At 41.5% G+C, this 72089-nt stretch overlaps 1 protein-coding gene across 1 annotated transcript; it reads left to right on the top strand.

Moving 5' to 3' along the window:
- Positions 1 to 18624: 18624 nt before the first annotated feature.
- On the top strand, positions 18625 to 69888 carry LOC311103143 (endoribonuclease Dicer-like). Its single transcript, XM_084144690.1, has 35 exons — positions 18625 to 18757; positions 25052 to 25092; positions 25232 to 25299; positions 25541 to 25730; positions 25982 to 26144; positions 26472 to 26602; positions 26938 to 27072; positions 27621 to 27781; positions 28109 to 28277; positions 30938 to 31096; positions 34230 to 34543; positions 34756 to 34888; positions 35051 to 35172; positions 35354 to 35474; positions 35797 to 35951; positions 36140 to 36272; positions 38998 to 39073; positions 39331 to 39470; positions 39623 to 39802; positions 40035 to 40248; positions 41466 to 41619; positions 41953 to 42135; positions 42419 to 42524; positions 42733 to 42908; positions 52792 to 53974; positions 54324 to 54476; positions 54933 to 55085; positions 56283 to 56432; positions 56938 to 57206; positions 57475 to 57730; positions 63187 to 63439; positions 63647 to 63915; positions 65417 to 65579; positions 65784 to 65859; positions 68664 to 69888. The coding sequence occupies exons 4-35, from the start codon at positions 25617 to 25619 to the stop codon at positions 68827 to 68829; spliced, it is 6330 nt and encodes a 2109-aa protein (XP_084000816.1). The 5' UTR covers positions 18625 to 18757; positions 25052 to 25092; positions 25232 to 25299; positions 25541 to 25616; the 3' UTR covers positions 68830 to 69888.
- Positions 69889 to 72089: the final 2201 nt, after the last annotated feature.

The following is a 72089-nucleotide window of genomic DNA, read 5'->3' as shown; positions in this document are numbered from 1 at the left end:
TACACACAAACTCACACACGCATAGCCAGACGGACTCACACACACACAGCGGTCCAGACTCACACACACATAACGAGCTGGATCAAGAGGAACTCCGAGAGGTGTCAACCACACAGGAGCAGGAGGTAATCCAGTGTTCATGGAAGGTGATGGACAGATCTCTCTGTGTGTGTGTGTGTGTGTGTGTGTGCAGTGACTTCACCTTGTGTATGTACATAGTGATCCAAGCAACACCAGACAACATCAAAACGACGTGACATTTCACACATAAACACAAGGTCAGGTCACTGTCTACATGTAATTACAATCTGTCTCAGATGGCACCCTATTCCCTATATGGTGTACTACTTCCATCTGAGACGCAGACAGATTATGACCTATGGGGCCTGGTCAAAAGTAGTGCACTATAAAGGGAACAGGATGCCATTTGGGATGCACCCTGTGTCTGCATGTATTATCATTATTACCATGTCATCTTGTTTTTCTGGGTGTCTGATAATGTATGTAGTGTTTGTTCCTGTATGTTCTGACCCACATCTCAACCACCATGAATGATTGATAGGCCAGAGGAGCAGAGGAAGATAGATAGTGTATTTAGAGAGCGCTGCGACGTGAAAAACCCTCTGAATCTAGATCACATCATCTGCATACCAAGCTCATATATTTATCAGTCATTTTATAAGCTTGGGGCAGTGACCGTGAATCAATCATTAGAACATGATCAATGATTTAACGAGTTATAGAGTAGTTAGTTGTTAGAGAATTAGTGATATTTTTATGCTACTCTACATTTTACATTTACATTTACATCATTTAGCAGATTACTTTATACTATTCCAGGTATTCTTTAAAGAGGTAGGGCTTCAAGTGTCTCCGGAAGGTGGTCAGTGACTCCGCTGTCCTGGCGTCGTGGGGGAGCTTGTTCTACCATTGGGGTGCCAGAGCAGCAAATAGCTTTGACAGGGCTGAGCGGGAACTGTGCTTCTGTAGGGTTAGGGGAGCTAGCAGGCCAGAGGTGGATGAACGTAGTGCCCTCGTTTGGGTGTAGGGTCTGATCAGAGCCTGAAGGTAAGGAGGTGTCGTTCCCCTCACAGCTCCGTAGGCAAGCACCATGGTCTTGTAGTAGATGCGAGCTTCAACTGGAAGCCAGTGGAGTGTGTGGAGGAGCGGGGTGACATGAGAGAACTTGGGAAGGTCGAACACCAGACGGGCTGCGGCGTTCTGGATATGTTGTAGGGGTTTAATGGCACAGGCAGGGAGCCCTGCCAACAGCGAGTTGCAGTAATCCAGACGGGAGATTACAAGTGCCTGGATTAGGACCTGTGCCGCTTTCTGTGTAAGGTAGGGTCGTACTCTGCAAATGTTGTAGAGCATGAACCTGCAGGATCGGGGTCACCGCTTTGATGTTAGCGGAGAACGACAGGGTGTTGTCCAGGGTCACGCCAAGGCTCTTTGCACTCTGGGAGGAGGACACAATATATTTATAAGGCTCTTTTATCGCTACCCAACACCATCCATCTTCACTCTCTAATCTCTCCCCTCTGACTGTGTTACCAGGACATTGAGGTGAGAGGGGGCTCTGGTGGATCAGACCCCCAGGAACGGTGCTCCATGCTGGGTGAGAAGACGGCAGCAGACGGGGGTGTGGTGGAGGTGGAGATGGAGATGGAGACCCACCGTGGGCCTGGCTCTGCTGCTGCCAGAGAAAGCAACGAGACCGTGAGGTAGGAGGCTATTCTTAGGTCCCTGGTTCAGCAGAGGCTTTTGTCCCAAATGGCACCGTATTCCCCCTTTATAGTGCACTACTTTTGACCAAGGCTCTGCACAAAAGTAGTGCGCTAAAATAGAAATACAATAGGTTTCATTTGGGACACAGCCTGAGAAACAGCACAGAACATTACTCTGGAGGAAAGAAATTACAGCAGTGAAGGACATGACTTCAGAACTGTCAGAGCAAATTGCCTTAAAAGTACTAAATGAAACATATTTTAAGGAATCTACTCTGGCTGGTCATAGAAATTAGTAGAGGTTCCAAGCAATTCAAATGAATTACATAATGTATGCTGATGATGACTGGTTCTAACATGTTTTATTATAATACTAAAGTTTTTTTTTTTCTCTTGGCTTTAATTAGGGAAATGTACTGTATGTTACTGCATGTCATTGTGCAAACAATAGCTGTAGAAACATGATGTTGTCTTTGTTCTGAATGAGAGCGTTCATAAATTTTTTATCTAGAAGAAACATAAACATAGCATAAACTCTCTTTCACGTTCTCTCTGTCTCTCTCTTTCAACTTTTCTATGTCTATTTTTCTCTCTCGCTCTCTTTCTCTCTTTCTGAACAGGAGGAAAGCTGACAGTGACGGAACCCTATATGAACACTGTTCTATGTGTTCTATTCCTCTCCACCAGAGGAAGAGGAATGGCTCCAATGAGGTTTGTTGCAAAACATTTCAGATATTTTGTAAGGAAATAGAATTCTTACCTATATACATATTATACCATACGATGAAATACCTGTTATTTTATCATCATTACTCATGTGTTTTGGATTGTAATACTCAATCCTCTGTCCCGTAGAGGGACAATCAGAAAAGTGTGGCATCCAGCCGAACTCACTGTACCAAGTCTGACACCAGGTATGAATAAGTCAGTAGGTCTCTAGCCCAGAAGGGCTGGGTGTAGCATGGCTATATTTGCAGTTATAGGCTCTTGTCTGCAAAACAGCGGTTTGTGGCACGAACCGTTGCTCTCTTGCTCATTTGACACTGGGTTGGGTGGGGCTCGTCATCTAGTTCTTGTGTGAGTGTTGAGGTGAGGCGTCACAGGAGTCTGAGGGTGTTTTCACATATAGGCCTCTTTAAAATAACTGATCTCAGTCCTCTTTAAAGTGTACTCTGGGGTAAAAAGAAAGCTCAAGAACTCAGTTCTCTTTGTATTCACACTGCCCTTGCCTTTGAATGAGGACTCAACTCTTTTGCCAGTTCACTTCACCAATTTTGTGGTCCGAGTCCTCTTTGCATTCACATTGCTCTGTTTAGAAAGGAACCAAGATCTTTTTCCAACATTCACTCAATGCACTCTGGGTTTTTACCATGTGCAGGACAAGCAAATTCCATCAGACAGCTAGAAATACAATATATATATATATATATATATATACAAAAGTATGTGGACACCCCTTCAAATTAGTGGATTCGGCTACACTCACTACCGAGTTCCAAACTGCCTCTGGAAGCAAGGTTAGCACAATAACTGTTTGTTGGGAGCTTCATGAAATGGGTTTCCATGGCAAAGCAGCCGCAAACAAGCCGAACATCACCATGCACAATGCCATGCGTCGGCTGGAGTGGTGTAAAGCTTGCCACCATTGGCCTCTGGAGCAGTGGAAACGCGTTCACTGGAGTGATGAATCAAGCTTCACCATCTGGCAGTCCGACGGACAAATCTGGGTTTGGCGGATGCCAGGAGAACACTACCTGCCCGAATGCATAGTGCCAACTGTAAAGTTTGGTGGAGGAGGAATAATGAACTGGGGCTGTTATTCATGGTTCGGGCTAGGCCCCTTAGTTCCAGTGAAGGGGAATCTTAATGTTACATCATTCAATGACATTCTAGACAATTCTGTGCTTCCAACTTTGTGGCAAAAGTTTGGGGAAGGACCTTTCCTGTTTCAGCATGACAACGCCCCCGTGCACAAAGCGAGGTCCATACAGAAACAGTTTGTTGAGATCGGTGTGGAAGAACTTGACTGGCCTGCACAGAGCCCTCAACCCCATCGGACACCTAATGAACTGGAATGCCGACTGCGAGCCAGGCCTAATCGCCCAACATCAGTGCCCGACCTCCCTAATGCTCTTGTGGCTGAATGGAAGCAAGTCCCCACAGCAATGTTCCAACATCTAGTGGAAAGCCTTCCCTGAAGAGTGGAGGCTGTTATAGCAGCAAAGGGGGACCAAGTCCATATTATGGAATGAGATGTTCGACGAGCAGGTGTCCACATACTTTTGGTCATGTAGTGTACCTACTTACATTTTGGAAGCTGATAGATTGCGTTTAGTTAAAAGATTAGATAATAATTGTAATCAGAAGATACTATTAACATGTAAATATTATTGGTAACAGAATAAATAGTAGAAGAATAACTGCAGATGAAATAATGCTGTAATTGACAAGCTAGAATAGAATTTGTACCATATGTTGTGATTCTCATCAAATATGTTGTCTTCTCACACTATTCAAACCTCAATAAAATAAACAGCTTCTGAAGTGATCTTAGCCTATAGATCACATATTGCAAACAAATAATCTGAACTAAAAACTATCTTTGACAATCGCAATCAAAATAAAAAAAACAGCACACATTTTTTCTGTGAAGCTGCACATCATCTTTTCTCTTTTGTGGCACCAATGGCAGGGGAAACGGTGTTGCAGTAGTCTAGTGTGAGGCGTTATGGCAGGGGAAACGGTGTTGCAGTAGTCTAGTGTGAGGCGTTATGGCAGGGGAAACGGTGTTGCAGTAGTCTAGTGTGAGGCGTTATGGCAGGGGAAACGGTGTTGCTTTAGTCTAGCGTGAGGCGTTATGGCAGGGGAAACGGTGTTGCAGTAGTCTAGTGTGAGGCGTTATGGCAGGGGAAACGGTGTTGCAGTAGTCTAGTGTGTGGTGTGGGAATATTGACAAGGGAACCTGGGGAGCTTTATGTTCACATTGGCCTAAAAAAGGGAACCGGACCACAGAATTCAAGCGAACCGAACAGAACACCTCTCGAAGGTCTCAGTTGGTTTCGCTTCAGGGGCTCTTTTGAGGTTTCTGAGTTCCTTTGGAGTGTTCACACTGCACAAGAAATTAAGGGAACCACACTGAGTTCACAAAAATTGTCTGAAAGGGACCAAGTGTGAAAACACCTTGATATTCGACAGATATCATCCCTCCTGTTGTAATAGTGTGAAACTTTTACATAATTAAATAATCTACAGTCCTCTGGGGAGGGAGATGCCAGACAGATAGAGTGCGTCCCAAATGGCACCCTATTCCTTTTGTAGTGCTCTACTTTTGAGCAGGGCTCTGGTAAAGAATTGTGCACTGCATAGGGAATAGGGTGCCATTTGGGATGCAGTTCTAGATGTATTTGGTGCTCAGGAACAAAGGTGTTGTGTTAGTAGTTATTAGGAGGACCCAGGAGTTTTTCCTGAATATGTGACCTGACTATAGAAACCATCAGGTCCTAGTTATAGATATGTAGTTTATAACTAGGGCCCCTAGTTTTTCCTAGTCATGTCAAAACATCCGGACAAATGTATAGTATTAATATCAGACAGCTGGGTAACATGAACAACACTTCAAGTCAACTGTTACAGACAGCTGTTCTACAGGCTGGATCAATTAAATCCATCCTGGGCTTTTGTTTTGGTATCATTAAAGAAGCAGAACAGCTTTTTATATTCTAAATCCTTTTTATTTAACCTCTGACCCCTTTTACTACCCTGAATAGTAGCTCTGCTGTTTATGTTGACATTATCTCTTTATCTCTAAAGTCTGTTGAGTTCTGTTGACCTTCTGCTAAACCCTGTTCTGTGTGTGTGTGTGTGTATAGCTGGAGGGAGATGTGGATTCCTACGTCATTGACAGAGTACTACGTTCTCCTGCTGCTGTGGCTTGTCCTCTACTGCCTGTTGGTGCTGCCACAGATCCACTACAGAGACCTGCCACGCCTACTGCTCAACCTGGACGAATGAACACGCACACTGCCATACGCATACTGATACACACGTCATGTACGTGTCACACACACGACACATACGCATGCACATACACATACACATACACACACACACACACTCATTCTCACAGGCATGCACACACACACACACACACACTTTGCTATCTTCTCCAGTCAACATTGTCCCTCATTCACATTGGCCCTTACCCTTTTCCTTTCAACACATTTCATATTGACAGCAAATGAAGGCTTTTTGTTATTCCAGAATAAGGTTTTTAAAGATTCTGCTCTTTGGCTTTTAATGTGACTTGAATTGATATGCTTACATAAAGACAAAACTATAACTTTATTTTTTTCTGAGTTTGTTGATGTACAAAGAGATTAGCATTGTAAGAGTCTGTAGGATTGTACAGAGCACATCAGTTTAAATGTTTTGTTTTCTGCAAAGAGTTTATGAATACAGTTTATGAAGCTTTGCAGTGTGCCCATTTACGTAAATGACAATTTGGTGAGTGGAAAAACGTGTATGTTTCAGATTCATCCCATGATGTCCTTTTTGAATTTACACACCGTGAATTTACACACCGTTTGAAAAGAAAAAGTTAGAAAATTGTATTTCACAGATGCACAAATATCACCTCCAAGACATGCTAACCTCTCACCATTACAATAGAAAGGGCGATTAGCATTTTTTGGGGGGGTATGATATTTGTACGTCTAACTTTATCACTCATCATTATTCACGATTCATTCAGGACTATCCGTAATCATGGTAGCATCCACATTAATGTAGAAGTGTATGGAAACATATTATATTCTTATTTACAATAAAAGTGACTCCAAAATGACAATACATTATTTGCCATTCATTTCTATTGGGCACAAAGTAATGTGAAACACAACCAAAACAAACAGAAAATGCATCCAACAAGTTTGTAGAGTCACAAGCTTGATATAATCACTGTGTGCTAGGAATATGGGACCAAATACTAAACTTTTGACTACTTTAATACACATATAAGTGAATTTGTCCCAATATTTTTGATCCCCTAAAATGGGGGTAATATGTACAAAAAGTGCTGTAATTTCTAAACAGTTCACCCAGTATGGATAAAAAGAATCAAACTAAAGCTGACAGTCTGCACTTTAACCTCACAGTTATTGTATCATTTCAATACTTTTGGAGTTCACTGTATTTACACATTTGAGATAATGCACAAACTACATTGGGAGATGAACCTAGAAGGTACTACTTGTCTTACAAGAATCTCTCAGTGGATTCTGCAGAGGCTTGGGAGTGTGTCAGTTGTGAGGCTTGGAGTGTGTCAGTTGTGAGGCTTGGAGTGTGTCAGTTGTGAGGCTTGGGAGTGTGTCAGTTGTGAGGCTTGGGAGTGTGTCAGTTGTGAGGCTTGGAGTGTGTCAGTTGTGAGGCTTGGGAGTGTGTCAGTTGTGAGGCTTGGGAGTTTGTCAGTTGTGAGGCTTGGGAGTGTGTCAGTTGTGAGGCTTGGGAGTGTGTCAGTTGTGAGGCTTGGAGTGTGTCAGTTGTGAGGCTTGGGAGTGTGTCAGTTGTGAGGCTTGGGAGTGTGTCAGTTGTGAGGCTTGGAGTGTGTCAGTTGTGAGGCTTGGGAGTGTGTCAGTTGTGAGGCTTGGGAGTTTGTCAGTTGTGAGGCTTGGGAGTGTGTCAGTTGTGAGGCTTGGAGTGTGTCAGTTGTGAGGCTTGGAGTGTGTCAGTTGTGAGGCTTGGGAGTGTGTCAGTTGTGAGGCTTGGAGTGTGTCAGTTGTGAGGCTTGGAGTGTGTCAGTTGTGAGGCTTGGAGTGTGTCAGTTGTGAGGCTTGGGAGTGTGTCAGTTGTGAGGCTTGGAGTGTGTCAGTTGTGAGGCTTGGAGTGTGTCAGTTGTGAGGCTTGGGAGTGTGTCAGTTGTGAGGCTTGGAGTGTGTCAGTTGTGAGGCTTGGAGTGTGTCAGTTGTGAGGCTTGGAGTGTGTCAGTTGTGAGGCTTGGGAGTGTGTCAGTTGTGAGGCTTGGGAGTGTGTCAGTTGTGAGGCTTGGAGTGTGTCAGTTGTGAGGCTTGGGAGTGTGTCAGTTGTGAGGCTTGGGAGTTTGTCAGTTGTGAGGCTTGGGAGTGTGTCAGTTGTGAGGCTTGGGAGTGTGTCAGTTGTGAGGCTTGGAGTGTGTCAGTTGTGAGGCTTGGGAGTGTGTCAGTTGTGAGGCTTGGGAGTGTGTCAGTTGTGAGGCTTGGAGTGTGTCAGTTGTGAGGCTTGGGAGTGTGTCAGTTGTGAGGCTTGGGAGTTTGGGAGTGTGTCAGTTGTGAGGCTTGGAGTGTGTCAGTTGTGAGGCTTGGAGTGTGTCAGTTGTGAGGCTTGGGAGTGTGTCAGTTGTGAGGCTTGGAGTGTGTCAGTTGTGAGGCTTGGAGTGTGTCAGTTGTGAGGCTTGGAGTGTGTCAGTTGTGAGGCTTGGGAGTGTGTCAGTTGTGAGGCTTGGAGTGTGTCAGTTGTGAGGCTTGGAGTGTGTCAGTTGTGAGGCTTGGGAGTGTGTCAGTTGTGAGGCTTGGAGTGTGTCAGTTGTAAGGCTTGGAGTGTGTCAGTTGTGAGGCTTGGAGTGTGTCAGTTGTGAGGCTTGGAGTGTGTCAGTTTAACTTTTTGAAACACAGAGTGTGAACTGCCAAAGATACAGTTTTTGGAATGCTGAATAGAAAATAATCAACTCACCATCAGCAAATTATGAACTTTAAGTTAACACACAGATGAAGTAGTTCTGAAGTGACAATTCTGGTTTACTAATAATATGTTGGTCTTATATTTTAAGGATTTTAAGAAAACAGAAGGATATCAATCTTTGTAATGTCTATGGATCAGTTGGAAATACAGTATATTATGGCATTTTGTAAAGTTTGATGATTCATTCTGTTAAATAATTATGTTTGTATGCCTGTGGGTTGTTTTTTTAAACTGCTGTGATTGATTCAGCTGTGCTTGAGCTTGTAAGAGTCCTTCAATAAAAAGCGAACGCTTTATGATTAAATGTTTCTTTAGAATTATTTTTTTTTTTTTACAATGTCTGTAATTAAGTAAAGTACTATGAAAAACATTTTATTTCAATCTGCTTTTTTTACAGCCACCTGAATCTTCAATATAATTCCTCTAACTAGCACAGAATTAATATAAAATAAAACTGTATTTGTCACATGCGCCGAATACAACAGATGTAGACTTTACTGTGAAACGCTTACTTACGATCCCTTTCCCAACAATGCAGAGTCAAAAAGTACCAAAATATGTGCTGAATAAAAAAGGAAATAGTAACACAATAAAATAATGATGACAAGGCTATATACAGGAAGTACCGCTACCGAGTCAATGTGGGGTACCAGGTAACTTAGGTCATATGTACAGTACATATTGGTAGGGGTAAAAGTGACTAGGCAACAGGATAGATAATGAACAGAGTAGCAGCAACGTATGTGAAAGTGTGTCTGTGTGAGTGCGTGTGTGTGTGAGTGTGTAGGAACACTTTCACCAACAGAAGGGTGAATTTATAAAGTGTGTGTAGGCTATGTGTAAAAGCCATACAGTACACACATTGGATTTTAACAGCCGTCCATATGAATTTTGATGAAATAGGTTGCTTATACAGACATCGCATGTCTTACTGAGATCTAGATAGGTTGTGTGGAGATCTGCATGATCAAGGGACACAATACATACTGCCTTGTGAATGACGTGACCTAGGAAGGCCTCAGTCTTGCTTTTGTATTGGAACCCAGTCTGTTCAAAAGCACCTGTTAAGTGCAATAAAGGACATGTTTTGCTCTTTTGTCTGTTGTGTGATTTATTCTATCTGTTGCTCAAGATCTATTTAATGCGTGAAGCATGAGTAGAAGTCACAGCTCACAGCATTTTATTGTAGCTTATTGTGTGTATTTCCAATTTTCAGATATATGTTGGAAACATGTTTGGGAACATTGTAGTCACTGCCCCTGAACTTAAAAAGAAAACTAACTGGGTAAAAGGACAAGAAGCCTACAGTGCCTTGTGCCTACCCTTGAAGCCGATAGCGAATGTCCTGCCGTCAGAAAAGTCCCTTTTGTAATTGAATATAATCAGAGTAAAACTAGGATGAGGTGTCAATCATTTTCGGTTCATACTAATGTAATAACATAAATTGCCATAGGTTGCAGGAAATTATCTGGGGCCGTGTGTATCAAATGTCTCAGAGTAGGACTGCTGATTTATTATCAGTTTAGCCTTTTATATCACAATAAATAGGATTACATGGACAGGGGTAAACTGATCCTAGATCAGTACTCCTACTCTGAGAGGCTTGATACATACAGCCCCTGGCCTCAGTAGCCTTGTGCATACTGCCATCTAGAGGACAGCATAAGCCACGCATCCTCAGATGGCTTGACACAAACAGAATGCATTTCACTAAGCCTCCATTTTTCTACGGTAATATTATTTTTGGTGTACATGTACAGTGAGGTCCAAAAGTAATTGGACAGTGACACATTTTTTTTTGTTTTGGCTCTGTACTCCAGCACATTGGATTTGAAATTATACCATGACTATGAGGTTAAAGTGCAGACTGTCAGCTTTAATTTGAGGGTATTTACTTCCGTTTCGGGTGGAACGTTTAGAAATTACAGAACTTTTTGTATATAGTCCCCACATTTTAGGGAACCAAAAGTATTTGGACAAATTCACTTATATGTGTATTAAAGTAGTCAACAGTTGAGTATTTGGTCCCATATTCCTAGCACAAAATGACTACATCAAGCTTGTGACTCCACAAACTTGTTGGATGCATTTGCAGTTAGTTTTGGTTGTGTTTCAGATTATTTTGTGCCCAACAGCAATTAATGGTAAATCATGTATTGTGTCATTTTGGAGTCACTTTTATTGTAAATAAGAATAGAATATACACTGAGTGTACCAAACATTAGGAACACCTTCTCAATATTGAGTTGCCCTCAGAACAGCTTCAATTCGTCAGGGCATGGGGACACTACAAGGTGTCGAAAGCGTTCCACAGGGATGCTGGCCCATGTTGACTGCAATACTTCCCACAGTTGTGTCAAGTTGGCTGGATGTCCTTTGGGTGGTGGACCATTCTTGATACACATGGAAAACTGTTGAGCATGAAAAACCCAGCAGCATTGCAGTTCTTGACACAAACCGGTGCGCCCGGAACCTACTTCAATACCCCGTTCAAAGGCACTTAAATATTTTGTCTTGCCCATTCACCCTCTGAATGGCACACATACAGTACATGATCCATGTCTCAATTGTCTCAAGGCTTAAAAATCCTTCTTTAACCAGTCTCCTCCCCTTCATCTACACTGATTGAAGTGGATTTAACAAGTGACATCAATAAGGGATCATAGCTTTCACCTGCATTCACCTGGTCAGTCTATGTCGTGGAAAGAGCAGGTGCTCTTAATGTTTTGTATACTCAGTGTATTTCTGAACACTTCTACATTAATGTGGATGCTACCATGATTACGGATAATCCTGAATGAATCGTGAATCATGAGTGAGAAAGATACAAAGGCACAAAGATCAAAAGACATGCTAACCTCTCACCATTACCAATAACGGGAGTTTTATTTTTATTTATTTTGGGGGGGTATAATATTTTAGTGCAGAACCAAAACAGCAAAACATTTGTTACTGTATAAATATTGTACTTTTGGACCTCTCTGTACACTTCTGTTTGCTGATTACATCTACTTTTTTTGTATTTCATATAGAGGCATCAGAATGTTCCTTCTGAAACCATCAGGAAGGTAGACAGGACAGGAGTCACAAATGCTGTATTTGGTATTTTATTAGGATCCCCATTAGCTGTTGCGAAAGCCGCAGCTACTCTTCCTGGGGTCCACACAAATGTCTTTGAATGATGCTTTATTGAATATAAGAAGAATGCAAGGAATTAAATGTCTCTGATGAAAGATTAATACTTCACACATTGTGTCCAAAGGATGGTGGCATAGTCAATGTCAAAATGAACTCTCTCAAGATAAACAGAGACATTATTGTCAAACCATACTGTCACAAGAGAAAGAACAGGGTGGTCCAATGGTCACAATCTTAGTGAAAGGGGGAACTATTTTCTAAATTATGAAGTATATTATAATAATCAAAGTATCACTCAAATGTTTTCTCTATTTTTTGTCTTCTAAGTGGTATTTTTGACAACCAGCCATTACCAGCAACACCACTTGTACAGATTTAAAACACTTGAAGGAATTAGCAATGGTAGTCTTTGAAATAGTAAATATGTAACCAGTTGAATAGCTTTTACTAATGAACACCCTACCAGAGTTGGGGCCAGTTCCAGTTCCAATTATTTCAGACATGTAATTGTATTTTTATGGTGAAAAACCTTGCCCTTATTTAACTGTCTGGAATATAAATGGGATTGACACCAACTCTGCAGAGGAAAGTCTTTCACATGAGAGGGTAGATAGAACGACCTGCGATTCCACACTGGTTGTTCCCTCTAGCGATGAGGAGATAGCCTTTATGTTCTCCCAGCTGTAAAATGTAAAGACAACACAGACTTTCAATTACAACACAATGAAGCTACCCGGTAATCAGCTGAATAGTATTTGTTTGTCACTGATTTGACTTTATGTAATTTCTTGTAAAAAAAACGAAACACATATTTAACATAACTTTCCATTATCATGCTATATCTGTCTCTGATACTGTTGTCGTGACAACACGTGTATATCATTTGCATTAAATGTTTTATGACATTTTGGTGAGTGACCTGTTCTTCATAATCCAAGAGTCCATGTTGCATCTGCCATACCCAACACCCAAAACCTTATGATTATAATTTGATGCATGCTGGGTCATAGAGAATTCCTAAGATGACTGATCATGATATTTTAATACATTTGTGTCATAATTCTGCAATGCAATGAAATGTAAAACCAACAAACTATATCAACATTGTGTGTATCGCATATAATGCTGAACTGTTTGGGCTGCAAATAATTGGTCCAGGAAAAATGACACTCAGGGTCTATATCAATTAGTATCTCCTTGATTCCTCGCCTCCTACTCAATAATATTGGACGAGAAGGTCCAGCAAGGTCCCTCCCCTTAGACCTTCTCTAATACGTTTTGAGGAGGCGAGGAGAGAGGATGAGAGGAATCAAGGAAAAACGAATTGAGAAAGAGCCAACTGGAAGGTCCAAGAGCTAGAATTCACATACATAGCGACTGGGCCCTCTTTCGTTGTCAGGCAGGTAGCTTAGTGGGTAAGAGCGTTGTGCCAGTAACCGAAAGGTCGCTGGTTCTAATCCCCGAGCCGACTAGGTGAAAAATCTGTCGATGTGCCCTTAAGCAAGGCACTTAACCCTAATTGCTCCTGTAAGTCGCTCTGGATAAGAGCGTCTGCAAAATGACGTAAATGTAACAGGAAATCTCGTTTTTGTATCTGCATCTCTCCTACTAAAATAAAATAAAATAAAATAAAGGAATACAGTTCCTAAAGGAAGTTCCTGTGAATATTATAGTCATGCAAAATGATAATGGACTACTACACCATGAAACCATTGTGTAGCTTGTCTGACACCTTACCTTGGGGGAGTAAGGATATCCTGTCTCCGACATGATTGTGAAGAACAGGTCATTCACCGAAATTGGGCTGCAGGTAGCCTAGCGGTTAAGAGTGTTGGGCCAGTAACCAAAAGGTCGCTGGTTCGAATCCCTGAGCCGACTAGGTGAAAAATCTGCTGGTGTGCGCTTGAGCAAGGCACTGAACCCTAATGACTAAAATGTAATTTAAACTCGTAACAGTGGGAAATATGGCCCCATGTGCGACCTGGTACAGTTCTGCAGGTTCTTTGACCTCAGCCTGCCGGTCTTCCTGAATACTTGTCTCTCCAGACCCCCAATGGCAGTAAATGTATAAGTGGAGCCACACTTTACCTAACGCACAGGATAAAGAGCTTACTGAGCAAATAAACAATAGTTAGAAGCACCCGCATACATGTGAACGGGTGGGAGGGGTTGAGGCACACACAGTGGATGACCCCATTTTGTATTGCATGTGTCAACCTTCATTAAAGCTAGAGCACATAAAGGGGATGGAGTCTTGGAAGGTTTCCTTTATGAGATATATAAAGGAAGTATTGTAAGAGTGTGAAGATGAGATTAAGAAAATATATTGTGTTCTTCTAACCTAGTTCTTCACATTTGTCACGTGTCCGTGTGTACGCTAGCCTCATGATGACGCGACATTGGCACTCCCGTTCCACTGAGAGAGGGGGGTGGGGGGGGGGGGGGGGGAATCTCCTCAAAGCCGCGCAGATCCTCAGCATCAACAGGAAACATGGCATTGTACTCTCTGTGTGTCTAGATGTGTGGGAAAGAAAAAAAGCTGTCAAACTACTAAAAGTGCTATCAAATAATAACTATCAAATTATCCAATCACACATCTTTTCAATGCTTTTTTGCAGGAGCCTGTTTGTAATATAGCCTACAATGATGTAATAATCTCAAATAAGTCCCACTTTAAATTGTGGCACTAATACATGCAATATCTGTGTATTTACATGGTAATCAATGCAGTACTTACAGTGTAACCGCCTAAGTATATATCTCTGCATCACAAATGGTACCCTATTTCCTACGTAGTGCCCTACTTTGACTATAAGGCCTGGCCAAACGTAGTGCACTACATAGGGAATAGGTTACCATAACCATGGTTACAGGACATACCATGTCTTCAAGATGGTTTATTCTCAGGGTGTAGGTGTGCTTGCCCCTGTTGCCTCCAGGTTGTGTTGGTCGATGTAACGCATGTCGTCCTCCCAGACCATCCTGCTGGGGCTCTCCTCTACTGGGCCATAGAGTAGGAACTTTACTACTAGGGAACATCCCAAATGGCACCCTATTTCCCATTTAGTGCACTACTTTTGACCAGGACTCATAGGGTTCTGGTCAAAAGTAGTGCACTATATAGGGAATATGGTGCCATTTGGTACGCAGTTGGTACACAGACCTACAGTTGCCCACCATAACCCAACTGGCGTTATAGAAGCAATAAAGAAACCAGAGATAGGAACAAAACATATTTGAACTAACGGAGTCCTAAAGTGGGTTTCCTCAGACTAGTGACAGGTGGTGTCATCAGGAGAAGCACCTACATTGCCCACCACTGATCTTACTACCCTTAGCTCACCGTTTTCATATGTTGACTTCTTTATTATCAGGACATGTAAAGGTCTGTGTTACCTGGACATACTGTTTGCCATGTTGGGTTTTCCAGTCCTCCCAGACAACATCCGTCTCAGAGCTCACTGGTTGGTTCAGAGAGGACGATTAGTGGCCATTAGCATCTGCAACAGAGTAACTTCAACCTGCAGTGTACAGACAAACAGATGTAGACAGATACATACACAGCAGTGGAGGCTTTTGAGGGGAGGACGGCTCATAATGATGGCTGGAATGGAGCGAATGGAATTGCAAATACATGGAAACCATTTGTTTGATACCATTCTGCTCCACCCATTATCACAAGGCCGTTCTCCCCAATTAAGGTGCTACCAACCTCCTGTGATACACAGTAAATGGCAAAATAACAGTGAGCATATTAATCAGGTAAGAACAGTTACTCAATGTTAATTATTGTGAGTTTCCATAAGTGAAAACAACAACAACCTGATGAATACTTGGTGAACATCACACAACATTTTTATATTTTTAAATAAATAAAATAAAAATAATCAAGCACCTACCTGCGTTTCAATGCTCCAGTCGCAGTATGAGAAGTAATGGGATAAGAATACCAGATTTATATGGGATTGAACTTCCTCTTTTACATAATATGAATATTTTATTGGTGTGGGCTGTATTTGTCCCCATTTGACCTATATCAAAATTAGGGGTGTGCATGTGTGAAAAGGTATGTGAGAAATAGATTACCACATTAAGGTGTTCTTGACATTCATCAAATACAAAGTTGATGGACACACTGAAGTTATGACACAACAAGTCCCTTCCTCTTTTAGGCCTACTATATGCCTTATTTCACGATCACACCATAGACTTATATAATTAACGGAACACACCCATGTTTCAGATATCAATCACACTACTCAATGAAAACGTATTAAATGTGCGTTGGACCTTCTGCTTTTGAGAGGTGGACCACACAGGAGGTTGATGGCACCTTAATTGGGGAGGACGGGCTCGTGGTAATGGCTGGAGTTGAATTAGTGGAATGGTATCAAATACATCAAACACATGGTTTGCATGCCATTCCATTCGCTCCGTTCCAGCCATTATTATGAGCCGTCCTCCTGTGGTTGTATTCAGTATACCAACAATCAATACATTAACACAACACAGAGACCTGACAGATAACTGTGAATGCACATTGTTTCGACTGCTATAGGTGTGGCGTGGGACTGGGAGACAACAGGAGCTCTGTTCTGTCTTTCCCTCTCCTGGCTGGTAAATTAACCACCATGGTGGTGGAAACAAGTAGATGTGTGGCGCATTCTCCAGAGTGACACCTGAAACCAATGAGATAAGAAAAACAATTAATTCAAATGGACCAACCAGCTCTAAGTATACAACCACATGGCTACCATAATATACAGTGCATTCGGAAAGTATTCAGACCCTTTGACTTTTTCCACATTTTGTTGCAGCCTTATTCTAAAATTGATTAAATTGTTTTTTTTTTACCCATCAATCTACATACAATACCCCATAATGACAAAGCAACAGATTTATTGCATTTATTGCTAATTTATTAAAAATTATAAACTGAAATATCAGACCCTTTACGCAGTACTTTGTTGAAGCACCTTTGGCAGCGATTACAGCCTCGAGTCTTCTTGGGTATGACGCTACAAGCTTGGCACAACTGTATTTGGGGAGTTTCTCCCATTCTCTGCAGATCCTCTCAAGCTCTGTCAGCTTGGATGGGGAGCGTTGCTGGACAGCTATTTTCAGGTCTCTCCAGAGATGTTCGATCGGATTCAAGTCCGGGCTCTGGCTGGGCCACTCAAGGACATTCAGAGACTTGTCCCGTAGCCACTCCTGTGTTGTCTTGGCTGTGTGCTTAGGGTCCATGTCCTGTTTGAAGGTGAACCGTCGCCACAGTCTGAGGTCCTGAGTGCTCTGGAGCAGGTTTTCATCAAGGATCTCGCTGTACTTTGCTCCATTCATCTTTCCCACGATCCTGACTAGTCTCCCAGTCCCTGCCGTAGAAAAACATCACCACAGCATGATGCTGCCATCACCATGCTTCACCGTAGGGATGGTGCCAGGTCTCCTCCAGACGTTACGCTTGGCATTCAGCCCAAAGAGTTCAATCATGGTTTCATCAGACCAGAGAATCTTGTTTCTCATGGTCTGAGCATCCTTCAGGTGCCTTTTGGCAAACTCCAAGCGGGCTTTCATGTGCCTTTTACTGAGGAGTGGCTTCCATCTGCCCATTCCACCATAAAGGCCTGATTGGTGGAATGCTGCAGAGATGGTTGTCCATGGAAGGTTCTCCCATCTCCACAGAGGAACTCTGGAGCTCTGTCAGTGAACATTGGGTTCTTGGTCACCTCCCTGACCAAGGCCCTTCTCCCCCGATTGCTCAGTTTGGCCAGGCAGCCAGCTCTAGAAAGAGTCTTAGTGGTTCGAAACTTCTTCCTTTTAAGAATGACGGAGGCCACTGTGTTCTTGGGGACCTTCAATGCTGCAGACATTTTTTTCCCAGATCTGTGCCCCTACACAATCCTGTCTCGGCGCTATACGGATAATTCCTTTGACCTCATGGCTTGGTTTTTGCTCTGACATGCACTGTCAACTGTGGGACCTTATATAGACAGGTGTGTGCCTTTCCAAATCATGTCCAATCAATTGAATTTACCACAGGTGGACTCCAATCAAGTTGTAGAAACATCTCAAGGATGACCAATGGAAACAGGATGCACCTGAGCTCAATTTCGAGTTTCATAGCAAAGGGTCTGAGTAGTTATGTAAATAAGGAATTTCTGTTTTTTATTTTTTATAAATTAGCAAACATTTCTAAAAACCTGTTTTAGCTTAGTCATTATGGGGTATTGTGTGTAGATCGATCAGGATTTTTTTTTAATGTGATCCATTTTAGAATAAAGCTGTAATGTAACAAAATGTGGAAAAGGTCAAGGGGTCTGAATGCTTTCAGAATGCACTGTAATTCAACGAATAGAGGCACCTTTACCCTGTTACACTACCTATTTCAGGGAATCTACTCTTCCAGAATGTCACCCAATTATTTCCTGTGCTTGAATGCTCCAGCTGAGTCAGAGTAATACTTTAAGAATGGTACATTTTAGTTTTAGATTATTCATCACTGCTACAGTTTTGTATATCGTGCTACTTCTATTCATATTGTTTTTGTTTTTTTTGAAATTTTATTTCCATTTTCTTTATTTTATTTCACTTAGTCCTGCATGTTGGAGCTCGGAGCCTAAGATTTTCACTGTTCCCTGCAATCACACCTGCAACCCTGTACATGTGATAATAAACACTCTGAATCTACAAATGTGCCTAAGTGGGACACTGCTGTTGGCCTTCTGCTATAAAAATTGTTTTCAAGCAGGCTACAAAGTTGTGTAAACAAACAACAAAAAACACAAAGTTGAACAACTCTTATAGTTTGAGTCAAGATTATAGCTATTTTCCCTGTTTCTTTGTTATGCACAAATCAGACTTTGACATTTTCTTGCTTTAACACGAGGGGCCAATGTTGGGAGTAGGGGGAATGGTTTCATTTACGTAGCTACTCTTTGGTTTTGAGGGGATTTGTATTCTCGACCACCACACGCATGTCATCCAGGCTATGAAATATAACAATTTTACGTAGCTAGCTACTTTACGCAAAAGTGTTGCATTTCGAAGGCCCAGGTGGAAGGAAGTCTTGACCGTGGTGGATTAGTTCCTGACAGCAGCAGGAGGGAATGGTGGAGAGGGGTATCAGACGAAATAACAGGACAATTTCCTATCAAGACGGCCCAGTAAAAAATATTTAATAGGTGAGGAAGTTTAACCGAAACACTCTGAATGCATGCTATTCCTTACTGGTGGCTATGTGCATGCCTTGTCACACCCATAATATAACTATGTTAGCTAGCAAGCTAAGCTAGTCAATAATGTTAGCAAACTAGCTAGTTAGCATGGCTCACTTTCTTTCCACATGATTATTGTAGCTTTGCATGTAGCCATCTCCATCAGACGTCTCAGAAAACAATTGTGTATATTAATTCTAGCCAGTCAACCAGCCAGCTACTAGCTAACTAGCTACTTACTTCGCTAGCCTGTGTCAAGTTCGGTAGCTAGCTAGCTGCACGCGTGGGATTTTGACGTTTTGTTTGACAAGCAAGCCATTGCATCAGCTATCAATCCGTTTACTAGATATCAAACGATCAGATAATAACCCTATTATATGATTTTATGTATTTAGACATTTTCCCAAGGTATAAACTTGTTATCGTGGACGTGGTTGTTTGCCATCAGGTTGTTGTAGCTATCTAGTTAGCCAGTAGCCACCTGTGCTTAGCTAGCTTGCTAAATGCTACTGCAACAGCCAGTTTTGTTATCGTTCACTCGCCAGTTAGCTATTTCGTTTCACTGAAAGGCCAAGGTCGCATTGAGGCCTAATTTAGAATATATTCAAATTATGAGATGTATAGTTGGCTATTCATTTTTCCAAATTATTTCCCTCATTTCTCGTAGTTTGGAATGTGTTGGTTGATGATTCGAAAGATTCTAAAGGAAAGTCTTCAGTTGCTGGTGATGAGACAGTTAGTTCACTAGCTAGTTAAAGTGATGCACAATGAATGATGTGCTATGCACACATTTATGTTGATCAGTTAACTTTTGGAAAAATCAGTGGACTGGTTATGATGGCTCATTCATTGATAAAAATGTACCCAGTCAGATTGCCACAATATGACTACTTGGGGTTGTGGCATTGAATAATAGCGAGTCAAGACGTTTCACCACAGATAGGAGTTAGTTACCAGTATATTTGGTTTCACTGTCAGATCAAAGGGTTATGTGGTTAAGGTGCGCATGTCAATTTGACTTGTTTTAAACTATTAGACCATAGGCCTATACCCACCCCTGCTCAGTTTCAATATTAGCCAATTTTCCCGAATGTGTGGAGGGGGTTGTCACGTCACTATTTCCCCACATGTGCGTAGCAAATGTTTCTTCACACAAAACTGTTCTGTCACTAACCCCCAAATGTGAGTGGAGGCAAAGTAAGCATGAATACATTATTTTGATGTACTTTTATGGTGCCGTCCCAAATGGCACCCTATTCCCTACTATGTAGTGCACTACTTTTGAACAGGACCCATAGGGTTCTTGTCAAAAGCAGTGCACTATATAGGGTAGGGCTGGGAATTGCCAGGCACCTCATGATACTTAGGTGCCAATACCATATGTGGGTAGTTGCCATATGGCCAAAACAAAAGTGAAACAATTATTTCCTCTAAAATTAAAGTTAAAAAACAACATTTAGTCACAAACTATGTCTAACAACTCAAAATGTTATATGGCCAGCTTCAATTTTGAGTTTATATCCATGTTAATGAACCATTTCATGCATTAGTGCCTTTAATTTGTCCTCTGGTGTGACATTACAATTAATGTTAATATAAATGTTTAATGATTCCCAAATAGACACGAAAAACATTTTTACACATTTAGTTACTGTCTTTTAAATCATTAGTCATATTATTGCATTTAAAAGGAAAAACACATTTCCGTTCATAATAATGATAGCCTAAATGTAATATTGAGACACTTGGTTAAGAGTCACAGGCATTTCACTAAACCTAGATAAAAAGCAATTATCATACTTGTGTATTATTATAACGATACCTGCCTCATGCTTAACAATTTATTTTTACATTTTGTCCAAGACAACATTGTCACACCGATGGACAATATACAACAGGCAGTCAAATGTAACAGTTAAAACATAATTAATGCCACTTTCAGAAGTTTCTGACCACTGTAAAAATGCTTCTAAACATCAGTTCTAATTAATGGATCCTCATTAAATAATTTGAAGTGTACTCATTCCAATTTAGGGCTGTCCCTGACCAAAAAAAATCTTGCTCGACCAAGAGTCATCTGTTCTTTTGACCAATCGATTAGTTGAAATGTTAAAACGTGTATTTTTTCCATATATAGACATCCTATGTGTTTTAATCAAATCTTCTATATTCCCTGAGCTTGTCTGATGCTTTAAGCACACTGTTTGATTAAATAATGAAGACACACAAATGTCTAGAGGGAGTCCGACCAGCAATTGATTTGATTGTGCCGGGCCGGGCTCAGACTTGCTGCGCTGTGTTAAAAAACCAAACGACAGCGAGTGACTGACAGCACCCATTGTCTCGCTCTCCTCCCTGCTGTAGCGACCACCACAGTGTTTATCACACTGTCCGTGTTGCTGAACCTGCAACATAATTACAGCCATTTGACTGAAAAGTTCTGTCACTGAAATCCCTAATTTGTTTAGGAAAAACATTCCCTATTCCCTCAACCCTTGCTCGCTTTACGTGACACATGTACAGTACATTTGAAAAGTATTCAGACCCCTTGACATTTTCCAAATGTTGTCACCTTAGTCTTATTCTTAAATTGATTAAATAGTTTTTCCCCCTCATCAATCTATACACAGTACCCCATAATGACAAAGCAAAAGTTGTATTTAATTTGATTAAAAAAACGGATAATCACATTTACATAAGTATTCAGACCCTTTACTCACTACTTTGTTTAAGCACCTTTGTCAGCGATTACAGCCTCAAGTCTTCTTGGGTATGACGCTACAAACTTGGCACACCTGTATTTGGGGAGTTTCTCCCATTATTTTCTGCAGATCCTCTCAAACTCTCAGGTTGGATGGGGAGCGTCGCTGCACAGCTATTTTCAGGTCTCTCCAGAGATGTTAGATCGGGTTCAAATCCGGGCTCTGGCTGGGCCACTCAAGGACATTCAGAGACTTGTCCCGAAGCCATTCCTGCGTTGTCTTGGCTGTGTGCTTAGGGTCGTTGTCCGGTTGGAAGGTCTGAGGTCCTGAGCGCTCTGGAGCAGGTTTTCATCAAGGATCTCTCTGTACTTTGCTCTGTTCATCTTTCCCTCGATTCTGACAAGTCTCCCTGCCGCTGAAAAACATCCCCACAGCATGATGCTGCCACCACCATGCTTCACCGTAGGGATGGCGCCAGGTTTCCTCCAGACGTGACGCTTGGCATTCAGGCCTAAGAGTTCAATCTTGGTTTCATCAGACCAGAGAATCTTGTTTCTCATGGTCTGGGAGTCTTTAGGTGCCTTTTGGCAAACTCCAAGCAGGCTGCCATGTGCCTTTTACTGAAGAGTGGCTTCCATCTGGCCACTATCATAAAGGCCTGATTGGTGGAGTGCTGCAGAGATGGTTGTCCTTCTGGAAGGTTCTCCCATCTCCACAGAGGAACTCTGGAGCTCTGTCAGTGACCATCGGGTTCTTGGTCACCTCCCTGACCAAGGCCCTTCTGCCTCGATTTATCAGTTTGGTCGGGCGGCCAGCACTAGGAAGAGTCTTGGTGGTTTGAAACTTCTTCCATTTAAGAATGATGGAGGCCACTGTGTTCTTGGGGACCTTCAATGCTGCAGAAATGTTTTGGTACCCTTCTCCAGATCTGTGCCTCAACACAATCTTGTCTCGGAGCTCTACGGACAATTCCTTCAACCTCATGGCTTGCTTTTTGATCTGACATGCAATGTCAACTGTGGGACCTTATATAGACAGGTGTGTGCCTTTCGAAATCATGTCCAATCAATTTAATTTACCACAGGTGGACTCCAATCAAGTTGTAGAAACATCTCAAGGATGATCAATGGAAAACGGGTGCACCTGAGCTCAATTTGTAGTCTCATAGCAAAGGGTCTGAATACTTATGTAAATGTGATATTTCTGTTTTTCATTTTTAATAAATTAGCAAACATTTCTAAACCTACTTTTGCTTTGTCATTATGGGGTATTGTGTGTTAACGCCAGAAAATGTGGAAGAAGTCCAGGGGTCTGAATACTTTCCGAATGCACTGTAAGTATTGAAAAATAGGCCTAAGTAAGTTACGGTATTAAGACTAAACAAGATGCGCTCTTAGGCCTACAGCTCAATGGTGGTTATACAAGGCTGCTATACTAAGACTACTAATGACAATGACATTATTTATCATAATAACAATAACAAACACAACAAGGAGATCAAGAAAAAGGAGTGTTATTGTTTTTCTGACATTTGGAACAAGTGTAAACATCAATTATAAATAATACCAGAGAGGCTGTTCTAATGGAAAAAAGTGCCACCCTTTGCCTTGATGACAGCTTTGCACACTCTTGGCATTCTCTCAACCAGCTTCACCTGAAATGCTTTTCCAATCCCACATATGCTGAACACTTGTTGGCTGCTTTTCCTTCACTCTGCTGTCCGACTCATCCCAAACCATCTCAATTTGGTTGAGGTCGGGGGATTGTTTTGTGGCCAGGCCATCTGATGCAGCACTCCATCACTCTCCTTCTTGGTCAAATAGCCCTTACACAGCCTGGAGGTGTGTTGTGTCATTGTCCTGTTGAAAAACAAATGATAGTCCCACTAAACCCAAACCAGATGGGATGGTGTATCGCTGCAGAATGCTGTGGTAGCCATGCTGGTTAAGTGTGCCTTGAATTCTAAATAAATGACAGACATTGTAACCAGCAAAGCACCATCTCACCACCTCCTCCATGCTTTACGGTGGGAAATACACATGCGGAGATCATCCGTTCACCCACACCACGTCTCACAAAGACACGGCGGTTGCAATGAAAAATCTCCAATTTGAACTCCATTTCAAAGGACAAATTTCCACTGGTCTAATGTCCATTGCTCGTGTTTTGTGGCCCAAGCAAGGCTTCTTTTTAGTGGTGTTTCTTTGCAGCAAATCGACCATGAAGGCCTGATTCACACACTCCTCTGAACAGTTGAGATGGCTGTTGAACTCTGTGAAGCATTTATTTGGGCTGCAATTTCTGAGGCTGGTAACTCTAATGAACGTATCCTCTGCAGCAGAGGTAACTCTGGGTCTTCCATTCTTGTGGCGGTCCTCATGAGAGCCAGTTTCATCATAGCACTTGATGGTTTTGCGACTGTACTTCTGGAAATGTTCTGTATTGACTGACCTTCATGTCTTTTAAAGTAATGATGGACTGTCGTTTCTCTTTGCTTATGTGAGCTGTTCTTGCCATAATATGGACTTGGTCTTTTACCAAATAGGACTATCTTCTGTAAATCACCCCTACCTTGTCACAACACAACTGATTGGCTCAAATGCATTAAGAAGGAAAGAAATTCCACAAATTAACTTTTAAGAAGGCACACCTAATTGAAATGCATTCCAGGTAACTTCCCCATGAAGCTGTTTGAGAGAATGCCAAGAGCGTGCAAAGCTGTCATCAAGGCAAAGGGTTGCTATTTGAAGAATCTCAAATATAAAATATATTTTGTTTTGTTTAACACTTTTTTGGTTACTACATGATTCCATATGTGTTATTTCATAGTTTTACAATGTAGAAAATAGTAAAAATAAAGAACCCTTGAATGAGTAGTTGTTCTTAAACTTTTGACAGGTAGTGTGTGTGTGTGTGTGTATGTATGTGTGTGTGTGTGTGTATATATATATATATATATGTGTATATGTATATATGCGCTACTGCTCGACAAAAAAATTATCTTAGTCGACCAACAGCCAATCGACCAAACAATTGACCTGTAGATTAAATTGGGGTCAACCCTAATATAATCTGTTGGATTTTATTAATATATGCTTGTCTGTGCTCTCTCTCTGCATCGCATCAGAGAGACTGGCACACCATCCCATTCCCAATGAAGTGCACTACTTTTGACCAGGTCCCGTGGGGGTTCTGGTCAAAAGTACTGCACTATATATGGAATAGGGTGCCATTTGGGACGCAGTCAGCTAGATGGAGCCAACCGCTTTTAACCAGCAGCAAATGTGATACCGCTATAAAAATGAGGGCTTGTGCTGGCTGAGCTGAAAAGACTGCTGGGATTGGTTGCAGCTGTGTTAAGCAGCGGTGATCAGGGCAGGCGCATGGTCTTGATTTTAGGGCGGCAACAATGTGTTGAAAAGCTACTTGCCATCCAGAATTTAGATCCACCACCCTCCCTTCTCCACTCCCCTCCGACCCACACCAGCCCTCTCCCATTCCCTCCCATCAAGATGTCTGAGTTCTCATGTTTTTTCCCTTTCTGTCTGTGAATCTTCAGTTTCTCAAGCCCTGCCATTACAGCCAGTCAACTGCATAGAGGTAAAATACGTTTTACCATAAGCCTGACATATGATAGTTAGCCAGAATCTAGGACACAACAGTTTCATTTGCTTTTGTGTAATAGGTCTATCAATGGTTTTGATGTTAAGGAGGTTGTGTTGTGTGTTTCTCTGTACAGCTCCTCTAGTTGAGATGAAGCCCAGAAGAAGTCCTGCCTGGCCCATCACAGAGTCTATGACACTACCTGTAAGTATACATTTCACTTGTGTGAATATCATGTTTATTGTTGATCATGTCTTGTCAATGATATTAGTAATTATTGTATTAATAGTAACATCATGCTGCCTGTTGCTTCCTGAACCAGTAAGCTTTAGAGGAGGAGAATTATGAAATGATTTATTATTGGTCATGTCATTCAATAATATTAGCAATTGTTGTATTATTAGTAACATCATGTCTGCATGCTGTCCGTTTCTTCCTGAACCAGTAAGTTTTAGGAGGACAATGACAAAATAAAGTGGAAGAGTGGAGGACCGCACCCCCCAGCATCCCCCAAAAGCAGCATGGCAGGACTCCAGCTGGTCACCCCCGCCTCCAATCCCATGGGGCCTTTCTTTGGTCTCCCGTGGCAACAGGAGGCCATCCACGACAACATCTACACGCCTAGGAAATATCAGGTTAGGAATGAGCAAGTAGTCCAACTGACAGTTTACATTTGAGCTCAACTGACAGTTGACTATGCACTAGGAGAGTGCATTGCGTTGTAGGTAGACATTGGTACTTTCACCATTGATCTGTCGCTCAATAAACTGCGAACATTCGTTAGTGTGTGGGTATCTATCTTTTATTTCATGAGTTTATTTATTTGTAACCAATTATAGTGCACAACGTTTGAAACTAATGATAGTAACCTCATCTACCCTGCCAGGTTGAACTTCTTGAAGCAGCTCTTGAACACAATACTATTGTCTGCTTAAATACTGGCTCAGGGAAGACCTTTATTGCAGTACTCCTAACTAAAGAGCTCTCCCACCAAATCCGGGGAGACTTAGCCGAACACGGGAAGAGGACAGTTTTCCTGGTGAATGCAGGTAGCTACATTTGAAGTCGCAGATACATTTACTATTTGGTGCATCCCAATTCTTCGCACATCTCCCAAAGTGTGCACTTGCACTCCCTATCATGGATTTCAAAGCATTGGATTGGTGTAAGCATCGGCTGGAGGGAGTTTCACCATTGTTAAATCCATGTCAGGGAGGGTGGAAGTGCACACTTTAAGGAGAAGGATTGAGAAGGGTGGAGAGTCACGATGCAGCCTTTTAGAAGTATGAACTTCTAATAAGTGTACATCAAATATGATGTGATTGAGACCATGATTTTTCTCTGTTTTCCCCTATTCTCTTCCATGGTAAATAAAGCATCGTCTGTGATTCAGCAAGCAGCTAGTGTTAGGACCCACTCTGATCTCCAGGTTGGAGAATACATGAGTGTGGAGAAGACCTCATCATGGTCCAGGGAAAAGTGGAGCCAAGAAATGATCGAAAATCAGGTGGCGTTCATTTAACAGACTTTCTGGAAATCACCAATTGTTATCCATTTTCATATAATTTTAAACAATTGCCAGAATAAAGTACCAATTGTTACCAAGTTCTTTCAGATAAATAACAATGGTAATAGTAGTACTATAAAATAAACCATTACCAAAGTTTTCCCCCCCTCAATTTCAGCAACTTTGAAAAAGAACACTGATTGCCCTCAGTGTCATGTCCAAGTATTCTGTGGATGGACACAATCAATGTCACGACACTGTAATCTATTCTTCGAGGCCATCCCAATATCCTCTCCTCCCTCCACTCATTCTCTCCATCATTTCTGTTCTTCTAGGTGCTCGTTATGACATGCCATATCTTCCTGCATGTGCTGAAGAGTGGAGTGTTGCCACTATGGAAACTCAACCTGGTGGTGTTTGATGAGTGTCACCTGGCAATCACGGATCATCCCTACCGGGATATAATGAAGGTACATTTTACTATCTGTTCTTCGTAGCTATGCATTCAATTGTCGCTAGAAAGCCAAGCACGTACTCTTCCTTCCCTGTATGTCGAAAGCCAAGGCATTATGGAGATCGGAGATTATTCATTATATTATTCCCCATTTTGTAAAGGAGAAAAGTGGTCAGTCAGCCTTCATTGTTGGACCCCATTGGAGGCTGTTCAATGTTTTTGGAGTTTCCTTGTTTTACGAAGACTGAGCCAGCCTGTCTCCCATTTCTCTGTTTCCACCTATGTGATTGCTGTCTCTTTATCTCTGTTTCCAGCTATGTGATTGCTGTCTCTTTATCTCTGTTTCCAGCTATGTGATTGCTGTCTCTTTATCTCTGTTTTCAGCTATCTCTCCTCTGTTTCAGTAATGTGTGGGCTGTGTCTATCTCTGTTTCAGCTATGTAAGGGCTGTGTCTATCTCTGTTTCAGCTATGTGAGGGCTGTGTCTATCTCTGTTTCAGCTATGTGAGGGCTGTGTCTATCTCTGTTTCAGCTATGTGAGGGCTGTGTCTATCTCTGTTTCAGCTATGTGAGGGCTGTCCGTGCAGCCCTCGGATCCTGGGCCTCACTGCGTCCATTCTGAATGGTAAATGTGACCCGTCTGAACTGGAGCAAAAGATCCAGAACCTGGAGCGGATCCTGCGGAGCAATGCAGAGACCGCTACTGACCTCGTTGTCCTCGACAGGTACTGTAATTATCCCCATTATCGCCCGTATTCACAAAGCGTCTCAGAGTAGGACTGCTGATCTAGGATCAGGTCCCTCCTGTCCAGGTAATCTAAGGGCTCCATTCAATCCGTATCGTGGAAGTTCAGTGGTATAGCGCGATTGAAATGTAAAGTTAATTTTTGATTGAGCCGACATATGCAGCGTTTACCGTGAATGCAGTCTTGGTTAACGTGGGAACATTGCCTTTAGATTTAAATTGTTCTGAACTTCCGGATACAGATTGGATTGAGCCCTTACTCATTATGATCGAAAAGGGAACATTTAACTGTGTGTGTGTGTCTCAGATATGCCTCCCAGCCCAGAGAGGTGGTACTGGACTGTGGACCCTACCTGGACAAGAGCGGCCTCTCAGAGCATCTACTGAGCGAGCTGGATGAGGCTCTCCACTTCCTCAACGACTGCAACATACCTGTGCCTCGAGAGGACAGAGACCCCACCTTCATATCCAAACAGGTCTGACCCCACCTTCATATCCAAACATGTCTGACCTCACCTTCATATCCAAACATGTCTGACCTCACCTTCATATCCAAACATGTCTGACCTCACCTTCATATCCAAACATGTCTGACCTCACCTTCATATCCAAACATGTCTGACCTCACCTTCATATCCAAACATGTCTGCTAATGAGAATGTGTGTATAGTCCTAATCTACACCAGAGAGTATTGAATACCAAAAGTATGTTTTAAGGGAGAAGTTAGGCTGGTCTGAAGCTTAAAAAAAGAAATGAAATTCACATGAGCACCACAAGGCCTAATTTCACCCATACTCTACAAACGTTTTCCGGGCACACAGCTTTATTTATTTTTAGTTATTTTTATTTCACCTTTATTTAACCAGGTAAGCCAGTTGAGAACAAGTTCTCATTTACAACTGCGACCTGGCCAAGATAAAGCAAAGCAGTGCGATTAAAAACAACAACACAGAGTTACATATGGGGTAAACAAAACATAAAGTCAAAAATACAACAGAAAATATATATACAGTGTGTGCAAATGTAGCAAGTTATGGAGGTAAGGCAATAAATAGGCCATAATGCAAAATAATTACAATTAGTATTAACACTGGAATGATAGATGTGCAAGAGATGATGTGCAAATAGAGATACTGGGGTGCAAATGAGCAAAATAAATAACAATATGGGGATGAGGTAGTTGAGTGGGCTAATTTCAGAAGGGCTGTGTACAGGTGCAGTGATCGATAAGGTGCTCTGACAACTGATGCTTAAAGTTATTGAGGGAGATAAGAGTCTCCAGCTTCAGAGATTTTTGCAGTTCGTTCCAGTCATTGGCAGCAGAGAACTGGAAGGAATGGCGGCCAAAGGAGGTGTTGGCTTTGGGGATGACCAGTGAGATATACCTGCTGGAGCGCACACTACGGGTGGGTGTTGCTATGGTGACCAATGAGCTAAGATAAGGCGGAGATTTGCCTAGCAGTGATTTATAGATGGCCTGGAGCCAGTGGGTTTGTGTTAGATTAATTTTGTATTTTAAGAATAATGATTTAAAGGATTTCACCCCAAATACAGTATAAATGTGTGAACGGTGTTAGAGTTATAATGTAGTGGCAACCCACTAACAGAGGGGGGCGGGACTAAACATTCCAGGGTGAAGGGGACTGAGAAAACGGGTTAAAAAAAGCCTCCTAAAGGTGGGCGGAGCAAAGTGCCTTTGTGTGTCAAGGGGTATAAAACAGTATGTATGGGTTTTTGGCGCCAGAGCTCTCCATGAATAAAAATACAGATCATTCTTGCTGGTTGTGGACCTTGAATCATTTATGATTAAAACCAGAGCCTTACAACCTCTGGTAATGATTCAAGCTTAGGTTGAATTAGAGATAGAAATTCTCGTGACAGTTTGGCGACGAATATGTAGTGAGGACCAGCCAACAAGAGCGTACAGGTCACAGTGGTGTGTAGTATATGGGACTTTGGTGACAAAACGGGTGGCACTGTGATAGACTACATCCAATTTGCTGAGTAGAGTGTTGGAGGCTATTTTGTAAATTACATCGCCGAAGTCAAGGATCGGTAGGATAGTCAGTTTTACGAGGGCATGTTTGGCAGCATGAGTGAAGGAGGCTTTGTTGCGAAATAGGAAGCCGATTCTAGATTTATCTTTGGATTGGAGATGCTTAATGTGAGTCTGGAAGGAGAGTTTACAGTCTAACCAGACACCTAGGTATTTGTAGTTGTCCACATACTCTAGGTCAGACCCGTCGAGAGTAGTGATTCTAGTTGGGTGGGCGGGTGCCAGCAGCGTTCGATTGAAGAGCATGCATTTAGTTTTACTAGTGTTTAAGAGCAGTTGGAGGCTACGGAAGGAGTGTTGTATGGCATTGAAGCTTGTTTGGAGGTTTGTTAACACAGTGTCCAATGAAGGGCCAGATGTGTACAAAATGGTGTCGTCTGCGTAGAGGTGGATCTGAGAGTCAACAGCAGCAAGAGCGACATCATTGATATACACGGAGAAAAGAGTCGGCCCAATAATTGAACCCTGTGGCACCCCCATAGACTGCCATAGGTCCAGACAACAGGCCCTCCGATTTGACACATTGAACTCTGAGAAGTAGTTGGTGAACCAGGCGAGGCAGTCATTTGAGAAACCAAGGCTATTTAGTCTGCCAATAAGAATGCGGTGGTTGACAGTCGAAAGCCTTGGCCAGGTCGATGAAGACGGCTGCACAGTACTGTCTATTATCGATCGCGGTTATAATATCGTTTAGGACCTTGAGCGTGGCTGAGATGCACCCATGACCAGCTCGGAAACCGGATTGCATAGCGGAGAAGGTACGGTGGGATTCGAAATGGTTGGTGATCTGTTTGTTAACTTGGCTTTCAAAACCTTTCGAAAGGCAGGGCAGGATAGATATAGGTCTGTAACAGTTTGGATCTAGAGTGTCACCCCCTTTTAAGAGGGGGATGACCGCGGCAGCTTTCCAATCTCTGGGGTTCTCAGACGTTACAAAAGAGAGGTTGAACAGGCTCTGACCTATGACAGGAGCTATGTTGGCCTACTGTTCCTCAAACAACATGTAGGCTACTACACGCACAGGTTGTTTAGGATTCAAACATTCTCAACGAGCCTAATTGAATTATCTCCTTCCCCAGGTGCTGAGTGACTGCCGGGCGGTGCTGCTGGTGCTGGGGCCATGGTGTGCCGACAAGGTGGCTGGCATCATGGTGAGGGAGTTGCAGAAGTACATCAAACACGAACAGGAAGAGATCAACAGGAAGTTCCTGCTCTTCACCGACACCATCCTGAGGAAGGTATGTGTGTAATGACTTACCCTTGTGTATATTCTTTGTGTGATTCCTGTTGAGTTTGATCTCCTGTGTTGCTATATAGGCCTAGCTGAGTTCTGTAAAGTGCTTGCCCTGTAATAAGGGCTGTGTGACATCCATTGCTGTAATAAGGGCTGTGTGACATCCATTGCTGTAATAAGGGCTGTGTGACATCCATTACTGTAATAAGGGCTGTGTGACATCCATTACTGTAATAAGGGCTGTGTGACATCCATTACTGTAATAAGGGCTGTGTGACATCCATTACTGTAATAAGGGCTGTGTGACATCCATTACTGTAATAAGGGCTGTGTGACATCCATTGCTGTAATAAGGGCTGTGTAACATCCATTACTGTAATAAGGGCTACATGACATGCACTACTGTTCAAAAGTTTGGGGTCACTTAGAAATGTCCTTGTTTTAGAAAGAAAAGCAATTTTTTTGTCCATTAAAATAACATACATTTGATCAGAAATACAGTGTAGACATTGTTAATGTTGTAAATGGCTATTGTAGCTGGAAACGGCTGATTTTATATGGAATATCTACATAGGCGTACAGAGGCCCATTTTCAGCAACCATCAGTCCTGTGTTCCAATGGCACGTTGTGTTTGCTAATCCTACATTTATAATTTTAAAAGGCTAATTGATCATTAGAAAACCCTTTTGCAATTATGTTAGCACAGCTGAAAACTGTTGTGCTGATTAAAGAAGCAATAAAACTGGCCTTCCTGAGACTAGTTGAGTATCTGGAGCATCTGCAATTGTGGGTTCGATTACAGGCTCAAAATGGCCAGAAACAAATAACTTTCTTCTGAAACTCGTCAGTCTGTTCTTGTTCTGAGAAATGAAGGCTATTCCATATGAGAAATTGCCAAGAAACTGAAGATCTCGTACAACGCTGTGTACTACTCCCTTCACAGAACAGCGCAAACTGTCTCTAACCAGAATAGAAAAAGGAGTGGGAGGCCCCGGTGCACAACATTTACATTTACATCATCTAGCAGACGCTCTTATCCAGAGCGACTTACAAATTGGTGCATTCAACTTAGGATAGCCAGTGGGACAACCACCCTTTTTTATTATTTATTTTTTATGGGGGGGTAGAAGGATTACTGTTATACTATTCCAGGTATTCCTTAAAGAGGTAGGGTTTCAAGTGTCTCCGGACGGTAGTCAGTGACTCCGTTGTCCTGGCGTCGTGGGGGAGCTTGTTCTACCATTGGGGTGCCAGAGCAGCAAATAGCTTTGACTTAGCAAGAGGACAAATACATTAGTGTCTAGTTTGAGAAACAGATGCCTCACATGTCCTCAACTGGCAGCTTCATTAAATAGTACCTGCAAAACACAAGTCTCAACATCAACAGTGAAGAGGCGACTCCGGGATGCTGACCTTCTAGGCAGAGCTGCAAAGAAAAAGCCATATCTCAGACTGGCCAATAAAAAGAAAAGATTAAGATGGGCAAAGAACACAGACACTGGACAGAGGAAGATTGGAAAAAAGTGTTATGGACAGACGAATCGAAGTTTGAGGTGTTCGGATCACAAAGAACATAATTTGTGAGACGCAGACCAAATGAAAAGATGCTGGAGGCGTGCTTGATGCCATCTGTCAAGCATGGTGGAGGCAATGTGATGGTCTGGGGGTGCTTTGGTGGTGGTAAATTGGGAGATTTGTACAGGGTAAAAGGGATCTTGAAAAAGGAAGGCTATCACTCCATTTTGCAACGCCATGCCATACCCTGTGGACGGCGCTTGATTGGAGCCAATTTCCACCTACAACAGGACAATGACCCGAAGCACAGCTGCAAACTATGCAATAACTATTTAGGGAAGAAGCAGTCAGCTGGTATTCTGTCTATAATGGAGTGGCCAGCACAGTCACCGGATCTCAACCCTATTGAGCTGTTGTGGGAGCAGCTTGACCGTATGGTACGTAAGAAGTGCCCATCAAGCCAATCCAACTTGTGGGAGGCGCTTCGGGAAGCATGGGTTGAAATCTCTTCAGATTACCTCAACAAATTGACAACTAGAATGCCAAAGGTCTGCAAGGCTGTAATTGCTGCAAATGGAGGATTCTTTGACGAAAGCAAAGTTTGAAGGACACAATTATTATTTCTAACCTTGTCAATGACTACATTTCCTATTCAGTTTGTAATATTTCCTATTCAAACTCATTTCATGTATGTTGTCATGGAAAACAAGGACATTTTTAAGTACCCCAAACTTTTGAACGGTAGTGTACATTGCTGTAATAAGGGCTACATGACATCCATTACTGTAATAAGGGCTACATGACATCATTACTCTAATAAGGGCTACATGACATCCATTACTGTAATAAGGGCTACATAACATCCATTACTGTAATAAGGGCTACATAACATCCATTACTGTAATAAGGGCTACATAACATCCATTGCTGTAATAAGGGCTACATAACATCCATTACTGTAATAAGGGCTACATGACATCCATTGCTGTAATAAGGGCTACATAACATCCATTGCTGTAATAAGGGCTACATAACATCCATTGCTGTAATAAGGGCTACATGACATCCATTGCTGTAATAAGGGCTACATAACATCCATTACTGTAATAAGGGCTACATGACATCCATTGCTGTAATAAGGGCTACATGACATCATTACTCTAATAAGGGCTACATAACATCCATTGCTGTAATAAGGGCTACATAACATCCATTACTGTAATAAGGGCTACATAACATCCATTGCTGTAATAAGGGCTACATGACATCCATTACTGTAATAAGGGCTACATGACATCCATTACTGTAATAAGGGCTACATGACATCCATTGCTGTAATAAGGGCTACATGACATCCATTACTGTAATAAGGGCTACATAACATCCATTACTGTAATAAGGGCTACATAACATCCATTGCTGTAATAAGGGCTACATAACATCCATTGCTCTGATAAGGGCTGCATAAATACATGGTATTGATTGCTTTTAGTATTTTGTGTTGCTGTGCAATCTAGTGTGTGTGTACAGGGGCAAGTGAATTTCCCCTCTGGGTATAGGATAGGTCCACAGGATAGGTCCACAGGGCTTATTATAAAGTCATTTATTTCTGGTATCCTAGGTCCACGCCCTGTGTGAGGAACACTTCTCCCCGGCCTCTCTGGACCTGAAGTTTGTGACCCCGAAGGTCATCCGTCTCCTGGAGATCCTCCATGAGTACAAGCCCTTCGAGAGGCAGCAGTTTGAGAGTGTGGAGTGGTACAACAACCGCAACGAGGACAACTACGTGTCGTGGAGTGACTCGGAGGACGAAGACGAGGATGAGGAGGTGGAGGTGAAGGAGAAACCCGAGGCGAACTTCCCCTCGCCTTTCACCAACATCCTGTGTGGGATCATCTTCGTTGAGAGGCGCTACACGGCCGTCGTCCTCAACCGGTACGAGTCTGACGTTCAATGCCATTTTGGCTCAAATGTGTGATGCCTCTGCTACCCTGTCTCCTTGGATGTTTTGTTGTACACTGCTCAAAAGACTAGAAGAATGGAATTAATTATATAGAGTTGACTTTGTGATTTAGCAGTATATTTTGGAGGGAGGATTTAGGTTGTCTTAATACCATTTCCATAATTACTGTCCCTCTGTGTGTCAGGCTGATAAAGGAAGCGGGGAAGCAGGACCCAGAGCTGGCCTACATCAGCAGTAACTTCATCACAGGACACAGCATCGGCAAGAACCAGCCACGTAACAAGCAGATGGAGGTGGAGTTCAGGAAACAGGAAGAGGTGGGAACGCAACAGATTCCATTTTGGATTATGACATTATCCCATCTATTTACATTGAAATTGACCTACCCCTATATTAGAATATCTCTCTCTCTTTCTACCTCTCTCTCTCTCTCCCCTCCTGCCATCCACACCTAACTACATTTCCTCATCATCTCTCAGGTTCTGCGTAAGTTTCGTGCCCACGAGACCAACCTGCTCATAGCGACCAGCATCGTGGAGGAAGGGGTAGATATTCCCAAGTGTAACCTGGTGGTGAGGTTTGACTTGCCCACTGAGTACAGGTACAGCACTGCTTGTTGCTTCCTACCCAATGGACTATTGGCTTCTCTTTTTGTTCAGTTTTATATTGTTGATATTGTTCACCTTCCCTTTCTACATTGTTTTGTTCCTCTTTTTTAATCATGTAAAGTGTGTCGTGACCCCTGTTAAATGCACTTTCAATAAACCTCGACTTGACTGCAGGTCCTACGTTCAGTCTAAAGGCAGAGCCAGAGCTCCTGTCTCCAACTACATCATGCTGGCTGAAAGTGAGAGGACCAAGACCTTCGAGGAAGACCTGAAGACCTACAAGGCCATAGAGAAGGTGTGGTTTTCAGAGCCTGTCCTCAAGGCCCCATTGTGTCTGTCTGAGGAACACAGGGATTCTCAGAGATTTGTCTAAGTATGCATCCCAAATGGCACCCTATGGCTCTGGTCAAATGTAGTGCACTATACTGTATAGGGAATTGGGTGCCACTATCTTCCTGTTTAATTGATTAGTGTGTCTGTCTGAGGAAGACAGTGGTTTTCAGAGCCTGTCCACAAGGCCCCATCCTTGGATGATATGAGAGGTCATTGGTGTTTCTCTACTAGTATTGTGACAACCCTAATACTGTTGACTGTAGGTCTTCTCTTGACCTCTTCAGATCCTGAGAAACAAGTGTTCCAAGGCAGCGGGGGTCAGTGACTTTGAGGTGGAACCGGTGCTGGATGATGACAACATCCTGCCACCTTACGTGCTCCGCTCTGAGGAAGGAGGGCCCCGCGTCACCATCAACACGGCTATCGGACACATCAACAGGTCAAGAGAAAACAGGGGGCGCTGCTTTGCTTCTGTGAAAGAGATATATATATATATTTTTTTTTAAAGGGTTCTCATTAGAAACAAGGCTCTAAATAGACTGAGAACAAAATATGTTGGATCTTGTTTTCATTTGGTTGTGGGTGGTCTGGTGTGCTAATGACCCTCTCCCCCTTTCTCCCCCACAGATACTGTGCCCGTCTGCCCAGTGACCCGTTTACCCACTTGGCACCCAAGTGTAAGACGAAGGAGCTGAAGGATGGGCGCTACCAGTCAACCCTCTACCTGCCCATCAATTCCCCTCTACGGGTGCCCGTTGCTGTGAGTCTGCAGGCTTTCATAATTGATTGGATTTGTAGGTCTGATTACCAAAAGGCACCGTATTCCCTATACAGTGCCTTCGGAAAGTATTCAGACCCCTTGACCTTTTGCACATTTTGTTACATTACAGCCTTATTCTAAAATGGATTACAAGTTGTTGTTTTTTCACATCAATCTACACACAATACCCCATAATGACAAAGCAAAAACAGGCTTTTAGAAATGTTTACAAATTTATAAAATAAATAAAAACTGAAATATTACATTTACATAAGTATTCAGACCCTTTACTCAGTACTTTTTTGAAGCACCTTTGGCAGCGATGACAGCCTCGAGTCTTCTTGGGTATGACGCTACAAGCTTGGCACACCTGTATTTGGGGAGTTTCTCCCATTCTTCTCTGCAGATCCTGCAGTCAGGTTGGATGGGGAGCGTCGCTGCACAGCTATTTTCAGGTCTCTCCAGAGATGTTAGATCGGGTTCAAGTCCGGGCTCTGGCTGGGCCACTCAAGGACATTCAGAGACTTTTCCTGAAGCCAGTCCTGCGTTGTCTTGGCTGTGTGCTTAGGGTCGTTGTCCTGTTGGAAGGTGAACCTTCACCCCAGTCTGAGGTCCTGAGCGCTCTAGAGCAGGTTTTCATCAAGGATCTCTCTGTACTTTGCTCCATTCATCTTTCCCTCGATCCTGACTAGTCTCCCAGTCCCTGCCGCTGAAAAACATCTCCACAGCATGATGCTGCCACCACCATGCTTCAATACACTGCTCAAAAAAATAAAGGGAACACTAAAATAACATCCTAGATCTGAATGAATGAAATAATCTTAAATACTTTTTTCTTTACATAGTTGAATGTGCTGACAACAAAATCACACAAAAATTATCAATGGAAATCAAATTTAGCAACCCATGGAGGTCTGGATTTGGAGTCACCCTCAAAATTAAAGTGGAAAACCACACTACAGGCTGATCCAACGTTGATGTAATGTCCTTAAAACAAGTCAAAATGAGGCTCAGTAGTGTGTGTGTGGCCTCCACGTGCCTGTATGACCTCCCTACAACACCTGGGCAAAAAAACAAACAAACAAAAAACACACAAAATAAAAATAGATATTGTAAAGTGGTTATCCCACTGGCTTTAGGGTGAATGCACCTATTTGTAAGTCGCTCTGGATAAGAGCGTCTGCTAAATGACGTAAATGTAAATGTAATCTCCTCCCAGACCTGGACTAAAGCATCCGCCAACTCCTGGACAGTCTGTGGTGCAACGTGGCGTTGGTGGATGGAGCGAGACATGATGTCCCAGATGTGCTCAATTGGATTCAGGTCTGGGGAACGGGCGGGCCAGTCCATAGCATCAATGCCTTCCTCTTGCAGGAACTGCTGACACACTCCAGCCACATGAGGTCTAGCATTGTCTTGCATTAGGAGGAACCCAGGGCCAACCACATCTCATCTCGGTACCTAATGGCAGTCAGGCTACCTCTGGCGAGCACATGGAGGGCTGTGCGGCCCCCCAAAGAAATGCCACCCCCCACCATGACTGACCCACCGCCAAACCGGTCATGCTGGAGGATGTTGCAGGCAGCAGAACGTTCTCCACGGCGTCTCCAGACTCTGTCACGTCTGTCACATGTGCTCAGTGTGAACCTGCTTTCATCTGTGAAGAGCACAGGGCGCCAGTGGCGAATTTGCCAATCTTGGTGTTCTCTGGCAAATGCCAAACGTCCTGCACGGTGTTGGGCTGTAAGCACAACCCCCACCTGTGGACGTCGGGCCCTCATACCACCCTCATGGAGTCTGTTTCTGACCGTTTGAGCAGACACATGCACATTTGTGGCCTGCTGGAAGTCATTTTGCAGGGCTCTGGCAGTGCTCCTCCTGCTCCTCCTTGCACAAAGGCGGAGGTAGCAGTCTTGCTGCTGGGTTGTTGCCCTCCTACGGCCTCCTCCACGTCTCCTGATTTACTGGCCTGTCTCCTGGTAGCGCCTCCATGCTCTGGACACTACGCTTACAGACACAGCAAACCTTCTTGCCACAGCTCGCATTGATGTGCCATCCTGGATGAGCTGCACTACCTTGTGTGGGTTGTAGACTCCGTCTCATGCTACCACTAGAGTGAAAGCACCGCCAGCATTCAAAAGTGACCAAAACATCAGCCAGGAAGCATAGGAACTGAGAAGTGGTCTGTGGTCACCACCTGCAAAACCAGTCCTTTATTGGGGGGTGTCTTACTAATTGCCTATAATTTCCACCTGTTGTCTATTCCATTTGCACAACAGCATGTGAAATGTATTGTCAATCAGTGTTGCTTCCTAAGTGGACAGTTTGATTTCACAGAAGTGTGATTGACTTGGAGTTACATTGTGTTGTTTAAGTGTTCCCTTTATTTTTTTGAGCAGTGTAATTTAATCCATTTTAGAATAAGGTTGTAACGTAACAAAATGTGGAAAAGGGAAGGGTCTGAATACTTTCCGAATGCACTGTATATTCCAGCTCTGGTCAAAAGTAGTGCACTATATAGGGAAAAGGGTGCCTTTTGGGACACAATTATACAGTGCTTCCAGGTGCACAAAGAGCTGTTGTAGGCTACATAGGGGGGAAACTCACCTCATCCACCACCAATGTATAGCATCCACTTCTTCCATTTTGAGACGTCAAGATTCACCTAACCATGTGTTTCATGGATGTCTTTGAGACCAATGTACACTTTGTTTTGTCATTGAAGGGGCCAATAATGAACTGTGCACGACTGGCAGAGAAGGCAGTGGCACTACTTTGTTGTGAAAATCTTCACAAAAAAGGTAAATAAAATTCAGCTATGCAGCGCTCTCTGCAGCTAGTCCCTGATTGTATCTCTCCCTCCCCATTTCTCTTTCTGTCCCTCAAATCTCCCTCACTCTCGCTCTCTTCAAGCTTGTGGGAATGTAACTGAATTTGCTGGGGTGTGAGAAGGGGTTCAGTGTGTGGTGGGAGAGGAGGGGGACCTGGTAATAACTGCTGTGCAGTGACCATATGTTTGTACAGTAGTTAAATGGTGCCAATAAATGTATTTTTACAGGTGAGTTGGATGACCACTTGATGCCTGTGGGGAAAGAGACAGTGAAGTATGAGGAGGAACTGGATCTCCATGACGAGGAGGAGACCAGTGTTCCAGGCAGACCAGGATCCACCAAGAGAAGGCAGTGCTACCCTAAAGCTGTGAGTAGTCACCACACTAGATGCATCCCAAATGGCACCCTATTACTTATATACAATAGTGCACTACTTTTGACCGGTGCCGTATGGGCCATCAGCTCTGACTGTTCCTTCTGGAGCATCTAACAGCTAGATGATCTCTCTCTCCTTTCCAGATACCAGAGTGTCTTCGGGACAGTTACCCTGTACCGGAGCGGTCTTACTACCTGTATGTGATCGGCATGGTCCTCACCACCCCTCTGCCTGATGAGCTCAACTTCCGGCGCAGGAAGCTCTACCCTCCAGAGGACACTACCAGGTGCTTTGGCATCCTGACCGCCAAACCTATACCTCGGGTAAGGAACACACCTATCAGTTTCTCATTGATTTGTTTCCTGACAGGTCCTCAAAGTAATATTTATGGATGCAAACAAGCATTTCCGTTGCTATTGAAACGGATAGAGAACTTATTTATTCTAGGAGGCAACAGCTAGACAGCAGGGCCCACCTTGCTTTTCCACAGTTAGTATGCACTTTTATTAAGGGTACAGTGAGACTTACCTAACCCCATCCTCCCCCTCTCCCCAGATCCCCCACTTTCCTGTGTACACGCGGTCTGGCGAGGTGACCATCTCGATGGAGCTCCAGAAGGCTGGGTTCACTCTAAGTGCTGTCCAACTGGACCTGATCACCAGACTACACCAGTACATATTCTCTCACATCCTCCGCCTGGAGAAACCTGCTCTGGAGTTCAATCCCACGCAGGCCGACTCGGCCTACTGCGTTCTACCTCTCAATGTTGGTGAGTTACTTAGTTAGCCTACTGCGTTCTACCTCTCAATGTTGGTGAGTTACTTAGTTAATCTACTGCGTTCTACCTCTCAATGTTGGTGAGTTAGTTAGTCTACTGCATTCTACCTCTCAATGTTGGTGAGTTACTTAGTTAATCTACTGCGTTCTACCTCTCAATGTTGGTGAGTTAGTTAGTCTACTGTGTTCTACCTCTCAATGTTGGTGAGTTACTTAGTTAATCTACTGTGTTCTACCTCTCAATGTTGGTGAGTTAAATAGCCTACTGCGTTCTAACTCTCAATGTTGGTGAGGTAGTCTACTGTGTTCTACCTCTCAATGTTGGTGAGGTAGTCTACTGCATTTTACCTCTCAATGTTGGTGAGTTAAATAGCCTACTGTGTTCTACCTCTCAATGTTGGTGAGTTAAATAGCCTACTGCGTTCTACCTCTCAATGTTGGTGAGGTAGTCTACTGTGTTCTACCTCTCAATGTTGGTGAGTTAAATAGCCTACTGTGTTCTACCTCTCAATGTTGGTGAGTTAAATAGCCTACTGCGTTCTACCTCTCAATGTTGGTGAGGTAGTCTACTGCATTTTACCTCTCAATGTTGGTGAGTTAAATAGCCTACTGCGTTCTACCTCTCAATGTTGGTGAGTTAAATAGCCTACTGCGTTCTACCTCTCAATGTTGGTGAGGTAGTCTACTGTGTTCTACCTCTCAATGTTGGTGAGTTAAATAGCCTACTGTGTTCTACCTCTCAATGTTGGTGAGTTAAATAGCCTACTGCGTTCTACCTCTCAATGTTGGTGAGGTAGTCTACTGCATTTTACCTCTCAATGTTGGTGAGTTAGTTAGCCTACTGCGTTCTATCTCTCAATGTTGGTGAGTTAGTTAGCCTACTGCGCTCTACCTCTGGGTTGGTGAGTTAGTTAGCCAACTGCATTCTACCTGTCAATGTTGGTGAGTGACAGCCCAACATTACACATAAAACTATAGGCCCTGTTTTTTAAGGACCAAACACACTGCAACGATAGTGATTCAACATGTAGAATTGTTGGGAAATTAACAAAAGATGTTGGCCGATGTTGTTGTCAAAGTCGATAGGACTGCTACCCGCTGCTCTTAACTTTTAGTCGGCCCGGTGTGTTTTGTCCTTTTAGTTCTTCATGCCATAACTAATGATTCCCTCGCCATGTAAGCTCACTAACACACTGTCTCTTCTTTCAGTTGAGGATTCCAACACTCTAGATTTGGACTTTAAATTCATGGAGGACATAGAGAAGTCAGAGGCTCGTATTGGCATTCCTACCACCCAGTACACCAAGCAGAACCCCTTCACCTTCAAACTGGAAGACTACCAGGACGCTGTCATCATTCCACGGTACGCTGCTCACTTCACTACATACCCCTCACTGACAGAGGAGCCAATAGAGTTTTAGGTTAAGTTCAAAATAACACCCTATTCCCTATATAGTGCACTTCTTTTGACCAGTGTCCATAGGGAATAGGCTGCCATTTGGGACACATCTTTAGTTTAAGCAACATCCAATAGATTTAATATGATCCATATGATAATAAGATTATTTTAAAAACTGAAGATATCATGGTGCATATTTGGATGTAACCACCTCACAATTTTTGAGCAAAGAATTGAAAGTATATCTTCACTGTTCCATTTATGTCAAACCTTGACCCCTGTCTCTCTCTCTCTCAGGTATCGTAACTTTGACCAGCCTCACCGCTTCTACGTGGCTGACGTTTACACAGACCTCACACCTCTCAGCAGGTTTCCATCGCCGGAGTACCAGACGTTTGCTGAGTACTACAAAACCAAGTACAACCTGGACCTGTCCAACGTAAACCAGCCACTACTAGACGTAGACCATACCTCGTCACGGTGAGAGAGAGAGGACGAGAGAGGGCGAGGGAGGGAAATGGAGAGCGAGGGAGATGGAGGGAGAGAGAAAGAGAGGAAAATGTATCTTAATCAACTCTATCATCATAAGGATGATCTCGGTCTCTCGAACCTCCATGGGTGGTGGGGGGAGCATGACTGCCATCAAAATGAATAAAGATATGGGATGAACCCTTTGTCTGTACCTTGACACCCATACAGGTTACTGTATCTGAGAGCTACTGTTTAACTCATCCAGTGTTTGACCTCTGACCTCTCCCTGTAGCCTGAACCTGTTAACCCCTCGCCACCTGAACCAGAAGGGGAAAGCCCTGCCCCTCAGCAGTGCAGAGAAGAGGAAGGCCAAGTGGGAGAGTCTACAGAACAAACAGGTAATCTAGTGTACACACAGAGCCATGGATCTATACCGGTTTATGGCTGAAAATGAACTAGATTAGAATATGTTGGAGGACAGCTGTACTCATAGGGCCCTGGTCAAAAGTAGTGCACTGTATAGGGAACGGGGTGTCATTTGGGACTCAACCAATGTCTCATTTTTGTATTTCTCTTTTCTTTCCTCCCTCCTCTCCTCTCCTCCAGATCCTGGTCCCAGAGCTGTGTGCCATCCACCCCATCCCAGCCTCTCTGTGGAGGAAGGCTGTGTGTCTCCCCAGCATTCTGTATCGCCTCCACTGCCTGCTCACAGCCGAGGAGCTGCGGGCCCAGACGGCCAGCGACGCTGGAGTAGGAGCTCAGACCCTGCCCTCTGACTTCAGGTACGTCTCATCCCCATTTTCCTTAATGATGTAAAGTGTGTGGCGGCCCCCCATGTGAAATGCACTTTAAATAAACCTGACTGGACTTGGATTAACTATCAAGGGGTGACCCCATTTAGTCGACTGGTTGGTTGTTTGGTCGATAGGCTGTTGGTCGACCGAGATTTATTTTGTCGATCAGTCACCCCAAATTCTTTGGGACCATGGTGTACAAGACACCTGTCTGATTCGTGCCTGTCTCAGTGGACTAATTCATTGTGGCACAGTCCATCACTCTTAAGATGTGATACTGAAATTGTATATGGTTATATTATGTAAAAATAATGGTGCAACACCAATAAATCTAATATTTTATAACAAATGCGCTTTCGCCCGCGTTGGATATGGTCACTGTCTGCCGTTCTGAAACATAATCTTCAGTGCGCCGTAGAATTGGCACCTTTCCCTATGTTGCTATGTGCATAATAGCTAAATGAACCAGTATATTGGGATTGAGAACAATGTGGCGGAGGCAGCAGCAGCAGAGACGAGGAAACATCCCTTGCCTTAAACCCTATTCGGATGTGATTTGTTTTACTGGGAGAGTCGGGTAATGTAATTATGTGCACGAACACAAAACACCACTTCTGTCATTTTAGTCCGGTCCGAATCTGCCATGTCAGTAATTTATACATGACAGGAGAGTAACAATTCCAGCCAGAGTAACTTACTGTTTTTTGGTGAGCTCCAAGGTCCTCTGATAATACTAGTACTGTGCAACTCAACATCCCTGTGTTTTGAGAGAAATGTCTGAGTTTGACCGGTGTTGCTCACAGTTTGAGCAAGAAAACAATAACTGATTCGATAAATTGAATGAAGTGCTGCGCATAGCCTATATATATATATATATATATATATATATATATATATATATATATATATATATATATATATATATATATATATATATATATATATATATATATATATATATATATATATATATATATATATATATATATACACACACACACAGTGGGGAGAACAAGTATTTGATACACTGCCGATTTTGCAGGTTTTCCTACTTACAAAGCATGTAGAGGTCTGTAATTTTTATCATAGGTACACTTCAACTGTGAGAGACGGAATCTAAAACAAAAATCCAGAAAATCACATTGTATGATTTTTAAGTAATTAATTTGCATTTTATTGCATGACATAAGTATTTGATCACCTACCAACCAGTAAGAATTCCGGCTCTCACAGACCTGTTAGTTTTTCTTTAAGAAGCCCTCCTGTTCTCCATTCATTACCTGTACCTGTTTGAACAAGTTACCTGTATAAAAGACACCTGTCCACACACTCAATCAAACAAACTCCAACCTCTCCACAATGGCCAAGACCAGAGAGCTGTGTAAGGACATCAGGGATAAAATTGTAGACCTGCACAAGGCTGGGATGGGCTACAGGACAATAGGCTAGCAGCTTGGTGAGAAGGCAACAACTGTTGGCGCAATTATTAGAAAATGGAAGAAGTTCAAGATGACGGTCAATCACCCTCGGTCTGGGGCTCCATGCAAGATCTCACCTCGTGGGGCATCAATGATCATGAGAAAGGTGAGGGATCAGCCCAGAACTACACGGCAGGACCTGGTCAATGACCTGAAGAGAGCTGGGACCACAGTCTCAAAGAAAACCATTAGTAACACACTACGCCGTCATGGATTAAAATCCTGCAGCGTGCGCAAGGTCCCCCTGCTCAAGCCAGAGCATATCCAGGCCCGTCTGAAGTTTGCCAATGACCATCTGGATGATCCAGAGGAGGAATGGGAGAAGGTCATGTGGTCTGATGAGACAAAAATAGAGCTTTTTGGTCTAAACTCCACTCGCCATGTTTGGAGGAAGAAGAAGGATGTGTACAACCCCAAGAACACCATCCCAACCGTGAAGCATGGAGGTGGAAACATCATTCTTTGGGGATGCTTTTCTGCAAAGGGGACAGGACGACTGCACCATATTGAGGGGAGGATGGATGGGGCCATGTATCGCGAGATCTTGGCCAACAACCTCCTTCCCTCAGTAAGAGCATTGAAGATGGGTCGTGGCTGGGTCTTCCAGCATGACAACGACCCGAAACACACAGCCAGGGCAACTAAGGAGTGGCTCCGTAAGAAGCATCTCAAGGTCCTGGAGTGGCCTAGCCAGTCTCCAGACCTGAACCCGATAGAAAATCTTTGGAGGGAGCTGAAAGTCCGTATTACCCAGCGACAGCCCCGAAACCTGAAGGATCTGGAGAAGGTCTGTATGGAGGAGTGGGCCAAATCCCTGCTGCAGTGTGTGCAAACCTGGTCAAGACCTACAGGAAACGTATGATCTCTGTAATTGCAAACAAAGGTTTCTGTACCAAATATTAAGTTCTGTTTTTCTGATGTATCAAATACTTATGTTATGCAATAAAATGCAAATGAATTACTTAAAAATCATACAATGTGATTTTCTGGATTTTTGTTTTAGATTCCGTCTCTCACAGTTGAAGTGTACATATGATAAAAATTACCGACCTCTACATGCTTTGTAAGTAGGAAAACCTGCAAAATCGGCAGTGTATCAAATACTTGTTCTCCCCACTGTATGTGTGTGTGTGTGTGTGTGTATATATATATATATATACACACACACACACACACACACACACACACACACACACACACACACACACACACACACAGTTGAAGTCAGAAGTTTACATACACTTAGGTTGGAGTCATTAAAACTAATTTTTCAACCACTCCACAAATGTCTTGTTAACAAACGATAGTTTTTTGGAAGTCGGTTAGGACATATACTTTGTTCATGACACAAGTAATTTTTCCAACAATTGTTTACAAACAGATAATTTCACTTATAATTCACTGTATCACAATTCCAGTGGGTCAGAAGTTTACATACACTAAGTTGACTGTGCCTTTAAACAGCTTAGAAAATTCAAGAAAATGATGTCATGGCTTTAGAAGCTTCTGATAGGCTAATTGTGCCCCCCGAGTGGCGCAGCGGTCTAAGACACTGCATCTCAGTGCTACAGGCGTCACTACAGACCCTGGTTCAATTCCAGGCTGTATCACAATCCGGCCGTGATTGGGAGTCCCATAGAGCGGCGCACAATTGGCCCAGCGTCGTCCAGGTTTGGACGGGGTAGGCCGTCATTGTAAATAAGAATTTGTTCTTAACTGACTTGCCTAGTTAAATAAAAAATTATTGACATCATTTGAGTCAATTGGAGGTGTACCTGTGGATGTATTTCAAGGCCTACTTTCAAACTTAGTGCCTCTTTGCTTGACGTCATGGGAAAATCAAAAGAAATCAGCCAAGACCTCAGAAAAGAAATTGTAGACATCCACAGGTCTGGTTCATCCTTGGGAGCAATTTCCAAACGCCTGAAGGTTCCACATTCATTGTACAAACAATAGTACGCAAGTATAAACACCACGGGACCACGCAGCCGTCATACCGCTCAGGAAGGAGACGCGTTCTGTCTCCTAGAGATGAACGTACTTTGGTGCGAAAAGTGCAAATCAATCCCAGAACAACAGCCAAGGACCTTGTGAAGATGCTGGAGGAAACAGGTACAAAAGTATCTATCCACAGTAAAACGAGTCCTATATCGACCTTAACCTGAAAGGAAGAAGCCACTGCTCCAAAACCGCCATAAAAAAGCCAGACTACGGTTTGCAACTGCACATGGGGACAAATATCGTACTTTTTGGAGAAATGTCCTCTGGTCTGATGAAACAAAAATATAACTGTTTGGCCTTAATGACCATCGTTATGTTTGGAGGAAAAAGGGGTTCTTGCAAGCCGAAGAACACCATCCCAACCGTGAAGCACAGAGGTGGCAGCATCAGGCTGTGGGGGTGCTTTGCTGCAGGAGGGACTGGTGCACTTCACAAAATAGATGGCATCATGAGGAAGGAAAATGATGTGGATATATTGAAGCAACATATCAAGACAGTCGAGGTATACCAAACCTTTTTTGATATACTAAGAGGACCGTTATTAGCATGTTTTAACCACTCCTATGTAAATGGTAGATTATCTGACACTCAAGAAGGTCTGATCTCATTATTACTGAAACAGGATACAAGTGGAAAATATAAAGATCCAGTCCATTTATAAAATTGGAGGCCCCTTACACTTCAGTGTTGTGATGCAAAAATTCTAGCAAAATGTATAGCGCATAGAATTAAAAAGGTATTGTCGGATATTATTCATTCTAATCAGACAGGTTTTTTACATGGAAGATACATTGGAGATAATATAAGGCAAGTGTTGGAAACAATAGAACACTATGGAAAATCTGGGAAACCAGGTCTGCTATTCATAGCAGACTTCGAAAAGGCATTTGATAAAGTTCGACTGGGGTTTATATATAAATGCCTGGAGCATTTCAATTTTGGAGAATCTCTTATAAAATGGGTCAAAATCATGTATAGTAACCCTAGGTGTAAAATAGTAAATAATGGCTATTTCTCAGAAAGTTTTAAACTGTCAAGAGGAGTGAAACAAGGTTGTCCACTATCGGCATATCTATTTATTGTGGCCATCGAGATGTTAGCTATTAAAATCAGATCCAACAATAATATCAGGGGATTAGAAATCCAGGGCTTAAAAACAAAGGTGTCATTGTACGCTGATGATTCATGTTTTCTTTTAAATCCACAGCTAGAATCCCTACACAGCCTCATAGAGGATCTAGATAAATTTTCTAACCTCTCTGGATTACAACCAAATTATGACAAATGTACTATATTACGTATTGGATCACTAAGAAATACAATTTTTACATTACCATGTAGTTTACCAATAAAATGGTCTGATGGTTATGTGGATATACTCGGAATACATATCCCAAAGGAAATAAATGAACTCACTTCAATAAATTTTAATAGAAAGTTAGCAAAAATAGATAAGATCTTGCTACCATGGAAAGGTAAATACCTGTCAATTTGTGGAAAAATCACCCTGATTAACTCTTTAGTATTATCCCAGTTTACCTATTTGCTTATGGTCTTGCCTACACCTAGCGAACAGTTTTTTAAATAATATGAGAAAAAAATATTCAATTTTATTTGGAACGGCAAGCCAGACAAAATTAAACGGGCCTATTTATATAATGAATATGAATTCGGAGGACAGAAATTATTAAATGTTAAAGCATTAGACCTATCACTAAAAGCTTCAGTCATACAAAAGTTATACTTAAATCCGAACTGGTTCTCTAGCAAATTAGTAAGATTGTCTCACCCAATGTTCAAGAATGGCATTTTCCCTTTATTCAGATTACAACCGCTCACTTTCAGTTATTTGAAAAGGAAATAATCTCCCAAATATCACTATTTCTAAAACAAGCCATAGAAAGTTGGTTGCAATTTCAATTTAATCCTCCAGAAACGACAGAACAAATAATGCAACAAATATTGTGGTTAAACTCAAATGACAAAATGTTTAAAAAAGGTATAATCTTCGTAAATGATATCATCGGTAGGACTGGTGGAGTTATGTCGCACATGCAGCTAACAAAAACATATGGAAATGTCTGCTCTACCCAAAATTACAACCAAATAATTGCAGCCTTACCGCAAAAATTGAAGAGGAAAGTGGAAGGAGGAGAAAGTAAGGAACTTGTCTGTCGGCCTTGCATTAAATAACATAATTGGTTAAGGAAAACTGTGATAAATAAAAAAGATATCAGTTTCATTTAAGGACCAAAGGATTGACAGCCCTCCCATATAGATTGCAAAATAGTTGAAGAGATTTTTGTCGTACCGATCCCATGGCATAAGTGTTTATGAACTGATACGCAAAACGACACTGGATTCAAAACTTATAATCTTTCAATTTAAATTATTATATACAATTCTTGCTACCAATAGAATGTTATTTATATGGGGGATACAATCTTCCCAGCTCTGCAGATTTTGCTGCGAAGAGACAGAATCATTAGATCATTTGTTTTGGTACTGTCCATTTGTAGCTTGTTTTTGGACACAGGTCCAGGAATGGATAAATGATTGCAATATTTACCTGGAGCTAACCTTGCAGATAGCATTACTGGGTGATCTGAAAAGTCATAGTCAATCAATCAATAATATTATAATACTTTTAGCAAAAATGTTTATTTTCAATTCACAATCTGTAGAAACAATGAGAATAGAAAGGTTCAGAACTTTTGTAAGATATCACAGTACAGTTGAAATATATATGGCAAATAGAAATCCTATATGGATGGTGTTAAAAGATAGATGGGAGGGGTTGAATGGAATTGAAGGATGGGACTAATAACAACTAACAACAAATAATAACAAGATAACTAATAATGTAAGCATACTGTGTCCATAATAAGTATATAGGTTGTAGGTTGGGAGCTTTTGTGAAAGAGCACAGTTAGAAAGATATGGCAGATAGAAGCAAACCGGATGGAAATCATGAAAATGATCGGAGAGGTTGAGAGTAGAGGAAGTTCAGGAGAAAAAACAAACAAAATATAATTATTGTAAAATTGACTGTGTCCATAAAATGTAGATAGTAGGTATAAGCTGGAAGTAGAGGCCTAAGCCTCTAGTTTACTCCAAGTAGGGAAAGGGTGGTGGGGTTGGAAAGCAATAAAGGGGAATATATATATATATATATATATATATATATATATATATATATATATTTTTTTTTTTTTTAAAGGATGTGTATGTATGTATGTACAGTGGGGAGAACAAGTATTTGATACACTGCCGATTTTGCAGGTTTTCCTACTTACAAAGCATGTAGAGGTCTGTAATTTTTATCATAGGTACACCTCAACTGTGAGACACGGAATCTAAAACAAAAATCCAGAAAATCACATTGTATGATTTTTAAGTAATGAATTTGCATTTTATTTCATGACATAAGTATTTGATCACCTACCAACCAGTAAGAATTCCGGCTCTCACAGCTCACATCTGAAGGCCGGGGGATATTTAGGACGTCTACTGGGGATCGCTAAAATATCCTAATGATTATGATCACACTTCCTCAATTCAAATATTATGGTGACACTTTACCAAAGATGGTTTAGAAACTCAGGAACCAAGCTCGAGTTATCAGTGTAGCCATGTTATCACCTGGACTTGTTGAAATATCTTCACGCCTAGAAAAAAATATCCAGGCTTCCGTCATAACTGTCAATTTTTTGGAAAAAAAGAAAATTACGGGGCAGTTTGAAAAAAAAACTACTCCTGTTTGAATCGTCCGCTGAAATAAGACATTCTGAGGTAATAATTACATAACCAATGTTCTCTAGTAATACTAGTCCCGTGGGAATAGGGCTTAGCCTAATTGTCTAAGAAAATTGAGGAGAGGGCAAACCCCAACTTAATTAGTTCTATAATCAATAGCCTAACTGTTAAATGTGCCTGGCTTTATAAATCATCCATATATATCAACATAAATAAGACAGGTCTTGCTTCTGTTGCCTGTTCGAGTGTTTGTTTAATAGCCTACTGATTCCGTGACCATGAAGCCTCATGCAACAGCAATGTCGGATAAAGCAATTTCACAGATTCTGCTGTTTTTAATCTTTTCTATGCTGTAATAAAGGCTTCACAATTTGTTTTCGTTAGAACAGACTGGTATTACTTATTAATGTATTTAGTGTTGTTTACACTGTTCCAAACAGGCAGAAAAACGATATTGTAATCTAACAGCACCTGTTTGTCACACATAATATGCACACAGCTCTCGCTCCTATACCCTACTTTCTCTATATCTCCTTCTTATTGTTATTATTACAGTTATTATTATGATCATCATTATAATAATAATAAGTAATGTCGTTATCATTAGTAGGCTTTGTAGAGTAGTCTTGTATAACCACCATCAAGCTGTAGGCCTAAGAGCACATCCTGTTTAGTCTTAATACCGTAACTTACTTAGGCCTATAATTTAATATATAGGCTACTGTATCAATCAATCAATCAATCAATCAATCAATCATTCATTCATGCCCTCACACAGCATACGAAACATTCATGCTTTGGAATGCAATCAAGCATTTTAGTTTTGATATTATATAACAAAGGGAGCTTTGAATAATTAGCCTAAACAATAAATAAACCGCAATTCAGGACTGCGTGCAACTATTTTTAGTCTGCTGTAATAAAGGCTTTATATATTATTATTATTTTCGTTAGAACAGACTCCCTGGTACACTTATTTATTTAGTGTTGTTTACACTATTCCAAATGGTCAGAAAAAATAATAATATTGTAATCTAACAGCAACTGTTTGGCACACACTACTCACGCAGTGCTTGCTCCTATACCCTCCTTTTTCTTGATCTCAAGTAGTTTCCACAACTAAGTCAAATGTCTTCCACACATTTGACTTCCCCTTTCCCTCCTGAGCAACCAGTAAACATTCGCCCGTTTCTAGTTTATTTTTCACGTCCTCCGCATCCATTTTGCTGTCGTCATTACTGTGTTCGGAGTTTGTTATAACCAATTTATTGATGCGATTATGATAGGCTATAGGTCCTCTTGGTCGCATGCGATGCTTACATGTTTCACGTAAAGAGAGTAAGGGTTGAGGGAATAGGGAATGTTTTTCCTAAACAAATTAGGGATTTTCAATCAGAAACAAGTAAACGAAATAGCTGAAATGATGTTGCAGCTTCAGCACGGACAACGCAATAAACACTTCCTGTGCTGTGGTGCCTTTTCGCTGCAGTAGGGAGGAGAGCGAGACAACGTGCGCCAGTCACACAGGCACTCGCTGTAATTATAATTTTTTAAACAGTGTGACCATCGGGCACTTTCTTGAGTCATTTGTGTTTCTTATTGATTTAATCAAACAGTATGCTTAAAGCATCAGACAAGCTCAGTGCATATGTAGTTGGTTTTTATTAGGGCTGTCAAATGATTAAAATTTTTAATCAAATTAATCAGAATTTTCAGTGGATTAATCATGATTAATCACTATTTGCAATTACACCTGAATCCTAACCATTTTTTTTCTGAAATGCATACCAAAAGATAAATAACAGGACACAGATACATAATTTTCATATTATGTCTGTTTATTAACACAGCCAAATAATGGTGTTTTAAATCAAGCTGAAACATACTACACACCATAATATTTGTCTTTGGCTGTGGCTCTTGACGGTGGCTTATAGAATGAGTCTTGAGACGCCACTTGCAAAACATCAAGGAAACCTGAGTCTTCTACAATGCTAATGGGTCTACAATCCTTTGCAATCCATTTTGCTATTGTGTTGGTCAAATTATCTGAGGTTGATTTTGTTAATTGCCTGCAAACATTCAGCGTGGTCTGGCGCAAACCACTTGCTGAATCTGACGGCCCAGCAAACGCATGTTTGGCGTTGACATGGTACTTCAAGCTTGAACAGCTCCGGTGAAATTGAAACTCCTTCTTACAAATCTTGCAAATAACCTTGTACTTGTTAACTGTACCATCATCATTCTTTTTATATTTGAATCCGTCAATAGGCCCACTTTGCTCACCTTGCTCCATCTCGCCTCTAGCTCCCAACCACTTTCCTGACCTGAATAATTTGTCACACTGCGCATGCGTGAAATGCGTTAAAAAAATTGACGTAATTAACAGCAAACAACTAATTAACGTCGTTAACGCGCTATTTTTGACAGCCCTAGTTTTTATTCAAACACATAGGGTGCGTCTGATTTTATAATTGATTGGTCGAAAGAACAGGACAATTCAATTTTATTTTAGACGGGGACAGCCCTAGAACTATCCCTTTAAATCTAATTGCTACTTGATGTTTGGATGTTGGATAATAACACTCCAACATTACACACTGCCCCTAAATCTTACACGGTATTGGTCTTTATAGATATCCAAACCTGGACTTTGGATGGAAGAAGTCCATCGACAGTAAGTCATTCATCTGTCTGCGTGATGAGGAAGAGGAGGAGGAGGAAGAGGACAGCGGTGACGATAACTGTAAACAACAGGGCCAGACTGTAGCCACTGACCCTGGCCTTGCTGCTGCTGTTTCCCAGCAACCCTGTAGTGACTGTCATGTCTCCTCGCGGCCTGAGGGGGACGACGTCGGCCAACACCCCGAAGATGACAGACCAGAGGAGGAGCAGCCAGACTCCGCCTCCTGCACCAGCATCCTCACTAACGGCACTGCCCCATTTGCCAATGACAACAGTGACCACGCACACCTTCACAACGGACGTGACAACTGCCAATGCCTCCCGGCTGGTTCTGGCTTGCCACTGGAGACTGAAAAAGAAGTGTCAACAACAACACAAACCACTACCTCAGTTCTTCCTGTTCAGCCCTCTCTTAGCATCAAGAACCAGAATCTAACCCCAACACCACCCCGGACCCAGTCTCAGCCCCAGCCACGGACCCAGCCCCGGACCCAGCCTCAACCCCCTCAGCCCCGGACTCAGCCTCAACCTCCTCAGCCCCAGTCCCCTCAGCCCCAGCCTCAACCCCCTCAGCCCCAGCCACAGGCCCAGCCTCAGTCCCCTCAGCCCCAGCCTCAACCCCCTCAGCCCCAGCCACAGGCCCAGCCTCAGCCCCCTCAGCCCCCGCCTAAACCCCCTCAGCCCCAGCCAGGGACCCAGCCTCAACCCCCTCAGCCCCAGCCAGGGACCCAGCCTCAACCCCCTCAGCTCCAGCCAGGGACCCAGCCTCAACCCTCTCAGCCCCCGCTTCAACCCCCTCAGCCCCAGCCAGGGACCCAGCCTCAACCCCCTCAGACCCAACCAGGGACCCAGCTTCAACCCCCTCAGCTCCAGCCTAGCGATGAATGTAGACCAGGGAGGACCTCAGAGCTCCGTGAGGGCGACGGACACCACGTGAATCAAGCTACCTCAGACTGCTGCAGCCCAGCAACAGTGACGGTGCCCGCCGGCACCACTCCCATCACCACAGCACCTTTACCTGACCCCTCAGAGGCCCTAGAGACCCAGGAGATCACCACCAGTAGCTCTGTCGGGGGTGATACCATTGGCCCCTGCCCCAAGACCCTGGGGCCCAACCCTGGTCTCATCCTTCAGGTAGGGATGGGTTCAATAAGTTTTTCAGAGTTGGGTCGATTTAATTGAACTAATAAATATCAGATTTCCTATCAAAATATACTTAGATGTGCACATGGATGCTGCATACTAGACATATGCTTACATGTCTGTTGTGGGGGAGAAAAGCCACATATTTAGAATCAACACAGAATCATGTTTATTTAAACTTAAATCTCTGTCCAGCAATTCAAAATATCCCTTAAATGTGTTTTCAATGTTTGATTCCTACCTTCAAGCCCTCAACAAAAAATAGATTAAGTCAAACATGAAAAAAAGAGCAGCACTCACCTTAAGTTTTAATTGAATCTTTCTTTTAATTGTTCTGCAGGCCCTGACCCTGTCCAACGCCAGTGACGGCTTCAACCTGGAGCGTCTGGAGATGCTGGGAGACTCGTTCCTGAAGCACGCCATCACCACCTACCTGTTCTGTACCTACCCCGACGCACATGAGGGACGACTCTCCTACATGAGGAGCAAGAAGGTGAGCCTAAGGAAGGGGTGAGGGGGACGACTGAGTCTTCGCTTACGTCCCAAACGGCACCCTATTTACATTTTAGTCATTTAGCAGATGCTCTTATCCAGAGCGGCTTAGTTAGTGAATGCATACATTTTTCATAATGGCCCCCCCCGTGGGAAACGAACCCACAACCCTGGCGTTGCAAGCGCCATGCTCTACCAACTGAGCTACAGGAGGGCCAATTCCCTTTATAGTGCACTACTTTTGATCAGGGCCTACATAGGGTTTGGCTTGAATGTTTGTCAATGGAATGCGTTGTGTTTGCCTATTTTTTTGTATGAGCGTTTGTTTGTTATTCTTTGTTTTACTGTACGTTTTGTCACAAAGGCCTACATGTTTCACCTAATGTATTCTTAGAAAGTATACAGATGATGTATGTGAGGAATGGTGTGAATTTAATAGTTAATTTGTGTTTAACAGGTGAGCAACTGTAACCTGTATCGTCTGGGGAAGAAGAAAGGTCTTCCTAGCAGGATGGTGGTGTCCATCTTTGACCCGCCGGTCAACTGGCTGCCTCCTGGCTACGTGGTAAACCAGGACAAGAGCAGCGAAGACAAATGGGACGAGGATGAGGTACGTGATGCTGTGTGTGTGTTTGTGGGCGTGCGCGTTTGTGTGTGTGTGTGTGTGTGTTCATTTGCCTTGTGAAGTTTGTCTTGCATGAGCCTTCCTACCCCATTCATCACTCACTGGTCTTCTCCTGACTTGGCCACTAGAGGGCAGGCCTATACCTTACTGGTATACATCAACTGGTAGGCTTTCAACTTACTGGTATGCATCAACTGGTAGGCAGCATTTCCTCCATATGATACTGAAGGAGATTGTCAATAAATGGTATGTGGGTATGCTAGATAAACAGTACATGAATTACTATTTAATCTCTTGTTGTTGCAGCTTGCACATTCTTATACATTCTCCACATGACAGCTAAAGATGACTGTAGCTAAAGATGACTGTAGCTAAAGATGACTGTAGCTAAAGATGATTGTTTTCATGAATCAAATACCTCAAATGCAGCATGGGTTAGGCTAAGTATGACAACAACAACAGGGTAGGAAACGGTTCAGGGTGATGTGGGTTGTTGTGGGTATAGTTGGAGACTGGCCAGTTAGCCAGAGACTAGAGTCAGGGAGGTGTGTGTCTGAGGAAACTGAGGTCAACCGTTGTTGTGTTTTCAAGTCTACATTTGCTGTGTGTGTGTGGTGTGTAACAGAGAGTGAGTGGTGTGTAACAGAGAGTGAGTGGTGTGTAACAGAGAGTGAATGGTGTGTAACAGAGAGTGAGTGGTGTGTAACAGAGAGTGAGTGGTGTGTAACAGAGAGTGAGTGGTGTGTAACAGAGAGTGAGTGGTGTGTAATAGAGAGTGAGTGGTGTGTAACAGAGAGTGAGTGGTGTGTAACAGAGAGTGAGTGGTGTGTGCAGCTTCAGGGTCTGACTATTATTACAATGTTACATGTCAGATCCATTAGCATTTAATGAATATGCATCAGAGAACTTCCCACACGGTCAACTTTATGGGTTATTAATTATTATAAATGTACCATTCAGGACGAAGCTTGTCAGATATTGAATTACATTAGGTCTATGAGTCATTGAGTTGGAAAGGGCTGCCTCCCATCTCACATCCAAAGATCTAATGCTGCGGTGCGTTTAAAGATGGTGGATAATAAGACATTAACACAGTTCACATAGTAACCCATCCATTTTATCTTCTCTCTCTCTTTCTCTCTCTTTCTCTTGTCATCCTCTCGCTCTGTCGCTCTCTCTCAGGCCAAACAGGACCTCTTGGCCAACGGTAGTGCTGGAGAGGAGTTGTTTGTGGAGGAGCTAGGGGAGGAGGTTCTGGAGGAGGATGAAGATCTGATGTGGAAGGAGCCTAAAGACGAGGTCAACGTGGAGGACGACCTGGAGTACTACCATGTAGGGAGGAGTTCAAGACAATCACAAATGGCACCCTATTCCCTATATAGTGCACTACTTTTGTCCCGGGCGCATAGAGCTCTGGTCAAAAGTAGTGCACTACATAGGGAATAGGGTGCCATTTGGGATTGGTTGATGGTGATTAATTGAAGTTGACTCTTGTATTGTTAATGTTGATATTGATTGATGTTCTGCATTGAGGGAGCTAGCACATAAGCATTTGGCTGCACCTTTTTATACCTGCTGTAAACTATATGTGACTAAATAAGAATTGTTTTGAGTTAGTTTTTTAAAACAAATACTATATATAGTAAGAGGTATGAATGCCTGCATACCAGACACATTACTTATTTATTGCATGGAGAAAAGCTGTATCAAAAGACAATGTAGTTTATTTAAACTAATTTGTCTTTTCAGCTATGGAAAATGTCATTTAAATGTGTTATTTTCTAATCGATGAAGATGTCCTCGATCGACTAATTGATTAACTCATTCCTACTACCAGGAGCACATCAAGTTCATCGACAACATGCTCATTGGCTCCGGTGCCTTTGGCAAGAAGATTTCCCTTGGTACCTTCCCCCCTGCCCCTGCCCCCGCCCCCGCCCCCGCCACCCCTGGCCGAAGCCCCAGCCCCTCTGCCCGCTCCTCCTCCCCTGCAGCTGAGCCCAGCTACGGGGAGTGGAAACCCCCCAAGAAACCTGTCCCGGTCCCCACCCCCCACTACCCCTCAGAGCCTAGCGGTGGTGGCTCAGCAGATGAGTTTGACTACAGGTGAGTTGCCCCCAATACCATGTAAAGTCGTACCTGAGCACCTAGGGGGAAAAGCGCTATATTAATACAATCGATGATGTTTATTTGAACATCTTGGTACATATGCAGAATCATACATAAAATGCGATGTCTTGCAATATATAACACACAGGTAAAAATATATATTGTACCTAAATTTATGGACAGTGCATTAATGACTTGTACACAACCGATTGGCATACCACTTAATCAATAAGTAGACATGTCAAATGATTGTGAATGATTTCAGCTCGTGGGACGCCATGTGTTACCTGGACCCTAGTAAGGCGGGGGAGGAGGATGATTTCGTGGTGGGTTTCTGGAACCCGTCGGAGGAGAACTGCGGGGCGGAGCTGGGGAAACAGTCCATCTCCTATGACCTGCACACGGAGCAGTGCATCGCTGACAAGAGCATCGCTGACTGTGTGGAGGCCCTGCTGGGCTGCTATCTCACCAGCTGTGGGGAGAGGGCTGCTCAGATGTTCCTCTGCTCACTGGGACTCAAGGTATGGCCTCAGATACACCACATCTCTCTATCGTCTACCTCTGCTGTTACTGTTGTGTTAATGTAGACTGATCTATTAAACTAACTCTACTGTTGTGTTAATATAGACTCTAATCTATTAAACTAACTCTACTGTTGTGTTAATGTAGACTGATCTATTAAACTAACTCTACTGTTGTGTTAATGTAGACTCTAATCTATTAAACTAACTCTACTGTTGTGTTAATGTAGACGGATCTATTAAACTAACTCTACTGTTGTGTTAATGTAGACTGATCTATTAAACTAACTCTACTGTTGTGTTAATGTAGACGGATCTATTAAACTAACTCTACTGTTGTGTTAATGTAGACTGATCTATTAAACTAACTCTACTGTTGTGTTAATGTAGACTCTAATCTATTAAACTAACTCTACTGTTGTGTTAATGTAGACTCTAATCTATTAAACTAACTCTACTGTTGTGTTAATGTAGACTCTAATCTAATAAACTAACTCTACTGTTGTGTTAATGTAGACTCTAATCTATTAAACTAACTCTACTGTTGTGTCAATGTAGACTCTAATCTATTAAACTAACTCTACTGTTGTGTTAATGTAGACTCTGATCTATTAAACTAACTCTACTGTTGTGTTAATGTAGGCTGATCTATTAAACTAACTCTGCTGTTGTGTTAATGTAGACTCTAATCTATTAAACTAACTCTACTGTTGTGTTAATGTAGACTGATCTATTAAACTAACTCTACTGTTGTGTTAATGTAGACTCTAATCTATTAAACTAACTCTGCTGTTGTGTTAATGTAGACTGATCTTTAAAACTAACTCTGCTGTTGTGTTAATGTAGACTCTAATCTATTAAACTAACTCTACTGTTGTGTTAATGTAGACTCTAATCTATTAAACTAACTCTACTGTTGTGTTAATGTAGACTCTAATCTATTAAACTAACTCTGCTGTTGTGTTAATGTAGACTGATCTATTAAACTAACTCTACTGTTGTGTTAATGTAGACTCTAATCTATTAAACTAACTCTACTGTTGTGTTAATGTAGACTGATCTATTAAACTAACTCTACTGTTGTGTTAATGTAGACTGATCTATTAAACTAACTACTGTTGTGTTAATGTAGACTGATCTATTAAACTAACTCTACTGTTGTGGTAATGTAGACTGATCTATTAAACTAACTCTACTGTTGTGTTAATGTAGACTGATCTATTAAACTAACTCTACTGTTGTGTTAATGTAGACTGATCTATTAAACTAACTCTACTGTTGTGTTAATGTAGACTGATCTATTAAACTAACTCTACTGTTGTGTTAATGTAGACTCTAATCTATTAAACTAACTCTACTGTTGTGTTAATGTAGACTGATCTATTAAACTAACTCTACTGTTGTGTTAATGTAGACTGATCTATTAAACTAACTCTACTGTTGTGTTAATGTAGACTGATCTATTAAACTAACTCTACTGTTGTGTTAATGTAGACTCTAATCTATTAAACTAACTCTACTGTTGTGTTAATGTAGACTGATCTATTAAACTAACTCTACTGTTGTGTTAATGTAGACTCTAATCTATTAAACTAACTTTGCTGTTGTGTTAATGTAGACTGATCTATTAAACTAACTCTACTGTTGTGTTAATGTAGACTCTAATCTATTAAACTAACTCTGCTGTTGTGTTAATGTAGACTGATCTATTAAACTAACTCTACTATTGTGTTAATGTAGACTGATCTATTAAACTAACTCTACTGTTGTGTTAATGTAGACTCTAATCTATTAAACTAACTCTACTGTTGTGTTAATGTAGACTCTAATCTAATAAACTAACTCTGCTGTTGTGTTAATGTAGACTCTAATCTATTAAACTAACTCTACTGTTGTGTTAATGTAGACTCTAATCTATTAAACTAACTCTGCTGTTGTGTTAATGTAGACTGATCTATTAAACTAACTCTACTGTTGTGTTAATGTAGACTCTAATCTATTAAACTAACTCTACTGTTGTGTTAATGTAGACTGATCTATTAAACTAACTCTACTTTTGTGTTAATGTAGACTCTAATCTATTAAACTAACTATTGTTGTGTTAATGTAGACTCTAATCTATTAAACTAACTCTATTGTTGTGTTAATGTAGACTCTAATCTATTAAACTAACTCTACTGTTGTGTTAATGTAGACTGATCTATTAAACTAACTCTACTGTTGTGTTAATGTAGACTGATCTATTAAACTAACTCTACTGTTGTGTTAATGTAGACTGATCTATTAAACTAACTCTACTGTTGTGTTAATGTAGACTCTAATCTATTAAACTAACTCTACTGTTGTGTTAATGTAGACTGATCTATTAAACTAACTCTACTGTTGTGTTAATGTAGACTCTAATCTATTAAACTAACTCTACTGTTGTGTTAATGTAGACTAATCTATTAAACTAACTCTACTGTTGTGTTAATGTAGACTGATCTATTAAACTAACTCTGCTGTTGTGTTAATGTAGACTCTAATCTATTAAACTAACTCTACTGTTGTGTTAATGTAGACTCTAATCTATTAAACTAACTCTACTGTTGTGTTAATGTAGACTGATCTATTAAACTAACTCTGCTGTTGTGTTAATGTAGACTCTAATCTATTAAACTAACTCTACTGTTGTGTTAATGTAGACTCTAATCTAATAAACTAACTCTACTGTTGTGTTAATGTAGACTCTAATCTATTAAACTAACTCTACTGTTGTGTTAATGTAGACTCTAATCTAATAAACTAACTCTACTGTTGTGTTAATGTAGACTGATCTATTAAACTAACTCTACTGTTGTGTTAATGTAGACTGATCTATTAAACTAACTCTACTGTTGTGTTAATGTAGACTGATCTATTAAACTAACTCTGCTGTTGTGTTAATGTAGACTCTAATCTATTAAACTAACTCTACTGTTGTGTTAATGTAGACTCTAATCTAATAAACTAACTCTACTGTTGTGTTAATGTAGACTCTAATCTATTAAACTAACTCTACTGTTGTGTTAATGTAGACTCTAATCTAATAAACTAACTCTACTGTTGTGTTAATGTAGACTGATCTATTAAACTAACTCTACTGTTGTGTTAATGTAGACTGATCTATTAAACTAACTCTACTGTTGTGTTAATGTAGACTGATCTATTAAACTAACTCTACTGTTGTGTTAATGTAGACTCTAATCTATTAAACTAACTCTGCTGTTGTGTTAATGTAGACTGATCTATTCAACTAACTCTACTGTTGTGTTAATGTAGACTCTAATCTATTAAACTAACTCTGCTTTTGTGTTAATGTAGACTCTGATCTATTAAACTAACTCTACTGTTGTGTTAATGTAGACTCTAATCTATTAAACTAACTCTGCTGTTGTGTTAATGTAGACTCTGATCTATTAAACTAACTCTACTGTTGTGTTAATGTAGACTGATCTATTAAACTAACTCTACTGTTGTGTTAATGTAGACTCTAATCTAATAAACTAACTCTGCTGTTGTGTTAATGTAGACTCTAATCTATTAGACTAACTCTACTGTTGTGTTAATGTAGACTGATCTATTAAACTAACTCTATTGTTGTGTTAATGTAGACTCTAATCTATTAAACTAACTCTACTGTTGTGTTAATGTAGACTGATCTATTAAACTAACTCTACTGTTGTGTTAATGTAGACTGATCTATTAAACTAACTCTACTGTTGTGTTAATGTAGACTGATCTATTAAACTAACTCTACTGTTGTGTTAATGTAGACTCTAATCTATTAAACTAACTCTACTGTTGTGTTAATGTAGACTGATCTATTAAACTAACTCTACTGTTGTGTTAATGTAGACTCTAATCTATTAAACTAACTCTACTGTTGTGTTAATGTAGACTAATCTATTAAACTAACTCTACTGTTGTGTTAATGTAGACTGATCTATTAAACTAACTCTGCTGTTGTGTTAATGTAGACTCTAATCTATTAAACTAACTCTACTGTTGTGTTAATGTAGACTCTAATCTATTAAACTAACTCTACTGTTGTGTTAATGTAGACTGATCTATTAAACTAACTCTGCTGTTGTGTTAATGTAGACTCTAATCTATTAAACTAACTCTACTGTTGTGTTAATGTAGACTCTAATCTAATAAACTAACTCTACTGTTGTGTTAATGTAGACTCTAATCTATTAAACTAACTCTACTGTTGTGTTAATGTAGACTCTAATCTAATAAACTAACTCTACTGTTGTGTTAATGTAGACTGATCTATTAAACTAACTCTACTGTTGTGTTAATGTAGACTGATCTATTAAACTAACTCTACTGTTGTGTTAATGTAGACTGATCTATTAAACTAACTCTGCTGTTGTGTTAATGTAGACTCTAATCTATTAAACTAACTCTACTGTTGTGTTAATGTAGACTCTAATCTAATAAACTAACTCTACTGTTGTGTTAATGTAGACTCTAATCTATTAAACTAACTCTACTGTTGTGTTAATGTAGACTCTAATCTAATAAACTAACTCTACTGTTGTGTTAATGTAGACTGATCTATTAAACTAACTCTACTGTTGTGTTAATGTAGACTGATCTATTAAACTAACTCTACTGTTGTGTTAATGTAGACTGATCTATTAAACTAACTCTACTGTTGTGTTAATGTAGACTCTAATCTATTAAACTAACTCTGCTGTTGTGTTAATGTAGACTGATCTATTCAACTAACTCTACTGTTGTGTTAATGTAGACTCTAATCTATTAAACTAACTCTGCTTTTGTGTTAATGTAGACTCTGATCTATTAAACTAACTCTACTGTTGTGTTAATGTAGACTCTAATCTATTAAACTAACTCTGCTGTTGTGTTAATGTAGACTCTGATCTATTAAACTAACTCTACTGTTGTGTTAATGTAGACTGATCTATTAAACTAACTCTACTGTTGTGTTAATGTAGACTCTAATCTAATAAACTAACTCTGCTGTTGTGTTAATGTAGACTCTAATCTATTAGACTAACTCTACTGTTGTGTTAATGTAGACTGATCTATTAAACTAACTCTACTGTTGTGTTAATGTAGACTCTAATCTATTAAACTAACTCTACTGTTGTGTTAATGTAGACTCTAATCTATTAAACTAACTCTACTGTTGTGTTAATGTAGACTCTAATCTAATAAACTAACTCTGCTGTTGTGTTAATGTAGACTGATCTATTAAACTAACTCTATTGTTGTGTTAATGTAGACTCTAATCTATTAGACTAGTCATAATGTTCCTCAAGGTGATTGATGCCTGTGATACTGTTTTGACTGGTCATGTTGTGTGTCATCACGCTGATGATGATTATTAGCAGACGCTTTTATCCAAAGCAACTATGTGACCTATGAAGCATAACTAAGTAATACAATCTACCATGAAACAGGTGTTACCGGTGGAGAGGAGGAGGCTGAAGGAGAAGGGCGGGGTCACAGAGGTCGCCAACCTTGACCTCCAGTATGGCTGGCTGAAGATCCCACCCCGCTGTATCTTCGACCACCCGGACGCCGAGCGCACCCTCAACCACCTCATCTCCGGCTTTGAGAACTTTGAGAGGAAGATCTGCTACACCTTCCAGAACAAGGCCTACCTGCTGCAGGCCTTCACTCACGCCTCCTACCATTACAACACCATTACAGGTAAGCATGAGTTTCCTACGGAATCTAATTCAAAATAGATTCATCCTAATGAAGGAACACATAAGATTGCATTGTTTCTAAAAACTGAGTAAAAACTTGATTCCAGCCTCTAATATAATTTTGTTACATTGTAAAATGATTGACACTTCCTCTCCCTCATACTTCCTCTCCATCCCCCCTCCCTCCCTCATTTTCTCTCTTTCCCAGATTGTTACCAGAGACTTGAGTTTCTTGGCGATGCAATTTTAGACTACCTCATAACGAAGCACCTTTATGAAGACCCGCGCCAACACTCTCCCGGCGTGCTCACAGACCTGCGCTCGGCGTTGGTCAACAACACCATCTTCGCCTCCCTGGCCGTCCAGTACGACTTCCACAAGTACTTCAAGGCTGTGTCGCCCGAGCTGTTTCACGTCATCGACGACTTTGTGCAATTCCAGCTGGAGAAGAACGAGATGCAAGGCATGGACTCTGAGGTGGGTTTAGGGTTAGGTGGTCCCATCCCCGGGATTGTGAAGTTTGATTGCATCTCAAATGGCTCCCTGTAGAAGGTGCACTATATAAGGAACAGGGTGCCATTTGGGACGCATCCTTGGTGAAGAAGTGTGTTTGTTGTAGTAGTGTATTTACTGGTGCTTTATGGATGTGGAACAAAAGTTATGTGTGTTTTCGGGTGTTTGTTTGTCGTAGTGGGTGTACATCTGTTGTACTTCTCTTGTTCTGCTGTTCCCAATTTTCCCAGCATACCCCAGTGTATATGTCCACCAAGAAATCTTTGCAGAGACATAATGATAGCTTTTGGCCTTGTTGATAATTACTAACATTTTAAATATGTTTTGTGGGACATAATCATGTTTTTTCTGCCCTTAACAAAAAAGTCCCAAAACACAGGCTGTCAGTTCATATGAATCTGTTTTAGATTTAGATTTGTGAGTTTTCAGTATAAAAAAGAAAGAAAAGAAAGACAGTTGGATTTAAAAAAAGAATGAAATGCCTATCTTGGCAGTGAATCAGATCTCGTTTGAGCAGAGCTGGTTTTATGCCCAAGGGACAACTTTGGATACAGTAAAGAGGAAATATTTCCCTTAATAGCACAACTGGACGGCGGGGTCTCTGGGTCTCCAGAGTGTGTGAGGGTACAGCTGACTTTGTATTTGGTATTAAACTTAATACAGTAATAACTTTAATCAAAAATGTGATTTTCCTGTGTTTTATATACATTTCCACACAGAGTTTGGAATAATACTGTGAAATGGAAAATTATGATAATGCCCTTTTAGTGTAAGAGCTGTTTGAAAATACCATCTGAAATTTCAGCCTGTTTTGGTGAGATGGAGTTTTGGTCTGCCTGGTGACATCAGGTGGTAAATTAGTTAATAGACCAATAAGAAAGACTTCCAAACCTCTCTGCCAACAACAGCTAATTTTCAGTTTCCCACTTTACTCAGACCACTCCCAGACAGCCCTAGCAAAATTATTTCTTGAGAAATTGCTCTTCGCTAAGAAGCTAAGTTTTGAAGTTTTAAAACAATCACAGTAAGGTACTTCATTGTTACCCTGAAATGATTTAATATTGAGGTAAAAACTGTTTCATTGGAGCTTTTTAATACAGTTTAATACTTGTATTACTTGAATTCAACACTTGTCTTGAGCTATTAAAGCTTGCAGACTAAATGTGTACGGTAATATGTCGATGTAGGACTATACAGAAAATGAGGAGTGTAATGGATATTTCTTTCCTCAGATATTCACTTTCCAAAGGAAAATGCTAAATTCACTCTAAAGCTAACATTTACTTTTTTCTTAGCACATTTGTTAGTAGATTTGAATATCATATCAAATGGGTGACAATGTTCAGTCCGAGTTATTAGAAAGCTGCCATACTAGAGCAAAACATTAAATCCACTCGAGATAACATTTTCCCCCACCTTAACAACATATTTTTTTGCGTCATCTGTTATTCCCCCTTTCTTTCAGCTGCGGCGCTCAGAGGAAGACGAGGCGAAAGAGGAGGACATTGAGGTCCCCAAGGCAATGGGAGACATATTTGAGTCACTAGCCGGAGCAATTTACATGGATAGCAGGATGTCACTGGAGACAGTGTGGCAAGTGTATTATCCAATGATGAGGCCACTTATAGGTAAGAGGAGAGAAACGGAGAGAAACTTCTCCCACGTTTTAATTTCCTATTTTCTGATTGTTTGGCAGTTCATGCAGGAGGCTTTTAGTTCGAATGATTTACTAAATATTAATGTTCTCATATTTGTTTCTCCAAGTGATGCATCATATTGAGGAGTTAAAAAGATGAGGGTTTGTGTTATAACGTTTTTATTTTCCCTCGCAGAGAAATTCTCGGCTAATGTCCCTCGCTCTCCAGTGCGGGAGCTGTTGGAGATGGAGCCTGAGACAGCCAAATTCAGGTAGGAAGATTTCTGTGTGTGTGTATACAGTGCATTCGGAATTCAGACCCCTTAACTTTGTCCACATTTTGTTACGTTACAGCCTTATTCTAAAATTGATTAAATTGTTTATTTTCCTCATCAATCTACACACAATACCCCATAATGACAATGCAAAAACAGGTTTTAGAATTTTTTGTACATTTATCATAAAACAAACAACCTGATATCACATTTACATGAGTATTCAGACCCTTTACTCAGTACTTTGTTGAAGCACCTTTGGCAGAGAATACAGCCTTGAGTCTTCTTGGGTGTGACGCTACAAGCTTGGCACACCTGTATTTGGGGAGTTTCTCTGCAGATCCTCTCAAGCTCTGTCAGGTTGGATGGGGAGCGTCACAGCTATTTTCAGGTCTCTCCAGAGATGTTCGATCTGGTTCAAGTCCGGGTTCTGGCTGGGCCACTCAAGGACATTCAGAGACTTATCCTGAAGCGACTCCTGCGTTGTCTTGGCAATGTGCTTAGGGTTGTTGTCCTGTTGGAACGTGAACCTTCGCCCCAGTCTGAGGTCCTGAGCGCTCTAGAGCAGGTTTTCATCAAGGATCTCTCTGTACATTGCTCCGTTCATCTTTCCCTCGATCCTGACTAGTCTCCCAGTCCCTACCACTGAAAAACATCCCCACAGCATGATGCTGCCACCACCATACTTCACCGTAGGGATGGTGCCAGGTTTCTTCCAGACGTGACGCTTGGCATTCAGGCCAAAGAGTTCAATCTTGATTTAATCAGACCAGAGAATCTTGTTTCTCATGGTCTGAGAGTCTTTTAGGTGCCTTTTGGCAAACTCCAAGCGGGCTGTCATGTGCCTTTTACTGAGGAGTGGCTTCCATCTGGCCACTCTACCATAAATGTCTGATTTGGTGGAGTGCTCATCTCCACAGAGGAACTTTGGAGCTCTGTCAGAGTGGCCATCGGGTTCTTGGTCACCTCCCTGACGAAGGCCCTTCTCCCCTGATTTCTCAGTTTGGCCGGGCGGTCAGCTCTAGGAAAAGTATTGGTTGTTCCAAACTTCTTCCATTTAAGAATGATGGAGGCCACTGTGTTCTTGGGGACCTTAAATGCTGCCGAAATGTTTTGGTACCCTTCCCCAGATATGTGACTCGACACAATCCTGTCTCGGAGCTCTACGTACAATTCCTTTGACCTCATGGCTTGCTTTTCGCTCTGACATGCACTGTAAACTGTGGAACCTTATATAGACAGGTGTGTGCCTTTCCAAATCATGTCCAATCAATTGAATTTACCACAGGTGGACTCCAATCAAGTTGTAGAAACATCTGAAGGATGATCAATGGAAACAGGATGCACCTGAGCTCAATTTCGAGTCTCATAGCAAAGGGTCTGAATACTTATGTAAATAAGGTATTTCTGTTTTTTTATTTGCAAAAATGTCAAACAAAACTATTTTCACTTTGTCATTATGGGGTATATTGTTTAGATTGATGAGAAACAAAATTAATTTAATCAATTTTAGAATACGGCTGTAAAGTAACAAAATGTGGAAAAATGCTGTGTGCGCGCGCACTACCGGTCAAACGTTTTAGAACACCTACTCATTCAAGGGTTTTTCTTTATTTTTACTATTTTATAAGTTGTAGAATAATAGTGAAGACCTCAAAACTATGAAATAACACATATGGAATCATGTAGTAACCAAAAAAGTGTTAAACAAATCAAAATATATTTTATATTTGAAATTCTTCAAATAGCCACCCTTTGCCTTGATGACAGCTTTGCATACTCTCAACCAGCTTCACCTGGAATGCTTTTCCAACAGTCTTGAAGGAGTTCCCACCTATGCTGAGCACTTGTTGGCTGCTTTTCCTTCACTCTGCCGTCCGACTCATCCCAAACCATCTCAATTGGGTTGAGGTCAGGGGATTGTGGAGGCCAGGTCATCTGATGCAGCACTCCCTTACTCTCCTTCTTGGTAAAATAGCCCTTACACACTAAAATCTCCAATTTGGACTCCAGACCAAAGGACACATTTCCACCGGTCTAATGTCCATTGCTCGTGTTTCTTGGCCTAAGCAAATCTCTTCTTCTTATTGGTGTCCTTTAGTAGTGGTTTATTTGCAGCAATTTGACCATGAAGGCTTGATTCACACAGTCTCCTCTGAACAGTTGATGTTGAGATGTGTCTGTTACTTGGAACTATGAAGCATTTATTTTGGTTTCAATTTCTGAGGCTGGTAACTCTAATGAACGTATCCTCTGCAGCAGACGTAACTCTGGGTCTTCCATTCCTGTAGTGGTCCTCATGAGAGCCAGTTTCATCATAGCGCTTGATGGTGTTTGCGACTGCACTTGAAGAAACTTTCAAAGTTCTTGAAATGTTCCGTATTGACTGACCTTCATGTCTTAAAGTAATGATGGACTGTTGTTTCTCTTTGCTTATTTGAGCTATATTCTACAATATAGAAAATAGTAAAAAATTAAGAAACCCTTGAATGAGTAGGTGGTGTTCTAAAACTTTTGACCGGTTGTGTGTGTAATATAAATATATATATATATTTTTTTTTTTGTGAACAGTTTTAGCTTACTTACTTGATTGCAATTATTGTGTTCTCTCCCCTTTTTTCTATTAATTCACCCCCTACCCCATATAGTCTATTAATCACATATGCATTGTTTTGTACAATATTTCATCAGTTTCTAGAATGAAAGCTTTCCTGACCAAGATGGCAAAAAAAGGTATTATGTTGCCAGGATGCCAATGTCCTTCTAGTGTCCTATGTGTAATTCAATGCCCCCCTCTTCAGCCCTGCGGAACGGACGTATGACGGGAAGGTCCGTGTAACAGTGGAGGTTGTGGGCAAAGGCAAGTTCAAAGGCGTGGGCCGCAGCTACCGGATCGCCAAGTCTGCCGCCGCACGCCGGGCCCTGCGCAGCCTCAAAGCCAACCAACCTCAGGTCCCAAACAACTGAGCTTCACACGCTAACTAGCTAGCTACTGGTGCTAGCTACTGATACTAACCAGTAGCTACCAGTGCTAGCAACTGATGCTATCTACAACTGTCGCTAGCCAGTAGCCACTGATACTAGCTAGCTACTGATGTTAGCTAGTCGCCACTGATGCTAACTACTGATGCTAACCAGTAGCTACCAGTGCTAGCAACTGATGCTAGCTACCAACACAGTGCAGCATTAGTCCTGTATCTTCAGCCCACAATGGCACAACCAGGGCAGCCAGGGAACGTTCTGTGGAGACATGGGGAAGTGACAACGAGAGCTGATCTAGTTGTAACGGATTTCACATTACATTTTTTTTGTTGTTGTTGCAAACACAATCTTTACTTTCCTTCTGTTCTCTGCTTTGTGTAATCACGAGAGTGCTTTATTAACATATAGCAAAGTGTTAAAAAGAAAAAAAAGTCAGGTGTCGCTTTGTTTATTTCTCACTTTTTCTTAATTATAATTATTTTTGACTTGTTTTGTTTTGTTTAACTTTTGCTTTGTGTCAGTGAGATATTAGGCGTATGCGTATTATGAGTAGTATTAGATTTGTACATAGTTCAAATCAAAGGTGTAAATCAAAAAATACGAAAAACGCTATACTCCTCAGTGTGTGCACTAGTGCCAGTTTTTTTAAAGCGGTTTTTTAAATGCTATTGCTAAGGACATGGCAAACAGAGGCCAGACCACTGGTGAAGACAACCAGTGTGGCCCACCTCTGTCTGAACTCTGTCTTGAGATGGTATTCTTAGGATGCGTCTAAAATGGCACCCTATCCCCAATATAGGACCCTATAGGCCCTGGTCAAAAGTAGTGGACTATATAGGGAATAGGGTGCCATTTGGGATGTACCCTCAGTCATTATTGCACTTATTCCATTAGGGTCTGTTATGTTAAGAATTGTGTGGTCGGATGGACAACAAAATCCCATACGTAACAATATATATACATTTATGATTAAATATAAATATTATTTGCCTTACATACTAAGGCCCTCCCTCGTATCCTGAAAAAAAGAATAGGAATTCAACATTCCCGGTTACTGTAAATTAAAAATAGTTTTTAAACAGCACTCGAGGATGCATGTTTGTGTAGCTTATGTATTAATAACCATGGCAACTGGATGGCTTATATAAACATTATAAATATATCAATATATCTAGAGCAAACAGAAAGAGATATTAAATGTTTATTATTATGACATAAGTCGACAACTTTGGTCTCAAGTAATGTCTTTTGGATACCAAGATTGAGCATCTTTATTTTGATGGTCATTTTGTAAGACACAGAGCACCTTTTCAGTACAGTTTTTAGGACACAGGCAACGTTGTTGTTGTTCAACAGAATCGTGGTTCACACATCCCTTCACTTACCAAAGCTAATGCAGATGTCATGCTACAGGGTTGCACATGTGAAGTCAGTTCCTGCGGATGTTTAATGATTTACTTCAAACACATGATGTGACACAGCTTCCACATTGTGACTACATAGCCTCTTAGACTAAATGTCTTTATTTCCTCTCAGTAGTATCAATAAGCCCTCTTCACTTGAATACCTCAGTTGATTGCATGCATTCTCTCTTTTTTTTGGGTGCTATGTTTTTTGTTGTATTAACCTTGAATTTCTCATCCTTTTTGCACTGTAACTATAATACCTCTTTCTTTGACCTTTTTAAATCTGTCAGTTGGGTTGGTTGTCCTGTTCTAGCAGCCGTCAAGCTGTACGGGTCTAGTTCTTCTTCCTCCCCTCTTGGTTTAATGCTTGGAAGATTTGGTAAAACCTGAAGGTATTCTCATTCTGCACAAACATAAGCCTAAAGTAATGTTGAGCATCAGTCCTCTTCAAATGAAGAATACATGAATTAGCAATTATAAGATAGAGGGGGCCTCCTGTACTGTAGCTTGTTGAAGTAAACCGATTGCACTCTATATCGCTCACTGTGTGTTGCCAGCCCAGTCGTAATGTAGGTCGAAGGCCTCTGCAGACTGTACGTCGGGTTCAGTCTTTTACGATTGTCACATGTCACACTGTGCGACGTTACCAAATTAAAATATTGATATCAACCTTGTCAGATTGGACGATTTGCTTCAGTTCTGTCGTCACATTCTGTGATTGGCTTGAGAGGCTAGGTCAGCAGACGTAGGCTATGTCAACTACAGCAGTGTATTTGATCTATGCTCATGCGCGAGTTCAGAAAAACTGAAAGTATGCATAGTTTTCACATGCAAACTTTATATGTCCGTACTCAGAATCAAATAGGCTTCCCCCGAAATAACATGGTCGCTGTGGTAGAACATTTATTTTGATTTGCGATTTTGTGCATTTATCAAAATCCCATCAGTTAGCCCGATTTTCAGATGTGTCATGTAAACAAGAATATTATGGAAATCGTTCTTCTTGCACAGCATGTAAACGTTTAAATCGAACTATTATATTAATCTGACTATTCACAATAATCGTATTATTGTGTGCATACTCAGTGCCGGCCCGTGTTCCTATTGGTCAGTCACCGGGATCAGCTCGTAACACCAGCCACACTACACAGAGCCTACGACCGACCGCACGTAATCGACAGAACTACACCCTGTCACACTGAACGAGCGAAGACGTCTGACAATCGTTTGCGACCTACGAATTTGCCCGTGACGTGAAAATGTTGTCTGGTATGGCAAAATCGTGGCATAAGACGGCTGAATTTGTACAGTCTGTGGGGGGCTTAACATTCTAGATTCTTAGATTCCATATTCTATATTCTAAGATTCTTTCTCACTCTACTCTCAACTCACTTGAAAATGGCATTCCTCACAGACACCTGTGTTGTCCTAAAACAGTGGGTGTGCAAGAAACGTAATTAAGCTCTTTCAAATTATAAACGTACTTAATGATGTCCAAAGTTGATGAATGAATTAGGAGTTTTGAGGAGGATTGTATCGTGGTATATTTAATAGATATATATCATGTATGGCTCTGAGGCTTTCCGTCAGTATGGCAACTTAAGCAAGTGTATGGCTAAGTCATAAAATCCTACCATAGGTAAACTACCTCAGAAGACACTGCACTCTGCTCATTGCCAGTCCCTATGTCTTATTTAAATATATATCAGTACAAATAAACTGTTTTTTCTGGACAAGACTGCAATTTCACATATCTATGGCAGTGACATATATGCTGAAGTCTTTTTACTGTGACATCCATACTTTGAACAATCTAATATATCTATATATATATAAATA

This window comes from Coregonus lavaretus, assembly GCF_964263955.1.
Source record: "Coregonus lavaretus genome assembly, chromosome: 27".
NCBI lineage: Eukaryota > Metazoa > Chordata > Actinopteri > Salmoniformes > Salmonidae > Coregonus > Coregonus lavaretus.
Note: the sequence above shows the minus strand (reverse complement) of the source record. Positions and strands in the feature narration are given on the sequence as shown.

What these genes read in the sequence shown, in the direction of transcription:
- LOC311103143 (XM_084144690.1), top strand. Translation starts at nt 25,617, where the DNA reads ATGGCAGGACTCCAGCTGGTCACCCCCGCCTCCAATCCCATGGGGCCT. An exon ending in CGTTCTACCTCTCAATGTTG is followed by an intron (nt 40,249 to 41,465) that starts GTGAGTTACTTA and finishes CTCTTCTTTCAG; the next exon opens with TTGAGGATTCCAACACTCTA. An exon ending in ACAAATGGGACGAGGATGAG is followed by an intron (nt 55,086 to 56,282) that starts GTACGTGATGCT and finishes GCTCTCTCTCAG; the next exon opens with GCCAAACAGGACCTCTTGGC.